Source organism: Lepisma saccharinum, chromosome 19 (assembly GCF_977018435.1).
Source record: "Lepisma saccharinum chromosome 19, izLepSacc3.1, whole genome shotgun sequence".
Taxonomy (NCBI): Eukaryota; Metazoa; Arthropoda; class Insecta; order Zygentoma; family Lepismatidae; genus Lepisma; species Lepisma saccharinum.
In genome coordinates this window covers 7,195,029-7,267,117 of record NC_139247.1, presented here as the reverse complement: position 1 = coordinate 7,267,117, position 72,089 = coordinate 7,195,029, and positions in this window count along the sequence as shown.

The following is a 72,089-nucleotide window of genomic DNA, read 5'->3' as shown; positions in this document are numbered from 1 at the left end:
TAACAATGAACTTGTTCTTAGTTTACGGAAAACGATACAAAATTACTCCCTATTTTTTTCTTTTATTTTTAAGTTGAAGGAGGCCAAGTTTCACACGATGTGCGTAACAATCGGGTCCTTGAAACTAGGCTTAAAACCTCCTGTATATATATATATATATATTTTTTTTATAATAATAATAAATTCTTTATTTCCGTAGACCCATATCCATGGATGTGGAAAACGTCATACAATACTAAATATTACAAATGGAGTACGATTACAATAAAAAGAACAAAATGCAAACACAAAAATACAAATAAATCATATGGGTTAAACATAAACAGTTATAAGTGTTACATACTAAACTTGTAAAACAGATAATCCAAATATAGGAGACATACAATATCAAAAGAATTTAAATGCTTCAATTTACTAATCCAGTTTAACTATTGAAATTCATTGAGATTATATAGAGGTATATCTGTTAAATACTGTTTAATTGATTTCAGTTTCTTGTGAGTTTCTGTAATTTCTTTGATGTATGTGGGAAGTTTGTTATGGTGTTTTATTCCTGCAACATGAGGTGATTTGTCTGAGAGAACAAGTCTGTGTGCTTGCATGTGGAAGTTCTCTTTTTGACGTGTGTTGTGCTGATGGACGGTCGAATTCTTATCTAATTTACGGTGTTTTAGTACATTTTCAATTACTTTGTAAATATATAAGGAATATATGGTCATAATTTTATTTTCTCTAAATAATTCTCTACATGAGTTTCTAATTGGTATTTTGAACATATACCTTATTGCTCTTTTCTGTAGAGTAAGCAATCTTTGAGCGTATTCCTGCGCAGCTCCTCCCCATGCTATTATGCAATATTCTAGGTATGGATATACAAGTCCATAGTATAGATTTGTGTTTATTTCAGACACATTATATTGTGTTAGGAGTTTTAGTAGATATAAGTTTTTCCCTACTTTTTTTGCATACATGGTCAATATGATATGTCCATCTTAATTTGTCATCAATAACTAAACCTAAAAATGTAACTGGATTTTCATAATTGATTTGATTACAATCTATTTGTAAGTTTATATTATCAAAATTGGGTTTATTTCCAGGATTGAAAGCCATATACATTGTTTTTTGATAGTTTACATTCAAGTTATATGAATTTAAGTGCTGAGTTATTATATTTACTGATATGTAGGTTTGTATTTCTTAATTGTTCTTGTGTATTTGCACTGCATGTTATGGTTGTGTCATCTGCGTATGTTAAAATATTTGTATTGTCTGGAGCGGGTAAGTCGTTGGTATATAGTATGAACAGTAGCGGGCCTAGTATAGAGCCTTGAGGAACTCCTGTTTTTGCATATTCAGTGTCAGATATAATTTTGTGAACCACGGAGTTTTCAGTATGTAGTATCTGGGTGTACTGTGGTCTATCCGTGAGAAAAGATTTTATCAGTTTGTATGTATTTCCTCTAATGCCAAGATTGTATATTTTTGCATGAGCATAGAGTGGTCTAAGCAGTCAAAGGCTTTGGACAGATCCAGGAAAATAGCACAGGGTATCTCATTATCTTCTAATGCATCTATAATTATCTCAATAAATTGAGAAGTAGCTGTACTTGTCGATTTACCCTTTTGGAAACCATGTTGTAGTGGACTAATTATGTTATATTTGGCACAGAATTCGTATATTTTGTTACAAATGATTTTCTCTAACAGTTTTGAGAAAGATGATGTGATCGTTATTGGTCTATAGTTTTTTATTTCTGTCTCCATTCCTTTTTTGAGTATTGGTTTAATTATACTTTTCTTCAGTACTTTTGGGAAAATTCCACTATTGATAGAGGCATTTGTAGCATACTGTAGTGGTAATGTTATGTATTGAGAACATTTTTTAATTAGATGATTTGACCAACCATCTGGACCTGCTGATTTCTTATTATTTAAATTTTTTATCGTAGTTTCTAGTTCATTTAAGGTTATTTCATCTAAGTAAATGGAGTTCAGTACAGTATTTGATTCAATTTTAGTTGTTTGGGCACTTGTGGGGTCAATGGGACAGTTTACATAGGAGTTTGAGAAATACTTATTGAATGTATCCGCAATGTGTTTAGGGTTAGTTATTTCTACTTCATTTTCAAATAATGTGGTATTTTCATTACACTTATTGGGTTTTTTGCCTCGTTGCTCATTAATGATATTCCAAATTGCCTTTGATGTATTACTATTATTTCTGATATTATCTTTGAGGTGTTTGGATTTTTCATATCTTATTAGTTTTTTATATTCATTTTTCTTTATTCTATATGACTCACAAAGTTTGTTTTCCTTAGTTATGCACATTTTGTCATAAATATCTTTGAGATCATTCTTTTTGTGTATTATTTCATTTGTGACCCAGGTTTTTGATTTTTGTTTGGTTGAACATGCTTCATTTTTAAGGGGCATGCAAGATTTATGAAGTAAGTTAGTATGGTCATGAACTTCTCCCATATGTTTTCGGTTTCACTTTCTTGAAATACTAGAGCCCAATTCTCTTTACCTAACAGGTGTAACAAATAGTTTACGTTGTCTTCCCCCATGTTTCGGCTTTCTATTCGTATAGGTTTTTTTGCATTGTAATGTGGTTTGATTATACTACCTTCAACAAATTGTGCTGTGTGATCAGATATTAAGTTGTGTATCACTTCTGCTTGTATTGTGTCAGAGGAGAGATTGGTGATAACATGATCTATTAGACTTTCGGAGTTACATGTTATTCTAGTTGGATCTGTGATTATCTGTGAGAGTCCATAGGACCTAAGGAGATCAATGTATTCTGTGTTTTTATTATTGCTCTTGAGGAGGTCAATGTTAATATCTCCCAGGATAATGATTTTGCAATTTGATCTTGTTATTTTTGTTAACATGATTTCTAGCTTTTGATAAAAGAGTCGTAAGTCACTATTTGGAGAACGGTATAGGGTTATTATCTTCACAGATAAATTTCCCATATCAATTTCCATACCTGCTACTTCAAAGACCTTTTCGATGCATAGTGATTCTAACCAGTGTATTTGTTTCCATCCAATTAGTTTTTCTTTAATGAATATGCCTATACCACCACTTTTGAACTCTTTTCTTGTAAAGAATGAGATCAATTTGTACCCTTTTAGCCTACAGAATTCTGTTTGTTCTTCATTGAGTCCATATTCAGTTACAGTAAATACATCTGGTTGTAATTCTTCTAGAGATATGATTATCTGATCTAATTTGTTGGTAATGGATTGAACATTGTTATGCATAATTTTTAAGGAAGTGTTATTTTTGCTCATTTTTTACTCTCACTTACCATAAAAAAGAGTCCCTTAGTTTGATTGGTTTCTTTATATTCCTTTTCAAAGGCCTGTCCGTGACACTGACACTAATTTTTTCTTCACCTTTTACCGTATCATCATTTTTGTTTAGAGTTACGAGGTTAGTATCACACTGCACTTCACACACTTCACTTTCCGGTTTTTCCTTAAGAGGGTACACTGATTTCTGCGAGGGTGGTGTATTAGTAAATAGTGCATAGAGATTATCACACAGAAGTGTTTTCCCTTTTCCGTTCAGATGTTGGCCATGGTTTGTGTGGCCATCTCTTCCAATTTCACTAACGCTTAGCATTTTTGCTGTGGGAGAGGATTTACACACTTTGTAAATTTTAGAGTTCACACTGTTAATTTCTAAATTTACACAGGAAGTTGGTATTAGGTCGTATCTGTGAGGAATGGCAGTAATGACGACGTTGGTATGTTTTGTTGTTTCAAGGCAGTTTTTAAGTACTGAGATTACCAATTTTCCTTCATTTCTTGATATATCATTGGAACCACCCATTATGATCACATGGTCTTTTTTTCCATAGTCCTTGCACATATCAGGTAATGATTTAACAACTTCTGTCAATGGGGCTCCAGGTTTAGTAAATCCAGATACATTGTATTCACTACACTTCTCGCCCAACTTAGAAGCAATACCACGACTATGGCTATCACCCAAAATTAAGACATTACCTTTGTATCTTTTATTGACTAGAGTGTTTTGGTCGTATTTATTTGTGTCACGACGTTTACTTGTTTTGTGTCGATTTCTCATTTTGCTGATGTGTTTCAATGGGAAAGCATTTGCACTTGATGTGTGAGCCGATGCAGTTGTTATGGAGCTAACTTCTGCATTGTTTAGCACTTCAAACGGGTTAGGATGCACAACTGTATTTGATACACTGTGATTGGCTGCATAGTTGTTTTTGGACAAGTTTATTGCGGACTTCTTGTTTATGTTTCGTTTGACCACATCTGACCATGTACCATGTTCCATCACCTCTTCTCTTTTCCGGTTTAACAGTTCTAATTTGTCTGCTTCGAGAATTTTGATGATTTCATTTCTTGTAGATAGTTCACGTTGCAGCTTTTCTATTTCCAGCTTTGCTTTGTTACAATTACAACAGCCTGGCATTTTTATGATTTTTCCTTAAGTTATCCCTAATTTTCACCTGTTTATCACTACACTATGTCCTGAGATACTTACGATGTTCGTATCGTCTGTGTGGCAGGTTTTCAGAAGTTTTTTCCAATTATCTACAAGTATTTTCCGACGAGCACAGCAGCACGTATAACTCAACTTGACGCCATTTGTCACGAGTTGTATCGGAAAGTTTCTAATAAAAGAAATGGTCAACAATGAGCCCGAAATTCTTTATGTGAAAGCTAGACCCACAAAGTAGTGTTACCATTGTTGACATTTAGAGTTTTGCACATTATAGTTGCAAATAGGTAGTGACTGCTGATACAACCTTTTCAAGCATTTCCATTGGTTGGTAGCAGTGATGTGCCTACATGCATTGTCTACATGTAATATACGCATAGATTACATTGAGTTGTAGTTTACATAGACTATGTAGACAATTTAAAGTGCATTAACATTAATTTTCAAGGCTTCGATGAAAGGAAAGTGACATTTTCAACTATGTGAGTTCCTAACGAACTGACAAGAATCCTATTTACAACAAAATATCTCTTCTCTTCTATCATCAACTATGTTAGAAGATAAATAGTATGTAAGTAAGACAACAGATGGTAGTCATGAGGCAAAATTAGTCTTTTTCCCATAAAACGCTAGAATATTTTATGTTAGGTTTTTCCTAGGTGAGAAATTGTTCGAATTTGGAAGGAAGAGCATGAAAAATTATCCTCACACATCAGCAACTGATACGCAGTATAATGTTGTTTTACTTTCACTGCACCCTTTGCCAAGTTATCACCTCTCGCCATGTTGTTTACATAGATTATGTAATCTACGTGTATAAAATCGTTTACGTGTAGAATGTAGACTATCGTTGTTTACGCATAGACGCACATCACTGGCTGGTAGCTTTTTGGGATAGTTAATGTGGGGGCTAGGTTAGATTGGTTGGGTTTGGTTTCCTTAGAAGAAGAAGACAAAAATGGTTGTAGCATCAATACCAACCTTGCAAATAAATGTTTGCCGATTTCAAATCAAAAGTATAACATCAATAATCAAGATTATATTTATAATAGCAGACCTCCTGTCCGAGTGTTTAGCACAGCATGCTACTACACCAGGTTCAAATTCCGGCCTGGGCAGGGATGTTCATTGTGATGTTACTTCATCAACTTAATCATCTTATCACTAATTCTCATCCTCACGATTAGTCAAGACAGGCATAAAAGCAAAGTAAATCAACCAAGTCAATTAATTCCCACTATGGCAATTATTTTTCTTTATCATTTTCTTGTAATTAACGCCAGTGCTGCAACAGCCAAGTCCATCATTGAAAATCTCTTAAACATTGCAGTTATCACAATCGGCAGGCTTTTTATACAAAAAATCTGTGTACTCTGTGAAGAAACCAACATCCCAGATAGCACAGACAGCTTGCTGCAAGCATGAAGCAAGCTTACCACGGCAAGCTAAGTAGCTATCAGCAAGCTTCCATGGCAAGCTATTAGCTGGATGCAAGCTTCCATTAAGCAGTCTAGTTACCAGAAGTGGAAGTTGCAGCAAACTTGCCAAGGCATGCTTGCATCAAGCTTGTCATAACTACCTGTAAGCTTACAGAATGCAATGCTCGAAGTAAACCATAATGTGTATCTTCATATATATATATATATATATATATATATATATATATATATATATATATATATATATATATCTGTATAAAAACAAACATGCCTGTAATGTACACCTCTGTTCACAGAAAGTGGCACACTTGTTTGGGTTGAAGTCCAGATTTGGGTCTGGCCGTACAGCCAAAGTAAGTGTTCAGAAACCAGCAGTGTTGCTTACTATCAAACATTTTAACCACATGCAGGGAATATTGTCTCTCAGACTCAAAGAAAAGGGCTAACGGAAAGATTGCAGCGTAAATATTAATTAACTGGACTTTCCATGCCTACATTGAAAGTAATGTACATGCGAAAAATTCGTGAAAAATATATTTTAAAAAACTTCGAATTTTTGACGTTCGTGAAGAAGTGGTTATCACAATGCGTTAGAATGCGATGGCCCCGGGTTCCAATTTTTGGCCTGAGCATGGGTGTCCTTTTTATGTCTCTCTTCATCGTTGCGAGTAGAAAAGCAACACTAAATAATGGAGGGGGTGCAATTTGAGTAAGGGAGGCGGAAATAGTGCTGTTGTAATTCCTGAAAATGATTTTAAAAAATACAACTTATTTTTTCTTTCGGAATAAGTGTTATCCTAGCCTGGGAGAAGGCTTGAAGAATATATAAACTCCTTCCCCATCCACTTTGGCAAACATAATCGCAAAGTTGGCACTGAATACGCGATAAGTTGGCACTGAATACGCGATGGGAAAAATTATAGAAATCCGAAGCAAAAAGAGTTTATGTCACAACCAGGGAGGCACATGAGACTAGGTACCCCTCCCCAACAAACACACACACATCAGTTATCCAGGCTATTAACAATAAGTCAATGTTTGTCCTCTCATTTAACTTTAACAGTAAATGGAATTTTTGTAAAATGAAAATTGTCGGATTTCATTTTTTTACATGTGCACCTTGGTTTCGTAATGGAGCAAAAAAATAGAATTGTGACTCGTAAAATTACTACCGGCTGAATGAATTTCTCCATAGATTCCAGAATAATGACTCTTCTTTTTGAAATAAACAGTTTAAAAATAATATAATATGTGCCGTTGGTTAATAAGATTCCTCTTTACATAGCAGAATCCGCTATGTTGATGGAAGCTAGAATATGATTATCATTTAGGGTTGGAAACACTCACCTTCCACAAAAGCACGACTTCGCAACGTTTTTCCTTCATTCTCGTGCACAAGCTTGACTTATTCTGTCAGCAATGTGCACAGCACACAAACACTATCTGATTAAGCGTATTGCTTTCAAATTAATGTAATTAGCGAGAAGCGACATCAAACGTTTCGAGCTGGACAGGAAAAGATACAATCTTATGGATAAATTACTCTAATAGCTTGGTATCTTTGCCGTGGCTTGTGGCCATATCGGTTAAAGGCCAGCTTTGTAAGCTGAAATCCTAGGTTCGAATCCCCGTTTCTCCAAAATATATATACGTCTGGGATAACTTATCGTATGAATTGGTTTTAAGTAAATTCGACGTTACATTCGATGGAATATTTGTTTCCTTGTTACGAACTATCTAAATAAAAGCTCCCCCTTGTCTGTTGGCTTTCGCGGGAGCTGCTTTAGACTGTCAAGGTCAAGTATTCGCCATGTTCGAGTAATATCAGCACCAGTCATGTAGTCACGTGAACCTATCAATCCAGCTGTTTCTTCTCTGCGACCGAGAAGCAGAAGCAATTGAGGACTAAAAGTGGTAAACGTTGTAAGTGCCAAAAGCGAAAGTGTTGGGAAATCGCATCGTTCCGCACATCAGCCCGTACGAACGTTCACACTAGTGACCTCTTTACATGCCCTTTGAACTACTTAGAGGGCTACCAGCCACTTTTCACGTTTATCACATTATAAAGCATGGCACATTTCACAGATTAACATGGAAAACTTTGTTTGAATTCTTGTGGCACTTACAGCGTTTACCAATTTTAGTCTTCAATTAATTTTGCTTTGGTATAAATTAACAAGCTGCAAGGGTCGCAAGTTCGAACCCTGTCAGGATCAGAATTTTTTTCTTCTCTTTAATTACACGGTAAACAGTGAAGGGTAGCAAGATTCGAAAGTAGATTTTGATATTTCGTTTTATTTTGGCCATCGATGTAAAATATGTAATTTCGAAAACCGCCAACGTTCAATTCATTAGCAAACATTCAGATGTAAAAACATATGATGCTAATGGGAAACCTATATTTCTGCGCTTTTAGAGGTTACATAGAGATGGAAAAATTTTACATTTATTTCAGATATATCTAGATTTTCACAGGGGAATGTGGCAAAGTGATTTTTTTCAAAACGTGTCAAAAGTCTGTGGATACGTTACACTCACACTTCAATTATACTCGGGATGGGACTTGCAGTTGCAAGTGAGATCTGAACCACTATGTGCCTGCCACCTGCTATTGAACCTAGAACCACTCTATTACAAGGGCATTAATTTACAACACAACATACGAAAGTCTCACTCTTGTGTCACAAAATTTATCAATTTCTAATTTAGCTCACAATTAAGCTGGAGAACTATAAAATCAACTGTACAAACAAAAGTAAATTAAATTAATCATTTTACAACAACATAAAAATCAAATAATCCACATTCCTAGATAAAAAAGACAGGCAAACTTTCCATCATGTTTATGAATTATATAGTCGCCGAATATAGTGCTTTCGCTTTCTTTTTATACAAACACTACTAGAAATCAATTTTGGTCGATAACACTGTCCAACATAATTGAAGTTTTTGTCTGTTAAAAGAGAAGTTGGGGGTGATTCTCATTGAATTTCATGTGCTGATTTCAAATCTAATTCCAGAATTTTTCCATCACCCATGAAATTTGAGTAACAGGGTACATACAAAATATCAGGTACATACATATCTTATATAGCCTTATAGTGATACGATGCAATATTATTTACAATGGTATATCTAGAATGTCTTCGAACTTGATTTTCTGCTGTACTTTGCCTGAGGAACATCTCTTTTTAGTGTCCAGCAATAATCTGCCAACATATTTGGAGTCCATTTTCGCTGGTAGGGCCTTTCCATTTCACCAATTTCCTGGTGGAAACATTCTCCATGTTCGTCGCTCATTGTCCCAAGATTTTACGGGAAGAAATCGAGGTGGGAGTCTAAAAAGTGTATCTTCAGAAACATATTACACCCCAGAGCATGATAGTTCAGAATCATATTACTGACAAGTTCTCTGTAATTTTCTGACTTGTAGTTTCCGAGAAAATTTATGCAAACTTCCTTGAAAGATTGCCAACCAGCCAATTCCAGCTCATTTAGCCTCTTTTCAAAATCATTATCTTTCATTAGTTTCCTGATTTGAGGGCCAACAAATATTCCCTCTTTTAGTTTCGCCTCAGTAATTCGCGGAAACTTCTCTTTGAGGAACATAAATCCATTACCCTCACTGCATTCCTTTTACAAAATTCTTCATCAGACCAAGCTTTATGTGGAGAGGAGGCAGTAAGATTTTGTCTGAACTTTCAAGTGGTGGATGAACAACATTCTCCTGTCCTGCGATGAGCGACTCTCTCTTCGGCCAGTTCTTTTTAACATAAAGATTTTTTCTATCTCTGCTGTCCCATTTACACAGGAAACAGCAAAATTTGGTGTAACCTAGTCGCAATCCTAAGAGGATAGCAATAACTTTTAAATCTCCACCTATCTGCCAAGAGTATTTACAGTACTGGATATTTGTTAACAGTTTCATGTTTTCATAACTTTCCTTCATGCCCCAGGAATATGCTATGGGAATGCTTGGATATTTATTTCCATTGTGCAGTAGAACTCCTTTCAAACTTGTTTTCGAAGAGTCTAAAAACAAACGCCATTCTTCACTTTTATGGACAATAACTAGTGACTCTAATAGACCATCGAGTGTTACAACAGAAAACAAGGTCCTTATCTTCAGCATACATATCTACAAAGTCTTTTTGGCGTTGTCGGAGAAAAGTAACTCTAGTGTCACTCGCCAACAAATGCCATCCTTTTAATCGCGATGCAAGCAGTTCTGCTTTACCTTTACTTAACTCTAGATCTCAAACTAAATCATTAAGATCCTCTTGAGTTATTAAGTGAGGTTCAGCTGTTAAAACACTCCCCACAAAATCAGGATCATTATGCAATTCACTACATTTGTTAGGAACACTTTCCCTTTCTTCCGTTACACTTATGTCATCTGGTGGAGCAGGTATGGGAACTCCAGGTCCATGAGGCACCGGTCGAGGTGCTCATTCTAGTGATGGATATTTAACTGTATGCCTTGATTTCTAATTTATCCCAGATGTATGTGTCAAGCAAAAATAGCAGTCTGTTATATGATCCTTAGGTTTCCGCCATATCATAGGAACTCCAAAAGGCATATGACGAGATCCTTTCAGCCAACTACTCAAAAGCGTTACACAGTTCGCACAACAGATATCAGGGCCCCATTTCTTGTTTTTGTCTATCTTATTGTCAAAGTAACACTCATAAGCTCTTCTTACACGAGGAGTAAATGTTCTCCTACTTGCTTTTAAGGTCAACTCACCACAGATATAACAGAAATTGTTCCTGTTGTTTACGCAACTTCTTATTGACATGATTCCGTTTTTGCTTCAAAACACTCACTGAAACTGAAGAACACTCAGGAAAAGCTTATTTCCTCCAGACAACTTGCTACTGAAATGAGAAGTAGACATAACAGTCAAATCACAGCATTGTGTTGAAAAGTTAATTGTTGTCAAATTTTTCAGTTGGATTGTTTAACAAGTTTAATTGTTGTCATTCATGCAGACATCAATGGCCTAGAGTTACTAGTGTATTGCTGGAGCAAAGACATAAAATATTTTAAATATTGCCTTCCCATCAGCTTATTATGGACTGCATGCTGCAATAATAATGCAGAATTATATTTTTATTGTTACAAAAAATGGTGGGTGATTGACAATTTCTGACTTCATTTTCGGAATCAGCAGGTGGCAAAACATTAAGAACCGTTGAAATTTTACTTTTAACAAAACCATTGTTGGACAGTGTAATTTAAGTTAAAAGTAGTTTTTTTTTTTAATTCTTAGTAATAACTTCTGCAACCGTATCAAATGATATTACTTGACGTTTACAAAATTACAGATTTAGAACAGAGGGTTGATCCAAGCACTTACTCGTGCACTATGAAATAACTCAAACAGCTACTCATCCAAAATACATATTTTACAGCTCTATTCTAAGTGCCATATGAGTGATGTTTAGGTAAATAATTGTAGTTATTGATTAATTCTGTTTGTTTATAATAATAACATCTACAATCTGAGCACGTCTTGACTTTGCAATTTGGACCTGGCTTTTTCATTCCCATCTGAAAATTACTCTCAAGGTGCGAGCATTCATCGAGTGGGTCACTTGTAAATATCTATCTATGTATAAAACCAGGAGAGAGACACCTGAATGACGGAACATCTTAAAATACATCTGCTGATGTTCCTCACAACTTACGCATTTAATTTCAGTGGTATTCTTCTTGAGAATATTAACGGTGTGTTTTATCACACAACAATTTTCAATTTTAGCACTTGTTGTAAATATCGAGGCTTAGCAGCAACTAAAAACTCTCAATTTCAAGTAGTCTGAGTAACAGTCACGTTCTCGGAATGAGTAATAGTTTCAATACATATTTTCTTATTGGCACGCAAACAATAACAAAGTTTCAGGATGCAATTGAGGACCAAAAGTGCCAAAAGCTAAAGTGTTGGGAAATTGTATCGTTCAGCACATCAGCCAGTAAGAACGTTCACACTAGTGACCTCTTTACATGCCCTTTGAACTACTTACAGGACTACCAGCCACATTTTACGTTTACCACATTATAAAGCATGGTGCATTTCACAGTTTAACGTGGAAAACTTTGTTTGAATTATTGTGGCACTTACAGCGTTTACCAATTTTTAGTCTTCAATTGGTGGGACGAGAATAAAATACATTATGTAGCACCCATTTAGTAAAAAAAAATATTTTGGAGACAGGGGATTGGTACCTAGGATTTCAGCTTACAAAGCTGACCCTAAACCAACATGGCCACAAGCCACGGTGAAGATACCAAGCTATTAGAGTAATTTATCCATAAGATTGTATCTTTTCCTGTCCAGCTCAAAACTTTTGATGTCGCTTCTCGCTAATTACATTAATTTGAAAGCAATACGCTTAATCAGATAGTGTTTGTGTGCTGTGCACATTGCTGACAGAATGCAAGTCAAGCTTGTGCATGAGAATGAAGTAAAAACGTTGCGAAGTCGTGCTTTTGTGGAAGGTGAGTGTTTCCAACCCTAAATGATAATCGTGTTCTAGCTTCCATCAACATATCGGATTCTGCTATGTAAAGAGAAATCTTATTAACCAACGGCACATATTATATTATTTTTAAACTGTTTATTTCAAAAAGAAGAGTCATTATTCTGGAATCTATGGAGAAATTCATTCAGCTGGTAGTGATTTTACGAGTCACAATTCTATTTTTTTGCTCCATTACAAAACCAACGTGCACATGTAAAAAAGGAAAACCCGACAATTTTCATTTTACAAAACTTCCATTTACTGTTAAAGTTAAATGAGAGGACAAACATTGACTTATTGTTAATAGCCTGGATGACTGATGTGTGTGTGTTTGTTGGGGAGGGGTACCTTATCTCATGTGCCTCCCTGGCTGTGACATAAATTCTTCTTGCTTCGGATTTCTATTATTTTTCCCATCGCATATTCAGTGCCGACATTGCGATTATTTTTGCCAAAGTGGATGGGGAAGGAGTTTATATGTTCTTCAAGCCTTCTCCCAGGCTAGGATAACACTTTTTTCGATAGAAAAAATAAGTTTTTTTTTTCATTTTCAGGAATTACAACAGCACTATTTCCGCCTCCCTTACTCAAATTGACCCCCCCCCCCCCCCGTTATTTAGTGTTGCTTTTCTTCCAATTTCGGATACTCCCAACGATGAAGAGAGACTCAAAAAGAACACCCATGCTCAGGCCAAATTCGAACCCGGGGCCATCACATTCTAACGCATTGTGATACCACTTCTTCACGAACGTAAAAAATTCGAAGTTTTTTTTAAATATATTTTTCACGAATTTTTCGCATGTACATTACTTTCAATGTAGGCATGGAAAGTCCAGTTAATTAATATTTACGCTGCAATCTTTCCGTTAGCCCTTTTCTTTGAGTCTGAGAGAGACAATATTCCCTGTATGTGGTTAAAATGTTTGATAGTAAGCAACACTGCTGGTTTCCGAACACTTACTTCGGCTGTACTGCCAGACCCGAACCTGAACTTCAACTCAAACGAGTGTGCCACTTTTTGTGAACAGAAGTGTACTTCGTTCATATGCATAACAGCAAACTAAAAATAATTTGAGCTAATTAACAGAAAACGCCCATGTTTGTAACGTCACAGTTTCTCTTTGCAGCTGATTAAACTTTTCCTGCTCCACCAAAAGAGGTTAGGCTGGAGAGTTCGATGAACTAACCAAGCTCTTACTATACGCTGGCAATAAATTTTTCTTTGCATTTTTTTTTCCTTGCTAACCAAGCTAGCTACCTGTTAGAGGGTTACGACCTCTGTAAGGGAATTGATATTTAGCGATTTTGTGTTTGTAAATACGAAAAGCATGTATTTCTAGTATTTGTGACAGTGAAGTTTTTCGTAGAAGGATGGTGCTGCAGATGTTCATGCTGTAAAGCCATAGGTAAGAATTGGATGGAACATAGCTTTGTATGTCATGATAACCAGTTCAGCCTTCAAGCCCCAGGTTGTCCGACACACTCGTTTCATTGGGTTTAGTCTTATTTTGGCTTTACTGGTTAAAATGTCAAGGTGAGCTTTCCAAGTAAGGTGTTGATCGAAAACAACACCGTAGTATGTTAATGTTTTGGAGGATCTTATTATGGAGTTTTGAACCTTGATGGCTAACAAATCTGGATTTCTATGGACCTGTGAACGACAACCCTTTGGCAGAAATACTATTGCTTGTGTCTTGCTACAATTTATTAGGAGTCTCCAACGGCGGCACCAGGAAACAAAGACATCTACTGTTCTTTGAAGGTGCTGATTCAATTGATTGATTGTTCGCCCGAACGCCAGAAAGGCTGTATCGTCAGCATATTGGAATGTATGAACATCAGGTGGAGGACAAGGTAAATCAGCCACATATAGTAAATATATCAACGGTGAGAGTACTGAACCTTGTGGGACTCCGGAGTGGAGAAATATTGGGTGTGATAAGCTATTTTAGACAGATACATAGGATATTCGATTTGATATGAAGTTATAAATCAGATGAATATAACAGGAAGGTAACTGAAATTTGGTTAGTATATAAATGAGGCCTGGATGCCACACCTTATCAAATGCCTTTTCTAGGTCGAATAACAATAAACAGGATGGTTTTAAGACATTGTATTGATTGTTAATCGTAGTAGTAAGCCGAAGGAATTGATCGTTAATACGAAAGGAAGGTCTAAATCCTGCTTGTTGGAGAGGAAGTAAGTTTCTCGTGGTCAAATGTGCATGGAGTCTCTTTACCAGAATCTTTTCGAGAATTTTACTGAATACAGAGGTAAGTTGTATTGTTCGATAGGAGTTTATCGATTGTGGGGATTTGTTGGGTTTGAGAAACATCAAAGATTTTTATGCTTGCCATGCTATAAGAAATAACCCAGTGCGAAGGATGAATGTGTATATATCCCTGCCAAGATGGTAAGGACAGCAATGGGACATTCTTTAATAAGTCGGTAAGAAAAAGAGAGAAAAAAGGTAAAGTGCTCCCCTGTGCTTAGCACCATGCCATGAAGGCTTATAGGGGGTGTGGGAGTAACGCCCCGCACTTTTTTGATGTGGGGGTGATGTGATCAGCATTACGCTCCTGACCGCCTTTACCCCCCAGGGTTTCCCCCAGTTACCCATGTCATTCGACGGTGGGTGGGCATTGGGTCCGCTTCCAACGTTAGAAAGGTTCCCGCATTTGAACCGGCCGGGGATTGAACCCGGGACATTTAGCATAGTAGTGCTATCGTCTGGTAGAGTGTGAGTATTTGCAGGTTTTAAATCACCATCATTGAAATTAAAGGAATCCAACGGGTGACGGCATATTGGTGGTTCTGGAGAAATCGGAGTGAATATGTCTTGCAGATTGCCAGCGAATGCGTCAGCTTTTTCTTCATCAGTTTGCAGAAGCGTTTCTTGAAGAAATACAGGGTATGAGGTGGATGATTTTTTGTCCAGTTAGACCTTTGAGTCGATACCAGAATTGGGTTGTATTAGAAGATCTATTCAGCTGGTTCCAGGCATGAGTCCAGTTTAACCTTTTGTAAGCAACGATGTAATTGTGCACAGTGCATTGTAATTGACGATGATGTCGCATGGAATCAAGGTTACCGGTTCGAATATAGTCCCTGTATAGCTGACGAGAACGAGTTATCATGGTTAGATATCGAGGAGGAAGATTTAGTTTGTGAGGAAGAACTTTAGACCGTGGCACATGCACAGTAGTTGCTGTTTGAATTTCTTGAGTAATCCGATCGACCACAGTAGTAAGGTCGTCTTCTGTGGTAGGAATTATGAAATCCAATGTTGCTTGGACCAGTGGTTAAATTGTTTTTGCAGCGAAGTGTAAGTTTTATTGCCAGGTGGTCACTACCTAGTGTACCAAGAACTTTAATAGTGCATTTCTGTGCGAGATTTACGGAAGTGATAACAATATATGGAGTTGACTGAGAGATGGGTCTTGAATGCTCTGGAAAATGATGTTTTATTCCAGTGGTTTGAGTGGTAATGAACTGAGAGAATTGCGTTCGTTCTGGGAGAGGTCGACTATGTATATTGATGTCGGCCATTATGATATAATTCCGAAATTTTTGTGATATATACTGCATAAAGTCGTAAGGAATTGGATGTTTTGGTTGCACGTAAATTGTGACCAAGGTAATACCCATAGTTTTTAGATACAATCTAGTTACATTAAGTTCTGGTATATTCATAAGTGGAATCTGGTGATGTCGAAAGGGGATTTTTGGGAAGAAACCTATTGCAGTACCTCCACTTGCACTCAGTCCTGGTTGTGGATTATCACATTGATGTAGCGTATAATATGTTATACGGCAGGGTGTACATGGTGAGAGGAAGGTTTCATTCAAGAGATACGTTGTTATCCCTTCCTCTACTAATAGTTGTTCAAATAGAATTTTATGGAATGGAAGTGAACAGATATTCAAAAATAAAACCTTCAAATCCATTATGAATGTTTTATAAACAGCTTCAAACTGTAGTTTCATGTTGGTTCGAGTAAAAGTTCACATACGGACCAGAATAGATAGCATGAAATTGAACATTAAAGATGGCATAGGGGACTTGTTGTAATATATGGGGTCTTATAAATGGGTGGATATTTTGAGAGTCACCATCACAAAGTTGAGCATTTTTCCTAGTGTAACTGGTGTGTTGAGAAGGTCTTCCGTGTTTGATTCTGGAATTCGAATTGGAACCATCAGTTCTGGGTGATCTTCTTCAGGTTTCGGCCTGGATTTGCAGCGGTAGCGATTTTATTTAAATTTATTTTTTCAAAATATATTCCTCTGAATTCAATTTATCTGTCTCCCAGGGGCGCACGTTTATAGATGATGCTATATTTTAGCATTTTGCCAAACACAGGGTGCTAGGTGCCAGTAAAGTTCAAATTGTACTACGTTTAGCACAATTATGCTAGCGTTGGCAAACGGACCCCTGAAATTATGTTTTCCCCCCATGAATCACATAGAATGTTATGGGACCAGCTGAGGCTTTCGGAGAAGTGGCTCAACATGCGACAATATAGTCTTTGGCAGGGATGGAAATTTGTGGAAATTATCGTAAGGCCTAGAATTTCAGTTTTCTTGTATTAAGGCATTGTTTAATGAAATTATAAGTAATAAAATAATCCGTAATAGCCAATTATATTAGGGTAGTTCGTCAGCTTAGGTTAGGGTATATGGGAGTTCCACTTTTATTCATCACATTTCATTTTCTGAGTTTCCTTGCAACTTCAATAATCACACATCTTTCGAAGAATAATAAAACATATTTTTTCACTAATTACAATCAGTTATCCTTATTTATGTTATTAAAACTTATGTTTGTTTTACATTTCAGTCGCACTGCCATCTAGTGTACGCTGTTTATTCACATTGGAATTAATTCCACTGTATTTCGGTTTTATTTCATTTTGTCACTATTGTTTATGTTTAATAAGTATCTCTATTGTTATATTAAATGGGTGTGTCTATTGTTTTACTTTTTAAAAAATTCATCCAGTCACTCTAGGTATGACATGCATCAAGCTTATGTCCAGCTTGCTTTGACAAGCTATAAGGAAGCTATCGTAAGCTTGCCACAAGCTTATGTGCTATCTGGGACCAGATTCACGTTGATCCCCTTGACCGGGGCGAAGCTTGACCGCTAGTGTGGATACCCCCTGACCGTGAGCGGAGCGTTAGGGGAGAATGACATGAGTGTTGCTTGAGCGTAGATGTGAATCAAGCCTTAAACTGCAAACTCATGTTTCTTGCACACTTAGATTTAACTTGCATTCAACTTGAAGCATCAGACAAGTCTTGCAAGAGAAAATCAAATCTAGTGCACACTTGCAGTTCACTTACGTGCTATCTTGGATATTGATTAACAGAAGTGGAAGGAGATTATATAATATTATATATTATTATTTATTATTATATATTATAGTAGATTTGATGTTTTGCAGGATTTAAATGATGGTGAAAATATTAATGAAACAGACGTAAATAAGAATTGGGAGCACTTACGTAATGCCATAGAATCAGCATCTAAAGAAAGTATAGGATACCATAAACCAAGAAAAAGTAAGCCATGGTTTGATAATGAATGTCATAATCTAATAGAAATAAGAAATCAGGTAGACTTAGGTGGTTAAATAACTCTGATGATACAAACCTAAGCAATTGTAATATAATAAAGCGAGAAGTTAACCGTACGTTTAGAAGTAAAAAGAGAGATTACTTGAAAAGGAAAATTAACTAAATTGAAACAGACAGAAAAAACAAAAATATCAGAGATTTATATAAAGGTGTAAATGAATTTAGAAAGGGGTGGCAACCTAAAATAAACTTGATAAAACATCACCCAAGTGATATTTTAAATAGATAGAAGAGCTACTTTAATTACCTTTTTAATGTTCATGTAGGAGATAAATCAGAAGTAAATGAAGTACACACAGCACAACCTTTAGTTCCAGAACCTAACTTGACTGAAGTTAAAGATGCTATTAAAAAGCTAAAGAATAACAAAGCACCTGGCATTGATTTAATACCAGCTGAGTTAATTAAATATGGTGGAAATTCGTTAATATGTCAAATTCATAAATTAATTAGTTTAATATGGAATAAAGAAGAAATCCCTCAATAGTGGAAAGAATCCATAATTGTTCCTGTGTTAAAAAAAAAAGTGGTAAAATGAACTGCAATAATTACCGTGGAATTTCTCTACTCCAACAACATATAAAATATTATCTAACATTCTCTTAACAATACTAACCCCATATGCTAATGAAATTATAGGTGATTATCAGTGTGGATTTAAACGTAACAGATCAACTACAGATCAAATTTTTCACATCAGACAGACACTTGAGAAAAAGTGGGAATATAATCAAAATGTCCATCAGCTATTCATTGATTTCAAAAAAGCTTGTGATTCGGTCAAAAGAGATAAATTATAAAATATATTAGTCGCGTTTGGAATACCTAAGAAGCTTGTTAATATGATAAAAGTATGCACCAGTGAAACAGAAAGTAAAATTCGTGTGGGTATTAATGTGTCTGATAAATTTACAATTCATGATGGGTTAAAACAAGGAGATGGATTATCTCCATTGCTCTTTAATTTTGCCTTAGAATACGCTGTTAGGAAGGTAATAGAAACTAACGAAGGACTAAAATTAAACGGTTTGACTTAGTTGTTAGCATATGCAGATGATGTAGACTTATTAGGGGATGATATAAATACAATTAAGAATAATGCTAAAATATTTTTCAAAACTGCTAAAGAGATAGGTTTGGAAGTTAGCAAAGATAAAACTAAATATATGCTTAAAGGCCAAAACCAAGTGTTAGGTAATAATCAAACTGTAATTATTGATAACAACTCATTTGAACCAGTTTCCAAATTCAAATACTTAGGAGTAATATTATCAAATGAAAATTATATTAAAGATGAAATAAAAAGTAGGCTTAATTCAGGAAATGCATGTTACTTCTCTCTTCATAAACTTTTGTCTTCTCATTTAATATCTAAGAAACTAAAAGTTAAAATATACAAAACAGTAGGGGAAAATGTGGTAGCCCCGGACATGTTCACACAGTGATGTGCTTCTTGGTAACAATATGCAAAATTGTTTTAAAACAAGCCTGAAATATTTATTTGGAGTGTAATCTTTATTGACAAGGCAAAGTTATCGAAAGAGATGCAAAAAGAAGTACATAAACAAATGACAATACAGATAGCTACATTTTACATATTTTCACATATTGGCGGGTACCACCGGACACTTAAGATAATTGAAAAAAAAAATCATATTCTACACTTGGAAGGAACAATAAGAACACCTACCCAGAAAGTTTACAGTGATCACATATTATGACGAACTGTCATAAGGTATTCTGGAAACTTGAGTTTCGTGTGTGTGTTGCTGGTGTAAAGTAGCCCAACTCAGGTCCTAAGACGATGAACTCGTCTAGTGCAGAGAATTCACGATAGGTGGAATGCCTATGCAATATGAAAACTTTGTTGCTTTAATACTTACGCGAAGAATCGCTAGATGGCTCTGACCGTTGTGCGCATTTGAATTGTAAATTCCTTTGTTTGAGATCCGATTTTCTCGCGGTTTCCTTATGCACAAGGACATTTTGATGTGTCGGTCACTGCACGCATGGGCAATTCGCAGTTATGGCGCAAAAGAATAAAATTTACAGCGTTTTGGTCTAGATGCCATTGGTTAATTAACAGCAAAAAGTTTATCTTAATAAGCATTACAATAGGTTCTTTAACGCCTATACATATCTGTTAACGTGTGGTATTTAAATCATGTAAAATTGTTGTTTGGTAAAGACAAATGTGCTCTGCAAAAATGACTAACAGTGATCGATAGGGGTGTGCAGTGGTGGAGAAGGACTTCCGGTAGAAAAAAATGGAGTGAACAGAGTTATGTCACGACAGTGGAAAAAATGAGAATTGTTTCAGTGCTTTCGGGAGGAATCTAACATCTGCGGTTAGGATAAAACGGCAGATAATAGCATGAAGTGTAAGCACAACGCAAAAAAAGGCGTTGGAAAGGAATCGAGCTCTCGGTTAGCAGAGAGGTAAGAGTGGACTCGTGCGTGCTGGATTCTTCGTTCCCGACACACCAGGTGAGAAAATTAAATTATCTTAAGTGACTTTGAGAGGAAGAAAATTCTCGAAAATCGTGTTTACTACGTTTAAGCAAAGTTTGTTTAAGAGATAGCTATCTCGCGTGTGTTGGATCTTACGGGAAACGGTACTAGTACACGCCACAGACCATGCGTTATTTACAAAATGGCCATCGACGCCATGTCTGAAAAGGGCTCTGTGCACACATAAAACGATCTATTTTCGTGCAAGAAACGCATAGCACTAGCCAAAATAAACGAGGAGCATGTTCCAAGATTGGTTCTATGTCAAATTAGGAAGTAATTAGGACTTTTGTAATTCCTTATATAGCATTAAAGGTGTATGTTAAATGACTATGATGGGTAATTTTTCGATTACGTATCGACAGTTATTTCACGTCTCTTAACTTAATAAGGACAGATTGTTGATGCTTTCATACGCAGGAAATTTGTGTTAAATTTAATTCAATAAATAAGTTTACTGTTTCTGGTGTTCATATTTACGTATTACAGCATTTTCTTCCATTTGTATGTGGTTGTTTGTGAAAATGTTTAAATGAATAATTCTTCTCTTTCAGAAGGGGGGAATTTCGCATGTGTAAATTGGGTTAATGCTGTTGCTATGGAAAGTGGTTATTGTTAGTTGTAAATGATTTGAAATCCTATTTGAAATCTGAAGGTATAAAATTTCAATCTCCAGCGATCTGCATGCGTCACCAGCGTTACCAGGCAAAGTTTATCAATACAGATAATTCGAACTAATGACATTTTCAACGTTTCAGGATCGTTGAGACTCAGTTATTGAGTCGTTGTTGTCTGGTCTAAATTAATAAATTGAACGAATGTCTTTTAGCTCGTCGCAAGATTACGAGGACTCAAGTGCAGAGGGGCTGCGTTATTGAATTTTTTGTTGGGTTTCAAGTAGGTTAATCTTTAGTTGGTTAATTGCTGTTGTTAAAGCTAATATTAATAATGGCAATAGAGCAGGAACCGGTCACATTAGATTCCTTGTTCGCCTTTATTAAACAAAGTCAGGAAAGGTACAAGGAATGCACTGAGTCACTCAAATCAGAACTCAATGAAAGCAATCAGTTGCTCAAAACAGAACTTGCAGCTCATACAAGTAAGGTGGTGGGGAAACTGCAGTCTGATCTAGAGGGCACCAGTAAATGCATATTAGAGCTGCAGCAAGATGTTATTAAAACAAGTGAGGGTCTGCACGATCTCACGTTTTCAGTATCACAATACAGGGCTGAGTTGGTAGAAAAAAGGCATGAGTCTTTGACGAAGGAGTTTGATTTGTCAGGGTGTAAAGTTGAACTGATGAATGGTGTTGTAACTTCTTCTGCGGTCACCAATTGCATGTGTACTTCACATTCGGTCGAACATGACCACTGCACAGGCACTCTGACTTCCTGGTCGGAGAGTTATGCACAGAGTACCAGCGAACTGAACCGAAACGGAACGTTAGAGCAAAAACACCACAAGGGTAATAAAGGAAAATATTTGATAAGCGAGGAGTGGTCTTTTGGGGTGTCGGGTAACAGAGACGAGTCTTTCCCTGTCGGCTTCTGCACAAAAGATGCATCTTTCCCAAAACCGAGCTTGCAAATTCCTTTACTGGGTGTTGGTTGTAAACAAAGTGGTTCTCTAGGTTCATCTTCGTTGAGTAAGCGTGTCCACACGGTGCAAGTTGATACAGGGTGTCCGGAAAGTAAGGTGGATTCTCAGTGTCTACACTCAAATTCAGTATCATCTCAGAACAAATCTATCCTGTCTGTTGTGTCTGTTGGGGAAAATAGTATTGACTTACCTTTAGTGTCGATAGTTCAAGATCATTCGGTACACAACGTAGTCATACCAGTAGTTGGTTATCCATTGCAGACTGGTGTGAGGAATTCAGTAATCGAACCCGGAAGTTGCATTAGGTGTGGTCCTATGCGTGTTCTTATGCCCAAAAGAATTGCCAGTATGGCATGTGTCGTTTCTTTCATGAAATTAGGCACTGGTTATTCAGTCAGATATGGGAGGCGCATCAGAGTTAAAATGAAGTCACCTACTGACTCACTTCCCAAGAAAACTTTGGTAGTAAGTCGAACAGTTGCTGGAGGAAGAGTGTCCCTCCATCCAAGCCATATTAGGAAGAGAAGAACAAAAAGGTCTCCTCGGAAAAGTACCAGCACAAAAGTTTTGGGGGAAATTTTGAGTATTTGTCTTCTCTTGGCTTTGTCTCTTTGGTACAGGGTTAGAATGATCTGGCATCGCACTCATGTCAGAAGAAAATGGCATGGGATGCTTATGGTTGAGTATGATTGCTCAAAGATGAAGCCTGTTGAGATCATCGGCGCGATCATCACTCTTTAATCATTGATAGTAACTTCGCTTTGTACAAAATGTAAATATTAAACATAATATATTTAGTTTGACGGATTTAATAACGTATGTATTTATGGGAAGTTTAAAATAAATTTTTGAATATAATTGTCATTTGAATACTAACTTTTGTTTATTTTCAAACGTCAGTTCAGTTGGGGCTAGTGTCAAGTTTATAGCTCAGAAAAGATATCTGATGGACAGTCTGGTGCGGGAAATTTAAAATGGGAGCATTTAACAAGTCAAGCAGCCTCACTATCATTTTGGAGCCAACAGCTTTTAAGTGGGCAGTATCATTTTGAATTTGTTGTTACATGTGCATGCAAGTTTCATTGTAAAATTTTGTGCGAATTTCTCGGGTAGAATCGTGTTGATTGGCGTTCTAAAGAAACACAAGGGAACATCAGGGACACTAGATGTTGTATTTGTTCGTCCTTGGGAAAATACGTCTCCACACATAGAAAATGTGAGAATGATAGGGTGTCGAGGGGACATTTGCCATTAGTGTCGGCTTAGTCCTGACACAAGTTCGTCTGGAGTCTGTATTTTGGAGAGTTTAAGTAACGACATTCAATAGGTTTGATTTCTCTGTATACATGACATGGTGATGGTAGGGGGTATCTGAGATATGCCACCCGATGGTAACCAGTATTCAAGAGGGAACAAATTAATTTCAATTAATCTTGCATTGCAGCGTGAAATCATAAGACATATAAAACGTATCTTTGGTTTACTCAGGGCGAGTATCCTGGTTCGGTTCCAGTAGTAATAACAAAAATGTTAGTGGTACATTTGGTGGTAGTGATTGCGCGCCATGTATTTACGGGGCTGTTGTCATCATCTGTTTGATGTAGCTTCTGGCTTCAGTGAATTCTCCTTGCACAGTCGCATTTAAGGTTACTGAGTTTGTCCAAACATCGAATTGTGTTTGTAAGAAAAACATATTTCTAGCTATCTAACACACCAAATTTTGAGTTTTTTGGGATCTATTTTGAATATAGATATTGCGTAAAAGTAAATTTAACACGTTAAGAATCAGATCTTAAGTGGCACCGGAGATAAGGTGATAAGAAAATATTGTGACCTCTTTGTCGGCCCTTACCTTTGTGTAAAGAACAGTAAAGATTCTACGCTGTCATTAATAGACTGTGTGACAGGAGAAAAAATGGATCACCAGTCGATAGAAAATTGTAAAGTTTGGAATTGTTCAGATGACAAGGTAAAAATTTGGGTGAAAAGATTACTAGATTTGAATTTGGAAGGTGTGGATGAAATGTTACAGACGATGGGGTTTAGCTGTAAATCAGACGTTTTAGTTAAGGACAGTGTAAATAAAGAGGGGGTAGGGGAAGAGCAAGGTTAAAATTTCTCGTATGGGTAAAGTGAGATTGAGCCTGCGGCGGGCGAGTTGACCAAGTAGGTGAAATTTCTGCGGCGTACTAGCATGCGAGATGAGCCTGAAATCTTCCTGATTGCTCCCAAATAAGATAAGACATTTTCTATGATAGATTGCTCAAGGGTATTCATCTCATAAATATTTGGAACACCACTATTTGCATCGTTGTTGTGGTCAGGTCAAAGAAAATACCAACTGCAGCGCATTAGGGTAGTAGCACACAAGGCTCATACTACGCCTTTAAATAGTGATTAGCTCAGATAGAATGAATCCAGAAGCGAATTAAGAGTTGTTTAGGTAGTTCCATGGGGGTGTTGTTGAGTTTGCGGGTGGGGGCAGGTATGATGCGGTAGAGGTCAAGTTAGGTTATGCTTGCGGCGGGCTAATAGTCAAGTAAGTATAATGTTGCGGTGGGCCTAGGCATTCATTTGTTTCCTGCTCCAACCAAAAATATACAAGCCACTATGTTCTGCAAGACGCCAAAACACATGCGGGGTTCCTTCTTTCTGGAGAATGATGGAGTCACCAGAGTTGGTGATCTGGGATATTTCATATTGTAAACAATAAAGTAATATGTCTGTATATATTAAATATGTATATTAGTGAATATGTAGAATATGAATGTTTATTTGATGTAAGTCTAACTTTAGTATTGTATCAAAAGTATTGTGAGGGTTCAGCCCTATGTTGGGCGCCATTTATGACGAACTGTCATAAGGTATTCTGGAAACTTGAGTTTCGTGTGTGTGTTGCTGGTGTAAAGTAGCCCAACTCAGGTCCTAAGACGATGAACTCGTCTAGTGCAGAGAATTCACGATAGGTGGAATGCCTATGCAATATGAAAACTTTGTTGCTTTAATACTTACGCGAAGAATCGCTAGATGGCTCTGACCGTTGTGCGCATTTGAATTGTAAATTCCTTTGTTTGAGATCCGATTTTCTCGCGGTTTCCTTATGCACAAGGACATTTTGATGTGTCGGTCACTGCACGCATGGGCAATTCGCAGTTATGGCGCAAAAGAATAAAATTTACAGCGTTTTGGTCTAGATGCCATTGGTTAATTAACAGCAAAAAGTTTATCTTAATAAGCATTACAATAGGTTCTTTAACGCCTATACATATCTGTTAACGTGTGGTATTTAAATCATGTAAAATTGTTGTTTGGTAAAGACAAATGTGCTCTGCAAAAATGACTAACAGTGATCGATAGGGGTGTGCAGTGGTGGAGAAGGACTTCCGGTAGAAAAAAATGGAGTGAACAGAGTTATGTCACGACAGTGGAAAAAATGAGAATTGTTTCAGTGCTTTCGGGAGGAATCTAACATCTGCGGTTAGGATAAAACGGCAGATAATAGCATGAAGTGTAAGCACAACGCAAAAAAAGGCGTTGGAAAGGAATCGAGCTCTCGGTTAGCAGAGAGGTAAGAGTGGACTCGTGCGTGCTGGATTCTTCGTTCCCGACACACCAGGTGAGAAAATTAAATTATCTTAAGTGACTTTGAGAGGAAGAAAATTCTCGAAAATCGTGTTTACTACGTTTAAGCAAAGTTTGTTTAAGAGATAGCTATCTCGCGTGTGTTGGATCTTACGGGAAACGGTACTAGTACACGCCACAGACCATGCGTTATTTACAAAATGGCCATCGACGCCATGTCTGAAAAGGGCTCTGTGCACACATAAAACGATCTATTTTCGTGCAAGAAACGCATAGCACTAGCCAAAATAAACGAGGAGCATGTTCCAAGATTGGTTCTATGTCAAATTAGGAAGTAATTAGGACTTTTGTAATTCCTTATATAGCATTAAAGGTGTATGTTAAATGACTATGATGGGTAATTTTTCGATTACGTATCGACAGTTATTTCACGTCTCTTAACTTAATAAGGACAGATTGTTGATGCTTTCATACGCAGGAAATTTGTGTTAAATTTAATTCAATAAATAAGTTTACTGTTTCTGGTGTTCATATTTACGTATTACAGCATTTTCTTCCATTTGTATGTGGTTGTTTGTGAAAATGTTTAAATGAATAATTCTTCTCTTTCAGAAGGGGGGAATTTCGCATGTGTAAATTGGGTTAATGCTGTTGCTATGGAAAGTGGTTATTGTTAGTTGTAAATGATTTGAAATCCTATTTGAAATCTGAAGGTATAAAATTTCAATCTCCAGCGATCTGCATGCGTCACCAGCGTTACCAGGCAAAGTTTATCAATACAGATAATTCGAACTAATGACATTTTCAACGTTTCAGGATCGTTGAGACTCAGTTATTGAGTCGTTGTTGTCTGGTCTAAATTAATAAATTGAACGAATGTCTTTTAGCTCGTCGCAATATGTAATGGATATCAGTTGATTCGATATCGGTGCAGTTGTCATGGGCCCAGCTATCGCAGGATTGACACTGAATCCAGCCTTCATTGAACGTTTCACAGCAAATGATGCATTCAGTTGTGCTATCCTGTTCGTCTGGTCATATGTCCTCTTTGTTATTGTCACAAACAAGCTGATCTTGGCCCATTAGCTTCTTGCGACCTTGCTTTGCTAATACATGTGTTGAGGTCACCTTTCTTTCAAGTTGCTTCTTATATGCTGAAGATGTTAGTATCTCACTCACTGCAGTTCTTCTTGTTCGTGACGCTAAACGTCTCTTACGATTTTCTGGTAATGGTGATAACTTTTCAATAATGGAGAACCCTTTGCTAGTTGATGGACGAGGAGACTCAGCTTCCTCGGTGACATGTAGAGAACGTGGATCCACTGCAGACGACGGAGAAGAAGCAGCTCCCGTTGCCTCCACCGCTGCTGAAGTTGAAGGTTCTGGGTCTTCACAGGTTTGCGGAGTGTAACATCTTTCAACACGAGTCACGTTTGCGGGCAGGTAGTCAATGTCTGTGAATATATTACGGTTGAATGGATATATTTCAGTGCACGCAAATCCATTGAGAGCAATGTCCATGCGACACACCTTACGGTATGCCTCTGCAACAAGGTGCGCTACATCATAATCGGTTATCTTTACTCCAGCATTCTTGCGCATCCACATCGAACAGGCTTCATTGTATGCTCCTTTAAACGGTGTCATAAAAGACATGTCAAGGGGCCGAAGTCTTGTGTGTGGGATGTGGAGGAGTACTGACCATATGAATACTGTGATCCCTCGCATATTGGATCACTTTCAAATCCTTATGACTGCAATGTCCGTCAACAAATAGCAGAACTGGAACGCTATCACACAGTGTTAAGAACTGCTACATTTTGTCCAGTGTTACCCTCCAATTGCCTGTCCGGCGCTACCCGACACGTACCGTTCGACAATAACATGCCTCATTTCCATTGAATCTACCAGGTTTTGTAGGTACAGGCGAGGTCGGTGTGAAACAATAAACCCAGTGTACGCCGGTGGGAAAGGAGTGGGAGACGAGGGGTCAGAGGACAGCTTAATTTTAAATCTTCTTTTCCATCTACGATGAGACGAGACTGATCGAAACGAGACAGACCTCTGTAAAATCTAGAAGGAGAAGCGAACAGAACGGGTATTTACACGCAGTACAAGATAGGCATTTACAAGTGGACACAAGACCGAGAACGTAAAGCTCTCCTCCCAGACAAGACGAGAGATTGACAAGTACCGTCTCTATCACATCGGTGCTGTTCCCTCAGTGGCGGAATAACAACTTTACGGCGCCCCTTCCCTACATAACAGAGAAAATATATTTCTCCTGTCCTCAATTATCTCTACCAAAGTTCTTTCCAGAGTTTCCATGGACGGCCGCAGGATTTTTTCCAGGGAGGGGAAAGGAAAGTCTTTTTCCAGGGGGGCAAACAAGGTACATTTTCCCCAATAATAGTGTTGTTCCCTCAAAAAACATTGCTTAAATTTGAATTTATCATACTCATGCAATAATTAACACATATTATTGTGGCTGAAATGAAATTCTATGTGACAAATATATAATTTTTTGGTTAACTTTCATTTTCCAGGGCCGGGGCACGACCCCTTCTTGCCCCCTCCTTCCGTCCGCCCATGAGTGTTTCGATCTTTCACCCCCTCCCAACCGATCCTCACAAAATTCAGCACCTATGCTCCTTAGCTACAGATCTACCATGCGTGTCGTAAAATGCTATTATTCAATTTAGCTGTGCAAATTATTATCAATATCAGAGAAATTTGAATTAGCTGCCCCCTGTGAATGAGATCCACGCAAACACACACACACACACACACACAAGATCCTCAGGTGAAAGTTGACACCACACAGCCTGCCCCAATCTTTCAGCGCCCCGGGGTCGCAGTCGTAGTCAAGCGGACCAGCGCTTTTCCAAAAATTTGGAAGTTATCCGGAAATTGTGATCGATGCATTGAGGAAATTTTTATGCGTCCTTGTGTGTGTCCTAAATTGTTTACCTATGGTTTTTCGGTTTTCTTTAATAAAACAGTTGACGTCTTCACACACTTTATGATAAAAAGAATTGATTTATTGGTTGATTCAGTTTATTTTACTTTGATTTTCTGCCACTTTTGATTAATCGCGAATATGAGAATGAGTGATGGGACGATGAATTGATGAAAGGACATTCAGAAATAACATCTATGCCCAGGCCGGGATTCGAACCCGGGACCCCAGGCTTCGTAGCACGCTGCGATAACCACTACGCCACGGAGGTCGGCATGACGAAAAGACGTAAGATGTCTTAGTTGCGGATGAAATTTCTTCCTCTACAGACTACCCCTTGGTACGAAAATGTATCAACATGGACACTTTCTTGACACAGTTCGCGCCAGGAGAGATTTATTTCCCCTCATCTCCCCGTTTAGCTAAAATAAACGACATTAAAAAAATCAACAACATCGAATAGTGGGTTAATTTATTTATCGTGGTTTGTCAGAAACTCTTACCTAATAAAGAGATAATAAAAATAAATGACAATATAATATGCATTAATAATTATATATATATATATATAGGTATACATATATATCTTTACATACATAAAGATGTGTATATAATTATGTGAATATGTAATAAAAACTGTATACCGCTACAGCCCAATATTGGGCCCTGGCTTACCTACCGACTGCTGGACTCCCTCCCACGCGGAGATCTGCAGCCAGACTAGGGGGACGACCAACCCCCGGCCGTTGTAGGACTTCGCGACCGGATTACGCTCACTCACTCACTCGGAGCTCACCAATTTCCTCACGATGGTGGGTTGCCACCGGCCCTATACACAGGCCGAAAATTCCCGGAGACTGAACCCGGGATCGAACCCATGCCGTCCCGCAGCCGTCGTCCAAAGCAAGGTGCCTTGGACCGCACGTCCACGGAGGAGGACGAATATGTAATGCATATAGCCTATTTATGTATGTATACATTTGTACTCTCACCATCCTATATATATAGGAGGAAAAGAGATTGTAAAAATCTGTTGGTAAATTGGAAAACCTGCCCCCACTCTTGAATAAGTTCCGACGTGCCTGCTCTGAGAAGTATACTTTAGTGCCAGAAATAAGAGCCAAATATGTATATTGAGCTGCTGGAAGCATTTGTCGAATTCCATACCTAATTAATTTTCGCGAACATTGAGAAACAAAATTATTCAACTTAATTACTAAACTCCATACTCAATGTATTTTAACGACATACTAAAGAAAAAAATAACTTTGGAGAAATTCGGATTTGAACCCGTGATCCCTAACTCCTCGGGACAAAAGGAGATCTGTGACGCAAGTACTTTACCGATACTTTATGCTTGTAGCAAATGATTTGAAATCTGTTGATGATTACGCAAGCTACCACTTTTCTATGTGACGAACTTTTTTTCGTTGCAAATTGCGAGAATTGTTAATTTTCCCTCCATTGCACAGTACTTTGCAAGGTGTTCTTTTATTTGGTATATACAGGGTGACTGGTAATTCGGCCTATTCCTGGAAAGGGGTAATACTAGAGCACATTTGCAATAAATTTGACCCTATGCACCGGGGGTCGGAAATCAATGGGTTCCGAGTTATTGCAGTTTGTAGAATTTCGTGACATATTCCGACTTGCGACCAAAAAACTACTTGTGAAAAAACTATTACACCCTGGACACTTAATCGACACGTTGCTAACAGCTGACGAATGAGTGAATACTGGGAAAAAAATTCATGCCCAAAATCCCCATATCCACAGAAAGAAACAGTCATTGGAGCACACGTCATGAAGCAATTTGGAAATTATCGTTTAAATTGAAGAGGATTACTCAAAAAAATGGTAACACGCTTAGCGTAAAAATTACGGAAAAAACTTCCTCGTTTCATAAGCTCTCCAAAAAGATACAAATGTTGTCAACTGGCACAAGGGTTGGGGGGAAAATCTGAATAAAAAGCGGAGAAGGCGCATTGTAAACCTCTGTGTAAAGTGAAAAGAAGTTGTCGGTTGTGAGAAATAAAGGAACGAAAATGAGTTAAATAATAATGTTATTTACCATTCTCATGATTCCAGGTTGTCAGAATTAACTTACAAAAACTACAAATCCTGTTCAAATTGCCTCCCCGGTTACGTATGCAAGCACGCAGCCTGCGACGTACTTCAGTCACTCGCGTTAACACTCTGTCTCTTATTTATTGGGCGGCTGTCACAATTCTCTCTCTCTCTACTCTTCTTGGGAATCCACTGGTGTACTGTAGACTAACTCTTTCATGTGACCCCAAATGTAAAAGTAGCATGGCGTCAAATCCGGACTCCTCGCCGGCCAGGGGGTCGGGCCGCCTCGACCAATCCATCGCATGGAATAATTGTCGTCCAGCCACTGTCGCACACCCCGGAAATAGTGGGCTGGGCAGCCATCATGTTGGTAAATCATACCCCTTCTTGAGGCGAGCGGCACATCCTCCAGCAGCGTCGTCAATTCTTCCCTTAGTTTTCGTAAGTAATGCCGGTTAGGTTGTGTGCTGGAAAGAATGGCCCGATCACATGATTGTGGATGATTCCCATCCACACATTTAGTGAGAATTTTCTCTGGTGAGCCTTTTCTTTACTTTTTCTTGGGTTATGACCCTTAGGGACCCAAAAATGCGCATTATGAAAATTCGTAATACCATCGCGGTCGAATTTGGATTCGTCCGTCCACAGAATTCTTGTCAGATGATGGGGGTCTACAACGCGCCTTCTCCGCTTTTTATTCAGATTCCCCCCCCCCCCCAACCCATGTGCCAGTTGACAACATTTGTATCTTTTTGGAGAGCTTATGAAACGAGGAAGTTTTTTCCGTAATTTTTACGCTAAGTGTGTTACCATTTTTTTTGAGTAATCCTCTTCGATTTAAACGATAATTTCCAAATTGCTTCATGACGTGTGCTCCAATGACTTTCTTTCTGTGGGTATGGGGATTTTGGGCATGAATTTTTTTCCCAGTAGTCACTCATTCGTCAGCTGTTAGCAACGTGTCGATTAAGTGCCCAGGGTGTAGTAGTTTATTCACAATTAGTAGTTTTTTGGTCGCAAGTCAGAATATGTCATGAAAATCTACAAACTGCAATAACTCGAAACCCATTGATTTCCGACCCCCGGTGCATAGGGTCAAATTTATTGCAAATGTGCATAGGGTCAAAAGTAGTGGAAATGTATTGTTTCTACGCACTCCTTGTAGGTATGCCTAGTATTTAACCTCAGTTGTGACATATTTTGATGATTTTTTGTGGATTTTATTGCGTTCGACGATGTTCTAGCCCTATTTTTTTGCTCAATCTCATTTTGGAGCCTCTTCTTTGTAGGTATGCCATGATCTTACGTGATATAACTTAACCTATTCACTTTTTTACAGCCTTTTACGGGTTAAAATAACCTACAAAGTGTAAAATGGTTGTTTCTACGCAAGCCTTGTAGGTGGACCTAGTATTTAACCTCAGTTGTGACATATTTTGATGATTTTTTTATGGATTTTATAGCATTTGACGATGTTCTAGCCCTATTTTTTGCTCAATCTTATTTTGGGACCTTTTTTGTAGGTGGTGGGCCCTCAACGTAAACGCCTACGATGTATTTGGGGGTCTTATTATTTTTGTAGTAGGTAGGGAGCCCTCAGCGTAAACGGCTACGATGTATTCTTTATGATGTGTGAGCCTCTTTTTTCACGATGTATGTCATGGAATTGGTTCAATACCCTCCACACTTTCGGAGGGGCCACAGTGGGGGCTCGCAGTGTTGCCAACTTACTCTACAAAAAATTCACCATATGATATTTCACAGGCGAAGCTAACCTACAAATAGAAGTTGGCAACACTGACTAGTACCAGAAAGTTGCTTCACAATTTATTTATTTTTTTAATTTTGCCATATGATATTTCACAGGCGAGGCTAACCTACAAATAGGAGTTAACAGCGCTGACTAAGATCTATGCTGTAATATTTTGTAGCCTTCTAAGATGATAAGTATGCAGTAAGATGGAGAGTTGGTGACAAATGACTATGATCTAACACATGCTAACTGGCAATAGTGGTGGTGGTGCAGTGTTGATGCTCTTGTTAACCCCCTCTCCTCTTGTCTTTTCTAGCATACTGATCTCTTGCATGCTAACCAAACCTTTAAGCAGGCTCATCTCTTGTAATGCCACGGACGGAAACATGCATACCTCTGTCCCCCACATGTATGTAAGGCGATTTGGTGGAAGGGGTGGGGCAATTAACCTTATGGCTGGCAATGTTTCTATAAAATAACAATGCCTATAAACTCTGTTTGTAATTTTCCGAGCATAGGTTGTATTCATATTTTTACTTATCTTCGAGTGTACATCACAAATCTGCAAACAGATTTTTGCTATCTCGTACCGTTTAAGAGATAAACCTACTTCCGGACACCATTTTGAATTTCCGAGCATAGGTTGTATTCACACTTTTACTTATCTTCGAGTGTACATTACAAATCTGCAAACAGATTTTGGCTATCTCGTACCGTTTAAGAGATAAACCTACTTCCGGTCACCATTTTAGATTTCCGAGCATAGGTTGTATTCACACTTTTACTTATCTTCGAGTGTACATTACAAATTCGCAAAAAGATTTTGGCTAACTCGTACCGTTTAAGAGATAAACCTACTTCCGGTCACCATTTTGGATTTCCGAGCATAGGTTGTATTCACACTTTTACTTATCTTCTTTACTTATCTTCGAGTGTAAATTACAAATCTGCAAAAAGATTTTGGCTATCTCGTACCGTTTAAGAGATAAACCTACTTCCGGTCGCCATTTTTAATTTCCGAGCATAGGTTGTATGATATGATATGATTTATTTCATTCCTTTGACCATTGTACAGTGGTTGTTTTCCACACATGGTATGGAACATGTCAGCACATTACAGTTAATAATTATTTTCAAATAGGTACAAGTATGAAGATATACATAACATTTAAAAACATTGATTACATTATAATTGATTCTCCTTGTTCGTGCTGTTAGTTGCAAGCTTTACATTAATTTACATACATATAATAGATAAAATCAATATATACATATATATGTCCTAGGAGTTTATTTAGGATGTGACAATTTGCAATTTATTGTCAGGTACTCTTTAACAGAATAAAAACAATGATCTAATAGGTATTTTTTTACATGCTTTTTATATGAGGTAGCTGATTGTATTATTTTTATGTCACTTGGAAGGTTATTGAAACAGTGAACAGCCATGTATTTCGGTCCTTTCTCAAATAATGTGGTGTTGTGTGATGGTATTGTGAGGTTGCTGCCATTCCTTGTATAATATTTATGTGAGGAGTTGTTACATTTGAAGGAATCGTCTAAGTCAGTTTTTACATACATCAGCAGATGAAGTATATACAAGCATGGTGAGGGTAATATGCCTAAATTTTTAAACAGTCTTCTGCAGGGTGTATTTCTCTTAGCTCCTGCTATTATTCTGACAATTTTCTTTTGCAGCACAAAAATTTTATTACTATTAGTGGAATTTCCCCAGAAGATTATACCGTATGTTAATAAAGATTGAAACATGGTGTAATATAGTATTTTCAATGTTTGTAAGTTTGATATTGTTTTCAGTGTATTAATGGCAAATATAATTTTACCTAGTTTTGCGGAAAGGTGATATATGTGTGGGTCCCATTTTAAGCTTTCATGAATCCATACTCCCAGGAATTTGACTGTTTTAACGTGATTTACTGTCATATTACCTAATGTAACATTTGGTTCATTTATCATTTTATTCCTTGTGTGATGGAAATTGACAGCCACAGTTTTGCTGCTGTTTAATACTAAATTATTGTCAGAAAACCATTTGCTGAGTTTGATTGTTACATGTTTGATATTAGAGTCAAGCGTTTGTTCCTTACCACCGGTGATGGCTACACTTGTATCATCTGCATAAAGAGTCGTTTTTGCTGAATTTAAATTTATTGGCAAATCATTAATATATATTAAGAAGAGTAATGGTCCAATAATAGAACCTTGTGGAACTCCACTTGATATTGTGCAGGGTTTTGAGACAAAGCTAGATTGCACACCGTCATCCTTTCTGCGGATAATCTCGACTATTTTCATACGACTGCTAAGATAGGATGTGAGCCAATCATGTGCGATGCCTCTTATGCCATAATGTTTTATTTTTTGTAATAGTTTTTCATGGGGTACTAGGTCGAAGGCTTTTGTTAAATCTAGAAAGAGTCCCGTGCATTGTCCCGTTTTGTCTAATGTTCCTCTTATATATTCCAAATATTGAAACAGCAGATTCAGTTCATTTCCCTTTGCGGAAGCCATGCTGAGTATTTGAAATAAGTTGTTGTCTTTCTAAAAATGATACAATTCGATTGTTCATGGTAGCTTCTAAAATTTTCGAGAAGGGGGAGAGGAGAGATATTGGTCTGTAGTTGGTTAAGTTGTTTCTATCTCCTTTCTTGTATATTGGAATTACTTTTGCTTCTTTCAGCTTTTGTGGAAAAACTCCTGCGGTGAAGGACAAATTGATTATGTGGCACAGTGTGATTGCAATATATTCTTTGTATTGTTGGACAACATAAGTGGGGATTTCATCTACACTACACGACCAAGTAGGTCTGAGTTTCTGTACGATTTTTTCAACCTCCATAGTAGTTGCTGGATGCAAGTACATTGTTTTGGTGCACGTTCCTAATTTCTTTAAGTTGTTTGTGTTGTGACTGGTACTAGTGTTGGTGGTGGAGTACATTTTCGCAACATTTGCATAGTATTCATTTAATAATGTTGCAACTTCGAGAGGTTCCTTTACAGTCTCAGAATTATGTTGTAGTGCAATATTTTCTTTTCTTTTGCTGCCTCCATGTAGCTCTGTGTTTACAATTTGCCACATTGTTTTAGATTTATTTTCGGAATTTATGATGGTATTCTCATTGTGCATTTGCTTAGCCTTTTTTATTACTTTCCTATAGATTGACTTGTACTTGTGGAAATATGTTTCAGAATTATCTGTGGCATCTTCATCTTTTCTGATTCTGCTTAGATATCTCATTCTTTCACTAGATTTAATAATTCCAGGTGTTATCCAGTGGTTCTTTTGGGTTGCTGAAGTTCTAACTTGTTTCTTCGGAAAAGCTGTTTCGAAATAATAAGTGAACGTTTTTAGAAATGATTTATATGCTTCATCTGTATCATTGGACTCATGAATATCACTCCACGTTTCGTTGCTTAATAAATAATGAAAATAATTAATATTTTGTTTGCTGAATGACCTTTTGCTTACAAGTTGTGTTTAATTTTTGGTACTGTGTTTTGGATTAGTCACTGTGGTTGGTGATAAAGAAAACATTTGAGCTTGATGGTCAGAGAAACCTGTGTCAAATACAGATGTCTCTCACAGTTACATAGGTGTTGGTTTATGTGTATTTGGTCAAAGTGCACTTTCTGTGTATTTGGTGATCCTTGTGGGTTGCTTGACCATGTGTTCTAAATTATACATGTTAATTGATTTGATATTAAAATTTTGGGTGCGATATTAAAATTTTGGGTGCGTCAGCACTTAGGCTATTTTGCACCCATCACATTATATGGGGTCCAGCCCCTTATCTTTACAAAGAACAACTCGAACGTTGCATAAGTAAAATCTTAAAAGCTTAAAATGTTCTGACTTTCGTTAAAAGCTGAGGCTGTAAAGGGGCACTCAGCACACACAGGACAAAGAAACAGGACAACATACACAAAATTATACTGGCCAGAGTGCCAGTCGCCAAAGCCTCGTTCGTCTGCAAAACGCAATCCAGGGTGTACTAACGTGGAAGTGAGGTTGACAGTTGGGTGTACTGCGTGGAAAATCACCCCTTACACCCCATTATACTACATGTTAAGGAGTGTGTTTAAATTATTGTTTAGATTTCCTTTTAGAAAGTCTATATTTAGATCGTCAATAACTGCTACAAGTTTGTTACTCTGTTGGTAGCAATTTAAGATGATATCCAGGTGTTTTATGAATATTTTTAAGTCGCTGTCTGGGGTTCTATATATACATACAATAACCAGTTTATGTTTTGGTAATTCCATTACGCATGCTTCGAAATATTTTTCTAAATTTAGATGCAAAAATTTTGTGCACTCATTTGCCTCTATGTCATTCTTTACATATATACATGACCCTCCCCTACTTATGGTTGGCCTAGCATAACTACATATGAGATTATAACATGGGATATTTATATATTTAAGTTGTTCTCGCTTTAGCCAATGTTCTGTGAGGCATAGTGCATCTATTTTTTCTGAGAAATTTGATAGGTGGATTTCTAACATCATTTTCTTATCCGTATTTAAGCCTTGAACATTTTGATGAAATATGTTCAAGGTTTCTGACTTTTTAGAGCTTACCATACCATCCATTGTTCCAGTTACTTTACCCATAAAAAAGTATTATCATGTGGTATTGGCACTTTTTTCTCCCTCGTAGATTTTCGAAGGGTACCTTTATTGTTTTCAATTGTTTCTTCATTTTCACCATTACCTTTTATTGTGGTTACATTGCCCTTATGCACAGTTTTGTTACTATCACTCACTTCACTCACACCATAATGAGTATCACTGAAAACACATTCCTCTGTTGCACTAGTCCTATTTACAGACAACTTCACTTCACTATGGGGAGAGAAGCTTTCATTAATTGTGTTTATGTCACTCGCAGGTACAGTGTCTTCCTTTTTCCAACACAGAGCAATGGCTTTCTGTTCATTTTTCTTCTTCATATGGATGATGTTTACAATCTTCTTTCCCGACGCACCCAGAAATTTTAACTCAATTCAATTCAATACAATCTTCTTTGATATAAAATCTTTACCGGTTTTGTTCAGATGCAAGCCATGCTTGGTGTGTAGCTTTCTCTCTAATGTGTCTAACTGCAAAACACTGACATTGCCGAAGCGATTGCTCACAGATTCTGGTTTTTCATTCACTTTTTTAATTTCCTTATTTACACAGCTAGCATTTAAGAGATCATGGCGATGGGGGGAGTTTTCCTATGATTACGTTGGTGTGAGTGAGGTTAGGTAGGTTGTGTTTAAGTGTACGGGTTACGTTGCACCCTTGGTTTTTCGCAACATCATTTGTTCCACTGATGATTAAAACATAATCATCTGAGCCCAGAGTTTTGGAATCTTTCAGTTATGTTTCTGTGACTTGTTTCGAGGTCGCACCTGGTTTTACTACAGCACTGCAGAGTCTTTTTTGAGATTCGTCATGGATACGTTTTGCAAGTTCTCGTCCGTGACTGTCTGCGAAAATGAGAATTTTGGTATTGTCGTTTTGTACACTTTTTACACTGGCTGTAGGTACAGTTTTTTCTTTCACACGGCATAGGATTGGAGGCCTGCGCTTATTTGCACTCATCGAGTTATACCCTACCTGAGCATTGTGTATTCCGTTTCTGCTGCAGTTTATTTCCTTTACAATGCATTCTTCATCTTCTATTTTTTCCAAGGCTGAATATCTGTTAGAGCTTGTGATTGGCACTGGATTGAAGCGAATTCTTGGTATTGCATTTGCTTCACTAGTTGAACATACACTTCGTTTACTTTTGTGATTCTGCCTAACTACATCACTCCAAGTATTATCTGGTTCATTTGTATTTTTCTTCTTTTCCATTGTTTCACGTAGATCACTCTCTAAAAGTTTTATAATTTGGTCCTTGGATGAAATTTCAAGTCGTAATTTCTCGTTTTCAACTTTCAATTGTTTACACTTAAAGCAGGTTGACATTTTGCTACTTCTTACCTATATATTGTTGCTAGTGTTGTGATATCTGCTAGATTTGTGATTTGTATAATTTACGATAAGTATTACAATTGTAACTCAATAACACTTAACAAATTACAAACATCACTGTCACAATCATAGCTATACTCATGAATTCATACTATTACTTATCTTCGAGTGTACATTACAAATCTGCAAACAGATTTTGCCTGTTTCTCTCCGTTTTAGTGATATTCCAATATATATATATATATATATATATATATATATATATATTGATAAGCGACAACAACAGAGCCATCTATATACAAATGTCTGAACTCGATGAATGCTTGAGGGGAACAAGTCATTTTTTTCAGTACGTCAACATTTTTTAACTTCTTTTGCCAGTGAATGGGTTAGGTGACTTGCAACGACGAAAGCCTTCTAGCAATACGAACTTAGCTTATGCCGGCATAATTCGCTAAAATATCTTTAAATTTGCATATTTCTCATACCGCCGTATCTTGTTCTATTAGACCTCTTCAAGAAAATTGCCAATTAGTGAAAATTAATTGAGCAACAACAGCAAAAGAGGTGCTAATAGGGGGCAAGCATACAGTGATAAGAGAATATACGAATTGTCGGTTTCTTCGATTCAGACAGATGGATCGAATTGAAACAGGGATATTTTGCATTTTTTATATGATAACTAAAAGACAGAGATTTTGATTGGCTAATAATTTATGCATGGTGTTTTCTGATTGGTTTAAGTAAGCAAGATTTCTATTGGCTCTATAAATCTGTATAAGTCAGAGCACAGTGCTGATTTCTCACCTTTGCTGGATCGGCAGAGGAACCCACATCGCGGGGAATAGAACCTGAACGGGCTCCACCAAAGTATAGGAGACTAGAAGCATATAATTTGGCGGAAAAACCCAAGTAAGGTCATAGAGTTTTTCATAGGGAATAGTATTATCAGGTTGAATTTAAGTTGGTGATATCCCAATAAATTTTATATAAAGGTAAAGATAAAGGTAAAGTGTTCCCCTGTGCTTAGCACCACGCCATGAAGGCGTATAGGGGGTGTGGGGGTAACGCCCCACACTTTCTTGATCCAGTCGTGAGTGGGGGTGATGTGATCAGCACCACGGCCCTGACCGCCTTTACCCCGCAGGGTTTCTCCCAGGTACCCATGTTATTCGATGCTGGGTGGGCGCCGGAGCCGCTTCCAACTTTAGAAAAGTTCCCGGATTTGAACCGGCCGGGGATCGAACCCGGGACCTTTAGCATGGTAGTCAGACGCGTTACCGACTGAGCCACCGCGGCCACAAAAATTTTAAATTTTATATAAATAACATATCTGAAATTTCTATCGTTTGTTTCCTCATATTTTAAAGCATATAAAAAAAACGAATCACCTACCTGTTTTACTCGTAAGAATGATAAGATCGAATGTGTCACTTGTGCGAAACTAATTTCAAAGAATAATTTATCGATACATAAGGCAAGGTGTAAAGGAGCAAATCGTTTGTTACCTTCTAAAGCTTGTGCTCATTGTGGAAAAGAAATTAGCATTCGAAATCTAAGTAGACATTTGAAAATTTGCAAACCATCGACCGGAGAAGGAACATTGAAAATAAAAATTGATTATTCTGAAGCTGAAGCTTCTGCTCCAAAACAAATTAAATTAAATAATAAATATAAACCAGTTAGGTCTGCATTTAATTGTCGACTTCAGGATTTATCATTTACGTCGGAAGCAGGCCGTGACATTCCTGGTTTCTTGCGTGAAGCAAAAACTTTTGTACTGAATACTTTGAAAAGTAATCTTGAAAATAATTCCATAAAAGTATACGTTGATTTATGTTCCGAATATGAGAAAGTCGATGGTACAACAAAAGTTTTTTATCATCGTACCAAAAACCAGGCTCTTTATTTGGCAGATGTTAAAAATTTGGACGCGTTTTACTCTAATCTGTCAAATGAGTTGATTATCAAACATGACACTTTCGAGGCTAAGGGGTCGGGATGGTCTTTATGTGGTAGTCCTCATACATTAACCATTTACGTGAATAAATTTATGCCTTTTTCTGCATCGAGTTACGTCCCTCTACCACCGAGCATTCAGAGCAAGAAAGCAGTGTTAAATATTCAAAATAATGACTCAAAATGCTTTCTTTGGTGCATCTTGGCAGCTCTGTATCCTGTTCAAGGGAAAAATCATCCAGAGCAAGTTTATCATTACAAGCAGTACGAGACAGAGTTTGAAAATATAATGTCTAGCATTGAATACCCCGTGGCATTGTCAGACATATGAAAGTTCGAGTCGCGCGCACGAGATTCTGATGGAAAACGCATTGCTATTAATGTATATTCTTATACGTCAGAAAAACATCTTGTGCATCCCATCAGGATAAATGATATCAACGATAATAATGCTCATATAATTAATCTTCTTTTTAATTCCAAACAACAATATTCACCATTACTGCCTTATTTGTTCACTATCACGACTAATCAGAAGTCAAGCAACAAAGTATGCAAATCACATCGAGGTTTGTCCAAGGTGTTTGACCACGTTTAATGATCGAAGAAAATTCAATCACCAAATACATACCGCACGGCAAATTTCTATTGAAAAACGTGTCGAACATGAAATATATTGCGGTGACAACAAACCAGCTCGAATGTTGATGCCCAAAAAGAACGAAGTCGAAGACTTCAAAATGTACAAGGCTTTGTTTGAACATCCAGCCATTATCGTCGGAGATTTTGAATCATTTCTGAAGCCACTGTCCTCCTGCAAACCAAATCCAAAAATTTCCTCCACAACGCCATACCACCTTCATGAACCAAATAGTTTTGGTTACATTGTCATACGACAAGATGAAATAAATAAACCATATGTATACCGTGGACCGAATGTTATCGAACATTTTTTTGAAAAGATGGAAGAGGAGGTTAAGAAAATTGGCAGATTTTTGCAAATAACCAAACCGATTAATTTGTTAACAACAGAGGAACAAAAAATATTTGATGAAACTGTCGCGTGTCCAGTGTGCAATCAATACTTCACAAACGAGAATCGTAAAGTGTTTCACCATTCGCACACAGACGGTCGTTTCATCAGCGGAATCTGTAATGATTGCAACCTGAAAATTCAAAAGCCCAAATTTGTCCCCATATTTTTTCATAATAGATCGAATTACGATTTTCATCTCTTAATTCGGAAACTTGGATATGACACACAAAAAATAGATATTCTTGCTGAAAATGAAGAACGATACATTTCTATAAGTAAGAAAGTTAAGATTTCGGGGACAAACAAAACCAAGAGATGAGGTTTCTTGACTCGTTAAGATTTATCTATGCAAGTTTGGACGCTCTAGCAAGTAAACTCTGTGGCGAACAATTCAAAATTACGAAAGCTAGTTTTCCCAACATAGATTTAAAACTGATTAGAAGTAAAGAGATTTATCCGTATGAATACGTAAACAATGAATCTAAATTTAATGACGACACTCTCCCTCCTCAAAAAGAATTCTTCAGTCAACTGAGGAAAGCAGGAATTACGGACAAAGAATACGAACATGCACAACTGATGTGGGATAAACTAGAATGTACAACATTCGGAGATTATCACAACGCATACTTGAAATTAGACGTAACAATACTTGCCGATGTTTTTCAAGCATTCAGGAAAACGTCAATGTCTATTTACAAGTTGCCTTGCATTTCTTCAGCCTCCCGGGATTAGCGTGGTCTGCAATGTTGTTGCAAACAAAAATTAAGTTAGAATTATTAACAGATGTAGACATGTTACTTTTCATCGAGAGAGGGATTCGAGGTGGGATGGTACAATGTGCACAGAGACATGCAGAAGCCAACAACATGCACATGGAAGAAAAATATGATGCGAATAAACCATCGAATTACATTTTTTACATCGACGTTAATAGTCTCTAAGGATATGCTATGGTACAGAAACTTTCTTATGGAGGTTTCGAATGGATAGAAACAACTTCCATAAATATTATTGATTTTGACGATTGTGAATTTGTTTTTTGTTTTTTTGCAGAAGTGGATATTGAATTTCCAGGCAATTTGCATGATATTTTTTCCGATTTACCACCGGCGCCGAACTTAAATGTCCACCTAATTCTAATCAACGCAAGCTTTTATTAACTTTGGAGAAAAAAGAAAGATACGTTCTCCATTACAAAAGTCTACAGTTTTTGATTGCGATGGGTATTAAGGTATTGGATATTAGAAGAGTCCTCAGGTTTAAACATTTCGAGTGGCTCAAACCATACATTGAAACAAACACACAACATAGAACAGTTGCCACTTCCGATTTAGACAAGGATTTTTCAAATTGATGAACAATGCTGTATATGGCAAGATAATGAAGAACGCGAGAAATCGCGTGGACGTGAGATTGGTTTCAGATGAAAATAAATGCAGTAACTGGGTGGCTGATCCTAGATTTAAATCACGAAAAATTTACAACGAGAATCTGTCGCTTTTCAATCTAAATATAAAAGTAATAAAATTCCGAAAACCAATTTATGTGGGAGCAACACTTTTAGATTTATCGAAACTTCACGTTTCAATTTCACTACAATGTTATGAAACCTTTCTACAACGAAAGCATTTCATTACTTTACATGGACACCGACAGTTTTATTTATAGTATTAAAACATCCAATCTATATGAAGATGTAAAAAATCCGTCCTTGCTTGATTATTATGATACTTATTCCTACCCTCAACCAAACAGATTTGGAATTCCATCTAGTAACAAAAAGTTCTAGGTAAATTAAAAGACGAGTGTAACGGTGACATCATTCTCGAGTTTGCCGGTTTGCGTTCCAAAATGTATACATTCAGAACCGAGAGCAGCATCACGAAGAAAGCTAAAGGTGTTGGTAAAAATACTGTACAAAACAAACTTTCATTTCAAGACTATCTTCATTGTCTGAAGAAATTAAAGCCGCAGCTACGAAGGGAAAAAAGAATTCAAAGTGTAGACCATGTGATTACAACAAACAAAGTTAGGGAAGTAGCATTAGATCCGCATGATGAAAAAAGATGTATTTTGTCTTGTGGGATCCACACGTTGCCTTGGGGGCACTATCGTTTAGATAGTAGTAAGAAATGCATACAATGCACTTAAAAGAAAAAACCTTACGGCTGGCAATATTTCTATCAACACAAGCATATAAAATAACCATGCCTATGAACCTGTTTGGCTTCAGGAAGCAAGCTATGGAAGTGCCCGTCCAGCCTACGTCGTCGTTGACCTTCAACGAACTCCTGCCTTCCATGCTATCTAAACTTAACGGTCTGTTAATTATACACTTGAATAGCATTCTGACCCAGTACGACGAGGATGTGGGCAAAACGTTCTACGTATTCAACAACTTGAATTATTACCGGTTCCTCATCTCCGGCAAACTGCAGTTCAACATGAACCCTGAGAACAAAGGGGAGGTCAAGGTTTCCTCTGTCAAGAACATCTATCGCATCAAGCATGATAGGATGGATGCGACTACAACGTACGATGTCTCTGCTGGCGATCGCCTGTACGTGGAGCTCTTGGACGACTACGACAAACTCATCCCTCTTTTCATGGAAATGAAAATCACCTACCCTATAATAAATAACCACAGTGGTAACAATGCCTAACGATATTTTTGGCCACACGAAACGCGACGACCACGGCGACGAGCTTCTCATGCTCGACGTCAGGGTCAAGAAGTTGCGAAGCGATCTGCAGGCCCTCCAGTCCATCCTCAACTCCAGCCTCCAGTCAGAGATAGCTATCCTGCAGTCTCAGTGCCTGGACCCCGTACTCAAGATCGACGCCGAGCTCAAATCGCTGCTGCAAAAGCGACAATAGACAACTTCGACAACTTGGTGCTGAGCATAGGCAAGCTGCAGAACGAATTTTTGAAGCTGCAGCAAACGCAGACCTCCGATGTGTAAAAGCTGAAGCGACACTTGCAGGACCAAACTAGCACCATCCAGACTGAACTGCAAAACATTATCCAGAGTATAAAAACTCAAGATGACTACGATCGCGTGAACGCCAGTATTGTCAAATTGCACGAACAGTTTCAATCGTTCGAAATTCCTACGTTGGAAAGCATCAAGGCTGAGCTTCAAACGGACGCTTTGCATGCAGCCATCAACGAAATTAAAACTAAACTCCAAACGCTACAGGACTTCATCGACAATCTACCTTCGTCCAGCGAGCTGAACGCCATTGCCCGTAGCGTGGCCAACATCAAACTCCAACTTGAGTTCGGGAAGCTGCAAGGGACCATAACGCACATTGAGGATGCTCTCGCCATCATCAAAAATGATCTGACAAACGTACACGAAGCACTGGAATCCAAACTGCCTGGCATCAGGGATACTCTGGCCAGCGTCCAACAGCAGATCACCAAATTGGAAAATCTAAACATCGAATCAGAGTTGTCGCATTTTCATCACTTGATCGACGACATACAGACTAAGTTGGAAACTTTGCAATAATCCACCACCACCCAGGACGACATAACACAATTACAAGAAGGCATACGCACTGCTGCTGCTGCTGCCTCAGAGTTGGACGCGATAAAAAAAGCTTTGGAGTCGCTCCAAAACACGGTGGCCACCCTGCCTACCTCGCAGGAATTGAAAAGCGTGAAGAGGGCTCTCAACCGAATACTCAAATCCGACGACATCAAAAACACCCAAACAGAAAATGAATTGCTTCGGGAGTCTATTGCAACCTTGCCTACCAACAAGCACATCTGCGAGCTACATGGCTTGTTTGGGGAAATTAGAACCCAGGTCCACAACCTCGCAACCCAGAGCTCCAAGTTGACACTCGTGGAAAGTCTACAGCAGATTATCGCCAATGTGAAAGAGCAAATTGGCAGCATCGAGGCAAGCCAGGAATCGGACATAGCCAAATTCAGTACCCAACTACATGAGTTAAACGAAAAATTGAAGAGGCTTATTGTCGATGTGAAGATAAAGCCTGACTATGGCACTGTTGTCCGTGCTATCGAAGAGCATTTGGAATCAATAAACGGTAGATTGGAAGATGTGGAGAGCGCTCTGAACGCCAGAATCGACAATCTCAAGTCCACTGTTGTCATCGAACTGTACAGCATTCCAACCAGGGAATTTTCCTCGCTCTTCCATCCGGGTGCCAAACTCTACATGCTGACTCCTGCCAAAGCCTATCACCAGTTTTTCATCGCTGGCACACTTCAGTTTGTTAAGGTTTCATACTGGTCTTTGCCTCACGCAACCCACTACCCAACCATGACCGTGACGAACATCGGTGACGAGCCTAAAATAAGAGGAGTGGAGTTGGTCGATTTCACCCACCCCGAAACTCGCGAGACTGTCTATGCCGAAGATGCCACTCAAATTATTGACATAGAAATAGGTGACAAACTGTACATAGAAAACCCGGCATTGTCTGCAGCCAGAAATCCCATTCAAGTTATATTCTTATTTTCGCGCAATGTCTAGGCAGGCTATTGTGAACGATTTGCATAAACCTGCACGACGAACTTATAAACGATTGGCGGTAGTAACCAAAAGCATAGACGACCTGTGGCAAGCTGACCTTGTGGAAATGAGCAGTGGCAACTTAAAAAATTTACATAAAATCAACAAGGGATACAAGTATCTTCTCACTGTTATAGACACATTTTCAAAATTTGCGTGGGCTTTACCCCTCAAGGCAAAAACAGGAACCTTAGCATTCAAAACAATTTTCGATAAAAGTGGCAGGCGATCTCGATTTCTTCAAACAGACAACGGAAAAGAATTCTACAACTCTATCTTTCGGCAATTTATTCAAAAACAAAATATTCAACATTGCTCCAACTTTAGTCACATCAAAGCCAGCATAGTGGAACGTTTCAACCGAACTCTCAAAACACGCATGTGGAAACAATTCACGCTTCAGGGGAATTACAAGTGGCACGACATGCTTCCGGAACTTGTTAACAGCTATAATCACAGTTTGAATCGCACGATAAACATGAAACCAGCTGACGTCAACAAATCTGACGAGCAGCGTTTAATTTCTACGGTTTATTGTCCAAAGTACAAATTTACAAGCAAGAAACCGAAATACAAAATTGGAGATCAGGTGAGAATCAGTAAATTTAAGCGTACGTTCGAAAAAGGCTTCACTAAACATTGGAGTACGGAACTTTTCACCGTAGTTCGAGTCTTACCCGAAAACCGTCACACGTATATAATAAAAGATAATCGCGACGAAATTCTGAAAGGAAGATTTTACGAAGAGGAACTTTCTAAAACAAAATACCCCGACACGTATCTTATTGAAAAAGTATTACGTAGAAAAGGTGACAAACTGTTGGTGAAATGGCTGGGACTCGAGGAAAAAAGTTGGATAGACGCAAAAGAGGTGATTGGGTAACGGGTGCATGGGATGTGGTACGGCGACTGCCAGATTTTCCATCGGAACGTCAGGATAGGAAAAATGGCGAGCGTCTACCCCACAACATTCGCTGCCTCATTGTTGGACCTTATGGATGTGGAAAAACAACGTTACTTATTGATAATTTTCTACTTGCACCCAACTGGTTAAACTGGAAGAACAGGCATCTGTATGTTTTCTCCAAAAGTTTGGAGCAACCGAAGTATCGCCAGCTGTCGAAACTGTACGAGGGGCTAGGCATAGCTATATTTGCTTCTGGAGTGATACCACTAGACTGCTGTCTCGAAAATTCGGTGGTGGTTTTTGCCTATGTGATCCTGGAGAACCAGAACGAAATTCGCAATTTTTTTTTTACTCAGGGTCGGCACAGACGCATGGACTGCTTCTAAGTTGCTCAGACTTTTTCCAAAATCCCCAAGCAGCTACTCCGAGACAATGCTAATTTCATTTGTTTGTTTCGTCAAGACTACACCAATTTAAAACACGCTTACGATGATTATGTAGGTGGGAACATAAACTACAATCAGTTTTCCAAATTTTGCTCTTCATGCTGGAACCAAGATGATTTCGGATTTGTCACAATAGACATGACGAGGAAACCCAATAACGGAAAATACAGAAACAAAATTAATAATTTTCTAAACGTTGCAACGTTACAAGAAACGTCTTGACCTATTATAAATAACTACATACAAAAAAAAATGAAACGAAAACTTGCAGACGATAACCTAAAGCTGCGTAGCTACCTGGCAAAACGTTTTAAGGGTTGGAAATCCGAGAATCGTGGAATTTACGAAGAGAAAAAGCGTCAGGACCAACCTATCATCGATGCCATCAGTGGACTTGGTAAATAAATCAAAGATGTTACCGAGCAAAACAAAGAGTTAATCAGCGAGCTTGTGCCACTTACTGCTCGAAATTATACCATACCTACACCGATATCCAGCATTCACACTACTCCGTTCGAACTTGCTCCGACTCCGAGACGTCAGGCCCTAGGCAGTACCTCTTCGGACAAGCTGGTCGAGCTGGGTCCGTTGGCGAGGGATTACCTAAGCACCGGGAAATTCGAAAAAGACGAGGTATTCGGATTGTACCCGACCATGGAACATAACGAGGGTGTGGTTTGGAAGATTGGAAAGTCAAAAGTCACGTTCGAGGGCGACGATGTAAAAATTAATTTGGACGAGAAGAACAGTTGGACCAGGTATCCTGGCACGGTGGGACTGTGGGAACTTATCACTAAGAAGCAACCTAAAGATTATACAGACGAGGATTACCAAAGTTACACAGAAATTTTGATCATGACGGACGCACTGTATCAAACCAACGATGCAACACAGAATCGCGTGAAATCTAGCAGCGGCGAAAAGTACAGGAACCTCATCAAGCCAATATGGACCCAGCTCAAGACTGGCAGCGGTGTCAAACTCTACAATACCCTTCCTAAAGAGTTTGTTTGGGTAGACGACGTAAGGAAGCTTGTAGATCGATTGCTGGTTATCGCAGGCGAAGAAAATACAGGCAATCGCAACTTCCAAAACGAGAAGGTGGGCATCAGGGACATGATTAGCACCAAGCTTGTCAACGACAACAAAGGTATAGGTTACCTTATCAAAATCATCAACACCCTGCCTCCCAAATTCTGGAATGTAGCCGAGGGTCGAGGTTTGGTGAACGATATTATCAACAAGCTACCCGTCGAGATGCACCTGCCAGGTTACCAGTACTGCGGTCCGGGTACGAAACTCGAACAGCGACTGGAAAGAGGAGACAAGGGAGTGGACCCACTGGACGCAGCATGCAAGGACCACGACATTGCCTACAATGCTCACACCGATCTTGATGCACGTCATGATGCTGACAGAAAGTTGGAGCATGCGGCTTTCGGGAGAATCGTCAGCAGAGATGCCTCGCTAGGTGAACGGGTTGCTGCATTGGGTACGACCATCGCCATGAACACAAAACGAAAATTATGGTGGGGGTTGTAACTAAATAACTCTTGTGAAAAAAAAGCAACTTTGTATAACCAACCTATCATCACTTCACTGCATTAGGCAAAAGCAGAGATGTTTTCTTACCCTCTCACGATATATAAATAACATACTATCACCATGAAACCCAAAGGTGAAACCCTACGCAAACCTCAAGTCTCTCGGAACATTAAATGGAATGCTCACCAAAAAGCAGCGCGAGAACAAACATTCCTGCTTGCAAAAGGTCATGGAATGAAATTGCTGCTCAGCATTCCTCAGTTGAGGAGGTTACAAGGTTCGCGAAAGCAGCAGAAGACTGGAGGTTTCATATTCAGCATCCCGGCTATCTTGGCAGCTTTAACATATAATAAATAACCATTATGAAGCAAATCGAAAGTTACGAGTTGCAGTCCTTCCCACCCAATCGTCGCACGTTTGCCAACCTCAATGAAGCGAATCGAGAGATAGAATACGACGTGGACGTCGGGGACGGGTTCATTCACCCTCACAGAGCTGATTTGTACATCAAGTTTGATGTTGTGAAGATAGACAACGGCGAAGCATTCCTTGCCAATGCAAATTTAAGACTTGTAGATAATTTTGTGCCGTACCTGTTCTCGCAGGTGGAAGTTAGAAAGCATGGCACCTTCATCGATAGGGTTGACTACCCCGGAATTACCTCTACAGCTGTGGGAACACTGAAACTCTCCAAGACCGATGCAGCATACTACCAGGCAAAGGGGATTTGAAGCAGGTACAAAAATCAAAACTCAAAGTCACACAGTACTGTTTCCCATGCGCCTGCTTCCTGGCTTCTTCTCTGACTACACAGAGATTATGTGGAAGGGTGGTTTGCGCGTCACTTTTCGCAGAAGCACCAACGACAACGAAGCGCTGATGCGTTACAGCACTTTGAGTGCAGACGGTTCAGCACTTCCCAACACACTACCCGATTCTGCCAAGGGCATCATCCAGTCCATGAAGCTGCGCATGCCCGTAGTAGAATACGAAACTAACTACGCTCTCAAGTACAAAGCAGACATTTTGAAGAATCCCCAAGTACCCATCTAATTTTACGGTTACCAGTGCGTGCAGAAACCTGCTTCCGGCAACCATTTTGAATTTGACGTGACCACACAGTTTAGAAGCATACGGTACGATATGCCAGAGTTTGTGGTCGTGCTCTTCCAGACGGGGAAGGACAACAACAAAGAAAAAAGATTCGAGCCAGTTCGACAACTGCAAGATCAAGAACATCTACCTCAAAAATGGCAGGGACGAGATATTCCCACGTGAGAACTACAACCTGAACATTGCAAACAACGACTACCTGAAACTGTACGAAGCATACACAGCTTACAAGAGAGTGACCTCCGGCAATGTGGACGTGTACTACAACCCCAATGAGTTCATAGCTCGCAGACCCATGTTCGTCATTAACACATCGAAGAGAAAGCAGGTGGTTATTAACGATCGTACCAACATGAAAATCGTGTGCGAGTTCCATGACACCTTGCCTGCCGATACTCTATGCAGCGTTATTGTTATTGCAGAGAAAACTTTTGTGTATGATGTCAAGAATGAAAGAGTGACTGAACAGTTTTAGATACAAGAAAAAAAATTGGATAATTCTATAAAAATTACACTGATCTTAGATCCAAACATTCTTCACACATAAAAAAATCACTATACTATAGAAATTTATGGCAATACTGAGTAGTGCCAACTTCTATTTGTAGGTTAGCTTCGCCTGTGAAATATCATACATGGTGAAATTATTGTGGAGTAAGTTGGCAACACTGCGAGCCCCCACTGTGGCCCCTCCGAAAGTAGTGGAGGGCATTGAACCAATTCCACGACATACATCGTGAAAAAAGAGGCTCACACATCATAAAGAATACATCGTAGCCGTTTACGCTGAGGGCCCCCTACCTACTACAAAAATAATAAGACCCCCAAATACATCGTAGGCGTTTACGTTGAGGGCCCACCACCTACAAAAAGGTCCCAAAATAAGATTGAGCAAAAAATAGGGCTAGAACATCGTCAAATGCTATAAAATCCATAAAAAAATCATCAAAATATGTCACAACTGAGGTTAAATACTAGGTCCACCTACAAGGCTTGCGTAGAAACAACCATTTTACACTTTGTAGGTTATTTTAACCCGTAAAAGGCTGTAAAAAAGTGAATAGGTTAATTTACATCACGTAAGATCATGGCATACCTACAAAGAAGAGGCTCCAAAATGAGATTGAGCAAAAAAATAGGGCTAGAACATCGTCGAACGCAATAAAATCCACAAAAAATCATCAAAATATGTCACAACTGAGGTTAAATACTAGGCATACCTACAAGGAGTGCGTAGAAACAATACATTTCCACTACTGTCAAATTTGTTGCAAATGTGCTCTAGTATTAACCCTTTCCAGGAATAGGTCAAATTACCAATCACCCTGTATAAAAGATTCGTCATTGTGCCATTTTGTGTTCGAACTTGAGAGCGATTTGCTCCAGGTGGACCACTAGCGAGTGCAGTGTTTCCAACCTCGCAACACTTTCTCTGATTCCAATTTGAACACGCCAATGGCAAGTATTCTCTAAAATTATTTCTCATACTTATGCTTTCGGTGTTTTTTGTTTATTAATATGTTGGTTTAATATAGTTTCCGACTTCATGTTATAAACAAGAATGTAAATCTTTCACTACAGGGTTTCTCGCCTAGTAGAGGGAGGAACCTGTAGTAAAGTAAAGTTGGCTACTCTCTGCTGCTGCTCAAGAGCTATGTTGCCAAATTAACGATTTCTGTACTTAGAAATCTTTTAGGGTGGTCAGGTAACATTTGGAGAAGTATACATACAGCCATAAGTGTTTTTTTATTGATTTGTTGCACAGTAAGACTAATCGGGACTGGACCTACAGTTTAAAGTGGGATCCGAACCACTTTTGCATCCACCGGGTATCAAACCCGGGACCCCTTGTTTACAATGCGACGACGCTACGTACCTCTGCGCCATCGGGGAGGCCCTGTACAGCCATATGATTTTGCTGAATGAGTTTAAAACTGAACAACAGAGAAAATTACAGAAACTGTTTACACAACGACGAAGCTGGCAATCACGTATCTAGAAATATATTTCGGGGGAGGGAGGGGTCCGAACCAAGCGTCTCAGTGAATATAATATATGGCAGTAATATTACAAGTAGTTGTATTGATGATAATATTGGGACAACAAATGAAGAGCTCATATGATTAAACAGCCCGATTTGGCTACACTTAAAACAATGTCAAGATGTCCATATGCCCCAATCGGCCATGTGTGTACATATTTAAATCTAAAGAATTTTGAGCCCTAGTGTACAAATGAAGAACCCCCCTCAGACAGATTTGGCCAAGTGTGTAAAAGCTACATCTGCCAGATTGTTGTCCATAAACTTGTCAAAAATATGCCCCCCTTGATATTGTTTTGGCTACACCTAAAACTAAGCCAAAAATGCTTATATTTTCATGCTCTACAACTTACAGATCAATAAAATAGAAGATTACTTGGACAAGGGGAGGCTGCAAATTGAAGTTTTATGTTCTTTCTAATCTTTGATCAGTTTCATGTCCCGGCCAGCAATAAATTATGCACGCCTGGGAGATTTTATATGCTAGCATGCATGAGATATAATCTACACAGCTAAAAGGGGGCATTATTGATATTTCTGTGCCCTTTCAGGGAAAATTCCCTTTGCATGATAGCATGTATGGGCCTGCATGTCATTGACTCCAATTCACTGGAAGAGCATAAAACTTCAATTAATATTTCTGTATAAAGAAGGAAATTCTTAGTAAAAGAACATTACCTTTTTGCATGTTGTCATGTATGCCTGAGCCCAATTCAGGTTTTGCCTTGTTCTGATAATATATACACGAGTGAGACTTACAGAATATTCATTGCAAAGTTCAAAGTCCAACTTTGACTGTATTTAGCTGATATATAGCTTATAACTCCTGGGTTGTGATACTCAATAGAATGTGTATTGCATGTGGACATAGTCCCATGGCTTATATGCTTTGTAATCAAGAGGCTTCTGGGTTTGAGGCCCCCCCATGGAGAAGTGTTAATATTGCTGCCTTGTAAACAAGAGCTCTGGGTTTGAACCCTGGTAAAATGTGTAGGCCTCCCCTGATGGCAAAGTGTTTGTTTTATTGCTTTGTAATCAAAAGCTTCTGGGTTTGAGGCCCCCCCCATGGAGAAGTGTTAATATTGCTGCCTTGTAAACAAGAGCTCTGGGTTTGAGGCCTGATAAAATGTATAAGATTGAAATACATGTGGCAGAATAATATCCCCCACACGTGAGATTTTGAGAATATTCACTGCTAGCTGATATACAGCTGAGGTTTGAAACCTGGTAAAGTGTGTTGTACAACAGCATAATAGAGCAAAATTATTTTATATTGGGGATCACCAGAGCCTAGTTATTGCTGTTGTTTGGGTATAAAAGCATCAGCTCAGCCACTAACTGCTGAACCCAACTGATATTTTTTATTAAGTATAAAGTTTTGATTTGGACCCCAAGAAATTTTATATAATAAACCAACAACAAAAATGCCAAATCAAAAATATTGTAATCAATGCAATAAGAATATATCCAGCCCCAATTGGGTTAAGCACCAAAATAATTGTAATCCAGACAAATGCAGAATTCTCACAAAAATATGCCCAAAATGCCATAGAAAATATAGCATGGAATATTTCACTTATACTTGTTCTGCACAGTCATCAACATTTCCAAACAAAATTGATTGGAAATATTTGTGTGATTGCCCTGTATAACTTAGATTGCAAGGCCATATTTTGTAATTTTCTAGACCAGGAACTAGACCCTGTGCACCAGAAACAGGCTATAAAGTACCCCTCCACAAATTATGTAAGCATTATGGAGCACACAATACACTTTACAATTTTGAGAATCTCAATTTAAATTCAGGAACAAGATATTTGGATTTGATGTATCTGGAAATATCCCTTCTTTCAAAAAATGTTTGCATCTTGAATCAACCTGCAAACAACATTACATGTTAGGCTGGGCTATCTCAACAGCAGAGGCATGCAGCTTAGTGGTTTCCCGCACTCACATTCTGTAAATATATTCTATGATTTTATTATCCTATTAAAGCACCCAATGCTGCAATTTTTTAATTTTTCCTGTGTATGCATCAAAAGATTGCAGGTGATGATTGAAATCTGCACCACTATACAGCATCCCACTGTCTGTTGTAACAAATTCTGACCTATGGAACCTGTCCAGATATAGCTGCAAAGATCTGAAATGTTTCCAGTTTGAGCTCTGATTAGGAAGGATCTCAAAATCATAGAATCCCCTTAGCTTTGTATAATTTGTGAACCAGTGCCCATAATAGGAAAAATTGCTGTAATAATAGAAAACAACAATTCTTCTATAGGTATTATACACATTACACTCAAACCCCCTAATCATCCTTAGGTTAAGACATTGTGTGCTGTCAAGTGCCCACTGAAACTCTGTTTCATTGTTGATGGCAAACACATCATGCTTTGACAGTGTTGAGAATCTAATTCTGAAACCCTCAACAAGAGATTCAGATCTAATACATCTTGCAATGCCTCTTCTCTCAAAGAATGATATGGTGCATGCATAATATATTTAAGATCTATATGCACAGTTGCAATCTTTACACACAACAGTTTTCATAGAATAATCAGCACTACAATTTTTAGATTTTTGATCCAACAGATACATCATAATCTTATTCAAATCAATAATACCTCCATTGTGGAAATTTCCTGTGCGGACAAAATCTGACCCTCTATACACCATGCCTGTGTTTGTAGTTATAAAATCAAATGCATCAAAATAGCTTAGGTACATGTTATAATTAAAACGTTTCCAGTTTGCAGTCTGATCAAAAGACATATGAAAATTGTACAGTACTACAATATTTGTGTTTGTAAACCAGTAATTGTTCTTGTAGGAATCATAGAAACTGACAAAGAATCCAACAATTCTCCTCTGTATAAAATACACTATTTTTTCACTCTGGCTGATACATCCCAGGCTCAGGTATCTAAAACTGTGCTCACTGTTGAGCACCCATCTGAACTCAGTTTCATTTCTCACAGCAAACAAATCATACTCTGACAACCCATGGAACACAAGTGTAAAATTATCCAAAAGTGACTCAGAGGAGAGGTTTCTTCTGTCAAAAAACATAATTGCATAACTTGCTGCAGTGTGAACCTTGCTGTATATACAATTAACTAGCAATAAATCTGTCTAATAGGAACATGTGCATGACTAGATCACAATTGTTCTGTGTTTCATGCATGTTGATAAGCCCTAGCCCAGGACAACAACACACTCAAAAATACAATATTGCAATTTTTTAAGAACATGTTGAATATATAGCTTGATCACCTCAGCCCTAGGCTGATGATGCTCCTGCTGCCCACTGCCAGACGTTTGTGCCTGAAATACATGATGTTGTTTGGCTTTTCAAATTTAATTATTTTTGCCCTGTATGTATTATTGCACAGGCAGACAGGATAATTGTTTACCACAGTTGCATGTATCACTCAGGTTGTTCTCCTCCAGTGACAGAGCAACACAATCATGGTTACAATTCCTAAATTTCTGCCTCAGGAAATACATAACAAGCTCATTCAAATATGTGTGCTTTGAGAACTCAACCCTGTCAGGATCAAAATCCACCTTATTATACAAATTTCCCTCATCTGTGGTGATGAATTCACTATCCTCCAGGTTGACAATTTGAACTCTGACATGCAATCATGTGCATCCTATACTCAAAACACCACTCATAACAATTGTTGAACCAGTGATTATCATACAATTTTAACATGCAATAATGATGATAACTGTCTGTGTAAAAATTAACAAAAGATCCAACAATCCTCCTGTACCTGTTGTAGACAATTCTTTCAAACTTGCTAAGCATATTAAGACACAGGTATTGAAAAATACTGTCACTCATAAGCATCCACTGCATTTCAGTTTCATTCTGTACAGCAAACAGGTCATACTCAGACAAGCCAGAGAGCCTAAGCTTGAAATCATCAACAAGTGACTTGGATTTTATATATTTTGAAATGCATCTTCTCTCAAAAAATTCTGTATCAGGTGATTTGAACATTATCTTGATTGCTGTTTTTGCCGATGAACAGGGCTGCTGCAGGTTGATGCACTGCCAGATTCATGCACTTGGCCTAATGTGATTCATCAGGTTGAAAGTATTCACTTGGCCTAAAGGGATTGCACTGGGATTCTTGCATGCCTTATAAAATCAATTTATTGATGTTTCTGAGCAGTTTCACAGGGATTGTACCTATTCTATGAGCTTATAATTTTATACATGGGAAAATATTTATACACTTGTAAGCAGTTGAACTCTGAAGTATAACCTGCCTGCTGTATAATTTAAGTCTATATGTTTACACCACTGTACAGTTGTTGAAAATTTCTAATAATCAAATATACAACAGCCAGAAGATCTGAGTACACACAAAACATAGAGAATTGTACATGTATAACATCTGCATGTTCAAAAACATGTACAACAGCCAGGAGAGTTCAAATCTCAACCCCCCGTGCCTGTCACATGCATTATTTTTGAGTTATTCAAGTTTGTAGGTATAATTATAGGTTTTTTGAAAAAATTATAGAGACACAAAACATAGAGAATTGTACATGTATAACATCTGAAAAGATTCCAGGTCTCCATCACCTATAGTTTCTGAGATAATCAAATTTGAAAAAATTATCGATTTTTTGAAATTTTTAGTATGTTGTTCAGTGGTGCCTAACAAACATATATTTGCTTGTTACAGCCCCCTTACATGCATAGTTCTCAAAATATTAACAACTTTGTTAATATTGGACTTTCTGAAAAATTCTATTTATGGAACAGACATAAATTGGACATTTGCAGCTTAAATATTGCTTCTATCAAAAAAATTATAGAGACCTAAAATGTAGAGAATCATGCATAGAATCCTCCTGAAAAAATTTCAAGTCTCTAGGCCCTATAGTTTTTGAGAAATCACAAAATCAAAAAAATTATTGATTTTTTCAAAAAACTTCTAAACAGCATCCAGAATTGAAATGAACAATTCCCATGCCTCTATCTTGAAAAATAGGCAAGTTATTCAAGATCTAGAGAACAACAAGATATTTTGAAAAATTTATAGAGATCAAAAAGTTGCATCTTGAAATGCCCATGAGAAATCACCAAGTCCCATGTCTAGCATCAATAGTTTTGGAGATATAAAAGAAACAAAATTATCGATTTTTTTCAAAATTTGATTATGTTGTTCAGTGGGCCATGCCGGGTCACACCCAGAAATATAAGCGGCCCAGAATCAAAATTAGTGCCAACACACAGAAGAAGACAAACATAGCCTTCAAAACTGTATGGCCACACTGAGAATGGAAATCTATAGATAAGAATATTGAATTTGTAACATCAGATAATGACTATTTGTAAAGTGGTGAAGATTTTAATACAAATCTTGTCTGGTACTCCAAGTATACATACCTGAATAAGCTTATTATGTATTTCCTAAGACAAAGATTCAGGGATTGCACTTCTGATTGTATTGTTGAATCACTAGAGGATAACAGCCTGAATAATACATTCAACTGTGGGAAACAATTATCCGGTCCTTTAGTGTAATTTTATGTATTTCAGAATCTGGCAGTGCTTCAACCTGCAGCAGCCCTGTTCATCGGCAAAAACAGCAATCAAGATAATGTTCAAATCACCTGATACAGAATTTTTTGAGAGAAGATGCATTTCAAAATATATAAAATCCAAGTCACTTGTTGATGATTTCAAGCTTAGGCTCTCTGGCTTGTCTGAGTATGACCTGTTTGCTGTACAGAATGAAACTGAAATGCAGTGGATGCTTATGAGTGACAGTATTTTTCAATACCTGTGTCTTAATATGCTTAGCAAGTTTGAAAGAATTGTCTACAACAGGTACAGGAGGATTGTTGGATCTTTTGTTAATTTTTACACAGACAGTTATCATCATTATTGCATGTTAAAATTGTATGATAATCACTGGTTCAACAATTGTTATGAGTGGTGTTTTGAGTATAGGATGCACATGATTGCATGTCAGAGTTCAAATTGTCAACCTGGAGGATAGTGAATTCATCACCACAGATGAGGGAAATTTGTATAATAAGGTGGATTTTGATCCTGACAGGGTTGAGTACTCAAAGCACACATATTTGAATGAGCTTGTTATGTATTTCCTGAGGCAGAAATTTAGGAATTGTAACCATGATTGTGTTGCTCTGTCACTGGAGGAGAACAACCTGAGTGATACATGCAACTGTGGTAAACAATTATCCTGTCTGCCTGTGCAATAATACATACAGGGCAAAAATAATTAAATTTGAAAAGCCAAACAACATCATGTATTTCAGGCACAAACGTCTGGCAGTGGGCAGCAGGAGCATCATCAGCCTAGGGCTGAGGTGATCAAGCTATATATTCAACATGTTCTTAAAAAATTGCAATATTGTATTTTTGAGTGTGTTGTTGTCCTGGACTAGGGCTTATCAACATGCCTGAAACACAGAACAATTGTGATCTAGTCATGCACATGTTCCTATTAGACAGATTTATTGCTAGTGTAATTGGACCTACAACCAGGACGAGAAAGTATGAACCCCCCTCAGGCAGATTTGCCTACACTTAAAACAAGCTCAACATGCCCATATGAGCTTTTTGCTCGAGTGTGGAACCCCCTCTAATCCAAGATTTTTGTAAAAAATACCCTCGGGAAGTTCCTGAGAAAGTATGACCCCCCTCAGATTGATTTGCCTGCACTTACAAAAGGCACTTCTGTGAGATTGTTGTCCATAAACCTGTCAAAAATAAGCCTCTCTTGATATTTTTTTTGCCCACACCTAAAACTAAGCCACACCCACCCACATACACACCTACACCCACCCACATACACACCCACACACACACACACACACTGACCTTGACCTTGATCTTGACTATTTTTTCGATTATTTTTTCGATTATTTTTTCGATTATTTTTTTCGATTATTTTTTCGATTATTTTTTTGATTATTTTTTCGATTATTTTTTCGATTATTTTGTTGATTATTTTTTCGATTATTTTTTCGATTATTTTGACCTTGACCTTGAGATGATCTTGACCTTGACCTTGACCACACCCACCCACATACACACCCACACCCACCCACACCCACCCACATACACACCTACACCCACCCACACCCACCCATATACTCACCTACACCCACCCACACCCGCCCATATACACACCCACACACACCCACACCTACCCACATCTACACACACACACACACACACACACACACACACACACACACACACACACAAAGCACATTGTTGAACCCAACTGATATTTTTTATTAAGCATAGAGTTTTGATTTGAACCCCAAGAAATTTTATATAAATACCAAAGCCAAAAATATTAACACACATACACACATACACACACGCACAAAATATTCAAAACACACTGCTGAACCTAACTGATATTTTTTATTAAGCATAGAATTTTGATTTGAATCCCAAGAAATTGTATATAATAAACAACAACAAAAATGTCAAATCAAAAATATTGTAATCAATGCAAAAAAAATATATCCAGCCCAAATTGGGCTAAGCATCAAAGGAATTGTAATCCAGACAAATACAGAACTCCCACAAAAATTTGCCCTAAATGCCATAGAAAATATAATCTGGAATATTTCACATATAAACATAAAGGTACTTGTTCTGCACAGTCATCATCATTGCCCCCGCAACCATCTACATCTGCTCTGAAAAGGAAGCATGAAACACCTCTTAATGCTGGACCGGCAAAGCAGCCACGCTATGAACCCATCCATAGCAGTTTTAACGGCCAATTAAGGGATCACCGGTTTGTATCAGAGCCAAGATGTGACATTAAGAATTTTTTGAAGAGTATAAATCCAGATGTGCAGGCAATTCTAAATACACAAAATGGCTCTTATAAGATGTCCCTCAAATTGTTTACACAATATAAGAAGCCAAATGGCACAAAATTTACACAGCCCCACATAACAGAAACTGTACCGGTATATTCAAATGCAAATTCAGACAAAATAATAAGCAGTTTAATAGATCAATTGAATATTAAACACTCTGAATTTGCAGCAAAAGAGTCTGGATGGAGCCTATGCGGATCTCCACACAAGTTATATGTTAATATTTCTGAATTCAGCCCATTACAAGGATCTACATATCTGCCATTACCTGCCAATATCAAAAACAAAACAGCCGTGGTTAATATAAAAAATAATGACCAGAAATGCTTTTTGTGGTGTATTTTAGCTGCTTTGTATCCAGTTTCAAGGCATCCTGAGCGAATAAGTTATTATAAACAACATGAAAATGATTTTGATGATGCAATGGAGGGTTTAGAATATCCAATGTCTGTTCAGAATATTGATAAATTTGAAAAAAAGGCCAGGGATATTAATGGTAAACAATTATCTATTAATGTATTTATTTGTTCTACTGGCCGTGGCAATTGCTTGATAGATCCTCTCAGAATCAGTACATTTGATGATGAATCTGCTGTTCCGATTGATCTACTCTTAATTGGAGGGGATGGCACTTATCATTACACTTTGATACATAATCTTGAAGCTTTAGTCAGAACACAACTAGACAAAACTAAGACAATATTCAAGTTGTGCAGAAGATGTTTAAGTGTTTTTGATGGTAGAAAAATAATAAATGGGGTTCGTGAAAAAAATGCAGAAATTGCTAAAAACAAGTTAATTGAGCATCTGAAATACTGTGGCAACCATAAACCTGTTCATATGGTGATGCCAATGCCAAGTGAAAATGCAAAATTCAAAAAGTTTGAAGCCTTGTTGGAACACCCAGCATATATAGTCTGTGATTTTGAATCAAACCTCAAACCCCTTGCATTCTGCAGCCCAGACCCTGAGGAATCTTCAATTACACCATACCAGTTACACGAACATTCCAGCTTTTATTATGTGGTTGTACAGGATGGGGTTGTTAGTAAAGAAGATTTATACATGGGAGCAGATGCCATCAAAGAATTTGCACATAGAATAGAAAATGAGTGCCATGACATAGCATCTAATATTTTATTAAAATCAAAACCCATGTTGCCTTTAACAGAGAAACAGATTGAAGATTTCAACAATGCAGAAAAATGCCCGGTATGTGATTCTGAATTTTCAGATATAAATATCAAGGTTCATCACCATTCTCATACAGATGGTAAATTCTTAATGGCCCTGTGTAATAGCTGCAATATTAAGATCCAGAGACCAAAATTTGTCCCCATATTTTGCCATGGAGCATCCAATTATGATTTTCATCATTTGATCAGGTACGAGGGGTTTGACAAGTAGAATTTAAATATTTTAGCAGAAAATGATGAGAAATATATTGCCATTAGCAAAATAATTAAAGTTAATGCTGTTCCTATTCACTTAAGATTTCTTGATTCTTACAGAATTTTATCGGCTAGCCTGGCTACACTGGCCACTCAATTATCTGATGATCAATTCAAAATCACATATGCTTTGTTTCCAAATCAGGACCTGAAATTAATTAGGCGGAAGGGTGTATATCCATATGATTATGTTACAGATTTTTCTAAATTTGATGAGTGTTCTCTGCCACCAAAACAACAGTTTTACAGCAAAATCAGAGGATCTGGAATCACTGATGATGATTATCACCATGCCCAATTGATGTGGAACAATTTAAAATGCCAGACATTTGGTGATTATCACATGGCATATTTAAAACTTGATGTGACCCTCTTAGCTGATATACTGCAGGCATTCAGAAAATCTTCGTGCAAAATTATAAGCTGGATCCAATGTATTTTTACAGTGCTCCGGGCCTAGCATGGTCTGCAATGTTTTTAAACACTAAAATGCAATTGGATCTGATCCAAGATCAGGACATGTATCTGTTTATGGAGCAATGTATAAGAGGAGGCATGGTGCAATGTTCTCAGAGATATGCCAGAGCAAATAACAAATATATTCCTGATTATGATCCAGCATTGCCATCAAATTATATACTGTATGTAGATGCAAACAGCCTCTATGGTTATGCTATGATGGATAAATTGCCATATGCAGGGCTTGAGTGGGTTGAAAATTTCAATATTGAAGATCTTAAGGACTTTGATGACAGTAACTATGGCCTCTTCTTAGAGGTTGATGTGACAATTCCAGATAATTTACACAGCACATTTTCTGATCTGCCCCCAATTCCCGAGGTTGAGTGCTCACCTGGCTCTAAACACAAGAAATTGATGATGACTCTAGAGCCGAAACAGGATTATGTCATATATTACAAAAACCTCCAGTTCCTGATGAAACATGGTGTTCAAGTGACCAAAGTTGGAAAAGTTTTGAGGTTCAGGCACTTAACATGGTTGAAGCCATATATTGATACAAACACAGAGCTTCGAACATCTGCAATAAGCCAATTTGATAAGACCTTGTTTAAATTGATGGTCAATTCAGTGTATGGCAAAACAATTGAAAATGTCAGAAAACATATTGATGTTAAAATAATTACTGACCCCAGCCGGAGCAAAAAATTGATTGCAAAGCCCAACTTCAATTACAGAAGAATTTATGATGAAAATATGGCACTTTTCAACATGAAAAAAACAAAGATCAAATTTGATAAGCCTATTTATGTAGGGGCTGTGATATTGGAATTGGCCAAAATACACATGTTAAAATTGTATTATGATGTGTTGAAACCTTTGTATGGTGATTGTGTAAAATTGATGTACATGGACACTGATAGTTTTGTTCTTGATATTCAAACAGAAGATGTTTATAAAGATATTGCACAGCCTGAATTGTTTCAATACTTTGATACCAGTGAACATTCAAAAATTCAACACCACAACAAAAAATTACCTGGCAAGTTAAAAGATGAGACACTTGGTGATGTTATTGTGGCATTTGCTGGGTTAAGAGCCAAGATGTACAGTTTTGAAACATGTAGTGGTGTTGTTGCCAAAAAAGCCAAGGGCATTGGCAGAGTAACTGTGGACAAAGAGCTTGAATTTGAGGATTACAAAAATTGTCTCAAATCATGTAGCACAAACAGAACATCAGAAAATAGAATTCAGAGTGTGGATCACTTATTGACTAGCAATATTGTAAGAAAAGTGGCTCTGGACCCACATGATGATAAGAGATGTATTTTATCATGTGGCATACATACTCTACCATGGGGGCATTGTGATTTGAAAAGTGGCAAACAATGCCCAATTACAGAGCATGATTTGAAATAAATAAACATGCCTATGAACTTATTTGGGTTCAAAAAACAGGCTATTATGGACCTGCCAACACCACAACCCTCTTCTGATATGATATCTAAACTAAGTGCTTTGTTAATTATTCATCTGAACAGCATATTTACAGATGTTGATGATGAAACAGGTAAAACATTGTACATATTTAACAATAATTTAAATCATTACCAATTACCTGTAGGTGGTCAATTGCAATTTATTACAACCCCTGAGGGTAATGTCAAAATTTCAGTAGGGAGAAATATTTATAGAATTAAGCACTCAAACATGATTTCTGGCAATGTATATACTGTTTCTGCTGGTGACTGCTTATATATTGAGGTCCCGGGATCATATGACAAGCTTATACCCTTTTTTATAGAATTAAGAATCAGATATTCAATAATAAATAACCACTAAAACAAAAATGCCTAATGATATATTTGGCCATACAAGACATGAAGATCACAGTGATGAGATTCTGATGCTTGATGTCAGAGTGAAGAAATTAAGAAGTGATTTACAAGCTTTACAAACCACACTCAATGCCAGTCTTCAATTAGAAATTACAAATTTACAATCACAATGCATGGACCCTCTTCTTAAAATTGATTCTGAACTTAAATTATTGCTTCAGAAATATACCGATTTGGCCACATTGGATAATTTTCAAAGTTTAGAAGAAGCTGTAGCAGCTCTTCAAGCCAAATTTAAGACCCAGGCCACCAACTCTGAGCAATTGAAACAGCAATTGGAAGAGCAGATAAATAATGTCCAGACACAGCTCCAAACAATTGTCAAAAGCATAAAATCACAAGAAGATTTTGATCTAGTGATTTCCACTCTAAAGGAACAGATTCAATCACTCCAGATACCTAATCTGGACCCCTTGAACAATGCCATAGCCGAGGTTAAAGAAAAAATTGAGAAACTTGAAAATTTTATGAACAATTTGCCATCTTCTGATGCTGTGAGTGCAATAACTCGGAGTGTTGCCAACATCAAGCTGCAACTTGAAACATATGAAGATTTTGGAAAAATTCAAATTACCATAACCCATCTTGAGGGTACAATAGCAGCAGTGCAAAGTGATTTGACAAATATACAAGAATCTCTAGAATCCCGCCTGCCCGGTATTGTAGACACTCTTGTAAGTGTCCAGGAACAGATCACAAAGCTTGAAAACCTCAACACTGAATCTGAGCTATCTCATTTTCATCACTTGATTGATGATATCCAAACAAAGCTTGAAATTTTACAACAATCAACACCCACTCAGGCAGATATAGCCCTGCTCCAAAATGCTATGCAAAATGTGGCTGATGCTTCTGAATTAAATAATGTGAAATTGGCACTTGAATCTTTGCAGAATACTGTATCAAATCTGCCTACATCACAGGAACTTAAAAATATTAAGAGAGCAGTGAATCGCATATTGAAATCAGAAGATATTAAGAATATCCAGACAGAGATCAAACAACTTACTCAGACAGTGGCCACTCTACCAACTAATCAACATATTAATGAACTGCATGCCCTGTTTGAGGATATCAGAAGACAGGTCCATGATCTTACTGCTCAAAATTCAAAATTGGCAGTTATTGAAAATTTGCAACAAATTGTAGCTAATATCAAGCAACAGCCAGGGACCATGGAATCCAATCAAGCAAATGCTCTGTCTGTTTTTGCCACCCAGCTACAAGAGATTGTGCAACAATACAAGAAACTTATTGTGGACATAAAAATCAAGCCAGGCCATGATGATGTTGTTAGGACCATCAATGAACATCTTGAATCTGTAACAAGCAGATTGCTTACAGCAGAAAAAGAAATAACAGGCATAATCGAGAATCCAAAACATACAGTAATTCTTGAATTGTACAGCATCCCCAACAAAGAATATGATTCACCATTTACACCAGGTGGCAAAATATATATGCTGTCCCCTGCACAATTTTATTACCAGTTTATTGTTGGGGGCACACTGAGACCAATCAAGATCAAATATTGGCTTCAACCACAGGCACACCACTACCCTACCTTATCAATAACAAATGCTGATAACAAAGCAAAAATCACCAGTGTAGAGTTAGAGGATTTTACAGACCCCAATACATTAGAAACAGCCTATGTTGAAGATGATGGCTCTCTGGAATTTAAAATACAAATAGGGGACAAATTATATTTAGAAAATCCTGTAGTATCAGCTGCTGAACACCCTATAGTTGCAATATTCTTGTTTTCATATTATGTCTAGACAAATTATTGTTGATGAATTACACAGACAAGCCAGACATAATTTTAAGAGACTGCCAGTAGTCACAAAAGGCATAGATGATTTATGGCAGAGCGACTTGATTGAGATGGCAAGTGGACAGCTGAAAAACTTAGACAAAATCAACAAGGGCTACAAGTATCTACTCACTGTCATAGACACATTTTCAAAATTTGCCTGGGCTGTGCCACTCAAATCCAAGACTGGAAAATGTGTTACAGAAGCCATCAGGACAATCATCAATCAGAGTGGAAGATCACCGCGCTATTTGCAAACAGATAATGGCAAAGAATTTTATAATTCTGTGTTCCAACAATTTATTAAAAGCCAGTCAATAAAACATTATTCGAGTTACGGTGATCTCAAAGCCTCAATTGTAGAGAGATTCAACAAAACCCTAAAAAATCTTATGTATAAACAATTTACACTTCAAGGTAATTATAAATGGCTTAATATTCTTCCAGAACTTCTACATAAATATAACAACTCGGTCCATTCTACAATCAACATGAAACTCTCTGAAGAAACTCCATCTGATGAGCAAAAATTGAGCAGGACTGTTTATTATCCTAGATACCAGCCAACAACAAGAAAGGCCAAATACAAGGTGGGTGATCAAGTAAGAATCAGCAAATATAAGCACTTATTCAAAAGAGGCTTTACAAGAAACTGGAGCACTGAATTATTTACAGTGGTTCAAATTAAACCTGGGACCCTTAACACATATATAATAAAAGACCACCGAGGAGAAATTCTCAAAGGCAGATTCTATGAAGAAGAACTCAACAAAACTAAACAGCCTGACACATATCTCATAGAAAAAATCATCCGCAGAAAAGGCAACAAGTTACTTGTCAAATGGCTAGGACTTCCAGAACACAGCTGGATCGATGCAGACAAAATGATAATATGAGCACCTGGGATGTTATAAAAAGGCTGCCAGAACCTGAACAGCAGTAAAGTAAAGTAAAGTGTTCCCCTGTGCATAGCACCACGCCATGAAGGCGTATAGGGGGTGTGGGGGTAACGCCCCACACTTTCTTGATCCGGTCGTGAGTGGGGGTGATGTGATCAGCATCACGCCCCTGACCGCCTTTACCCCCCAGGGTTTCCCCCAGGTACCCATGTTATTCGACGCTGGGTAGGCGCCGGGGCCGCTTCCACCGTTAGAAAAGTTCCCGGATTTGAACCGGCCGGGGATCGAACCCGGGACCTTGAGCATGGTAGTCAGACGCGTTACCGACTGAGCCACCGCGGCCACTGAACAGCAGATTAAGAGAAATGTCAAGTTGCTGCCTGAAAATATTAGATGTCTTATTGTTGGGCCATCGGCTTGTGGTAAAACTACACTAATAGTTGATAATTTTTTATTGGCACCCAACTGGTTAGACTGGAAAAACAGGCACTTGTATATCTTCTCTAAGAGCTTGGAACAATTAAAATATCAGCAGCTGATGAAACTATATGATGGATTGGATATTGCCACTTTTGAATCAGATGTTAAGCCACTTCATGAATGTCTCGATAATTCTGTTGTTGTGTTTGATGACATTATACTGGATAATCAAAACAAGGTTAGAAATTTCTTTACACAGGGCCGACACAAAAATATTGATTGCTTCTACCTGGCACAGACTTTTTCAAAAATACCGAAGCAGCTGATCCGAGACAACAGCAATTTTTATATGTGTGTTTCATCAAGATCATACCAACCTCAAACACATACATGATGAATATGTAGGTGGGGACTTGAGCTACAATGATTTTTCCAAGTTTTGCAGTAGGTGCTGGAACCAGGACAGTTATGGGTTTGTCACAATTGATATGACAAGAAAACCCAATAGTGGCAAATACAGAAATAAAATCAACATTTTTCTAGACATTGAAACATATATAAATAAACATGAAAAGGCCAATCATTGATGATCTTAAATTAAGAGATTATCTTGTAAAAAGATTTAAGGGATGGAAATCACAGAACCGAGGAATTTATGAACAACACAAACAAACAGAACAGCCTATTATTGATGACATTAGTGAATTAGGTAAAAATATCAAAACTGTTACAGAGCAAAATCAAAATTTGATCACAGAGCTTGTACTTGTAGCTGCAAGGAACATATTAGATTATCCAATCACCCCACTTTCCAGTATTCATACACCTAGTCCTATTGCTCCTCGAAGAATTGAAGCTACTCTGGATCCTATTGAATTGGGTCTTCTTGCTCAAAAATATTTAAGCACACCTAAAGACAACAAAGATGAGGTCTTTGGCTTATATGCTGACACATAGCGTGATGGTAGCATCATACATAGAATTGGCAATTTCAGAGTAACATTTATGGGAGATGATATAATTGTATATTCAGAATCTCATCTTGGAGAAAGAGGTGCTTTTGTTAAATATCTTGGCACACCTGGATTGTGGGAACTGATGACTAGGAAAAGGCCTGGCAGCTATACAGATCAAGATTATGAACATTACAAAGAAATATTAATAAAATCAGATGCTCTATACCAGAACAATGATCCCCCACAAAAAAGAGTCAAGTCTAGCAGTGGAGCAAAATACAACAATTTAATCAAGCCCATATGGTCACAAATTAAGACAGGCAGTGGAATCAAACAATACAACACCCTGCCTAAAGAATTTGTGTGGGTTGATGATGTCAGGAAACTTGTAGATAGGTTATTGGTGATAGCTGGGGAGGAAAATGCTGCCAACCACAATTTTTACAATGAAAAGGTTGGAATTATGGACATGATAAGCACAAAATTGTCTAATTTTATAGTGAATGACACTAAGGGGATTGGATATCTTATAAAAATTATTAATACTCTACCACCTAAATTTTGGAATATTTCTGAGGGTCGGGGGTTGGTTAATGACATTATAAACAAGCTGCCATTTGAACTACACATTCCAGGCTATCAGTATTGTGGTCCAGGCACAAAATTGGACCATAGATTAAACAGAGGTGATCCTGGTGTTAATCCCCTAGATGCTGCTTGTAGAGACCATCACATAGCATACAACACACATTCTGATCTTGACAAGAGACATGTTGCAGACAAGAAATTAGAAGAGGCTGCATTTGGTAGATTTGTAAGCAAAGATGCTTCTTTGAGTGAGAGAATAGCAGCATTGGGAACCACCATAGCAATGAACACGAAACAAAAACTGGGGTGGGGGCTGTGAATATGTATATAATAAACCTAGAATGAAGGCCAAGGGTGTTATGTATCAAATACCTTATGCAGGTCTTAAATCTCTTAAAACTATTGATAGTCTTTTAACCAAAAAGCAGCGCAAGAAAAAAAGCTCTTGTATTGCCAAGGGCCATGGTATGAAATTGTTGCTTAGTACCCCCCAATTAAAAAAATTACAACAATCCAGAAAAAAATCACATGTGGGGGGGTTTCATATTTACTATCCCGGCCATCTTAGCAGCACTTGGGGCTGTTGGGAGCTTGGCTGGGGGATCAGCTGCTATAGCAAAAACAGTAATAGATGCCAAGAAAAATAGGGCAGAATTAGATGAATTGAAGCGCCATAATCTGGCCATGGAGAAACAAGGCAAAGGTGTTAAGAGAGCCATGAATAAGTTTAAAAAAAAACAAGAGCCGCTTACAAACCAAGATATTAAAGCTTTAATCAAGCCACTGGGCATCAAAAATTTTAGAGGTGTGTACATGTCTGATTCTTTACCAGAACAACCACTCAACGAAGAGTGTGGCATTGTTAATTTGGATAAGTAAAAAAATCAGGGCACTCACTGGATTTGTTATCTTAAATATTTAAAAGATGAGGCATTTGTGTTTGATTCATTTGGAGGTGTTCCACCTGAAAATTTAGTAAAATATCTAAAATCAGCTAATCTTTATTACAATAATGCCCGTGTTCAAAACTTCAAAGATGTTAATTGTGGACATTTGTGTTTATCTGTTCTTAGATATATGTCTCAAATAAATAAACCATCAATTGAAAATTTTCAAAAAGCCTTGTGGTATTTAAAACATCATGGGGGTATTCCATCTCACCAGCCAAAATTCAATATTGAAACTCAAATTGCATGATGATATTGTGTATCCCAAAACAATAGCTCTCAGAGCATTTTATGGCATGTACTTGATCCCTAATATTACACACCACAACAACACAATTGCAGTAGGGGATCAAAAAATTGTCATCACTCCAGGGCAGTATAATCTGTCCACTCTAAATGCTCAATTACCCAGAGCTATAGTATTAACTCAAAATTCTGTCACTCACAGAGTAGAGATTGTATCTGCTACAGAAACAGTGGATCTGGGTACTATAGGAGAGCTGTTAGGCTTTGAGAACAACACAAAACTTGAAGCGGCCATCAAACACACTGCTATTAATATACCTAAATTCTTAGCCATAGAGACTCTGAATATTCACTGTAATGTGGCCGAGGGTATGATCACCAAATCAAATGGCATAGGCACTCACAAACAAACTGGCATCATTGCAACATTCAAACCTAATTCTGAATTTATGGAGCCCATCATCTACACTCCATCCCCAACATTATATTTTCCTGTGTGTCATAATAGAATAGATAACATTGAATTGATGGTCACTAATGAAAAAGAAGAATTAGTTGATTTTGCTGGAGCCACAACAACTGCAATCATAGAGATTAATATTTAAATAAAAAAAATACATACAAAAAAAATGGAAAATATTGAGAGTTATGAGCTACAATCATTCCCCCCAAACAGGAGGACATATGCAAATTTAAATCAACCCAACACAGAGATTGAGGTTGATCTTGATGTAGGGGATGGCTTTATACACCCCCACAGAGCAGATCTATACATCAAATTTGATGTTGTAAAGCTCGATGGAACAGATTATCCGGCAAATTCAAATATAAGATTGGTAGACAATTTTGTGCCGCATCTGTTCTCTGAAATTGAGATCAGAAAGCATGGTGTTGTTATAAACAGAGTGGATTATCCCGGCATTACCTCCACAGCTTTGGCCACACTAAAATTATCCAAAACCGAGGCTTCTTACTACAAAATAGGTGGATTTGATGCTGGTGATAAAATTATATCTAAGAACCACACAGTGCTGTTCCCTATGCGCCTGTTGCCAGGATTCTTTTCAGATTACAAAGATATTATGTGGAAGGGTGGTTTAAGAATGACATTTAGAAGAGCTGCCAATGATAATAATGCTTTGATGAGGTACAGTACATTAAATTCTACAGGGGAAGCTTTGCCTAATACCCTACCTGATGAAGGCAAATGCATTATTCAGACTATGGAGCTAAGAATCCCAGTTGTTGAATATGAAGCCAGTTATGCTCTTAAATACAAAGCAGATATAATAAAAAATCCACAAATTCCTTTACAATTTTATACATATCAATGTGTACAGAAGCCTGCCGCTGGTACTTATTATGAGTTTGATGCTACAAATTCATTCTCCAGCATACAATATGACATGCCAGATTTTGTGGTGGTATTGTTTCAGACTGGAAGACACAATAATCAGGAAAAAAATTCAAGTAAATTTGATAGCTGCAACATCAAGAACATATATCTTAAAAATGGCAGAAATGAGGTATTCCCTAGAGAAAATTATAATTTAGACATGTCCAAGGATGATTTTCTTAAATTATATGAAGCATTTACAGCATACAAAAGGGTCACTACTTGCAATACTGACATGTATTACACACCAGATGAATTCAAAGCACAGAGACCCATGTTTGTCATCAACACTTCAAAAAGGAAACAAGTTGTGGTTAATGATAGGACAAATATTAAAATTATCTGTGAATTCCATGAGGCATTACCTGATGACACTATATGTAGTGTTATTCTCATAGGGGAAAAATCTTATCTTTATGATGTAAGAAATGAGAGAGTCACAGAACAATTCTAGAAGAATTACATTATCTTAATATTAGATAAACAAATTGAACCTGGTATCCAATTGAACTTAAACCGGAAGTAAATATGTGTGTGTGTGTGTGTGTGTGTGTGTGTGTGTGTGGGTGTGTATGTGGGTGGGTGTGGGTATGTATGTGGGTGGGTGTGGCTTAGTTTTAGGTGTGGGCAAAAAAAATATCAAGAGAGGCTTCTTTTTGACAGGTTTATGGACAACAATCTCACAGAAGTGCCTTTTGTAATTGTAGGCAAATCAATCTGAGGGGGGTCATACTTTCTCAGGAACTTCCCGAGGGTATTTTTTACAAAAATCTTGGATTAGACGGGGTTCCACACTTGAGCAAAAAGCTCATATGGGCATGTTGAGCAAGTTTTAAGTGTAGGCAAATCTGCATGAGGGGGGTTCATACTTTCTCGTCCTGGTTGTAGGTCCAATTACACTACTTTAATTGTATATACAGCAAGGTTCACACGGCAGCAAGTTATGCAAT